General features: G+C 54.0%; 1 protein-coding gene and 1 pseudogene across 6 annotated transcripts; both read right to left on the bottom strand.

Annotated features, from left to right (window-relative positions):
• The window catches only part of LOC100412037 (ras-related protein Rab-4A pseudogene), a 1,059-nt pseudogene extending 827 nt beyond the window's left edge, over positions 1-232 (bottom strand).
• Positions 233-21,822: 21,590 nt separating this feature from the next.
• On the bottom strand, positions 21,823-68,753 carry LOC100412393 (A disintegrin and metalloproteinase with thrombospondin motifs 7). 6 transcript variants are annotated; one of them, XM_054257310.2, is made up of 26 exons: positions 68,441-68,753; positions 62,784-62,876; positions 57,191-57,546; positions 55,029-55,194; positions 53,717-53,913; positions 47,840-47,923; positions 47,378-47,502; positions 46,422-46,571; positions 45,183-45,326; positions 39,497-39,641; positions 38,839-38,931; positions 38,287-38,432; positions 36,999-37,168; positions 36,581-36,714; positions 35,582-35,702; positions 34,272-34,516; positions 33,881-34,022; positions 30,492-30,618; positions 29,820-30,033; positions 28,070-29,479; positions 27,097-27,249; positions 26,471-26,644; positions 26,245-26,391; positions 24,908-25,070; positions 23,999-24,258; positions 21,823-22,195 (listed from the first exon to the last, which is right to left on the bottom strand). In XM_054257310.2, exons 1-26 carry the CDS (start codon positions 68,538-68,540, stop codon positions 21,956-21,958), a joined length of 5,499 nt encoding a protein of 1,832 aa, XP_054113285.2. In that variant the 5' UTR covers positions 68,541-68,753; the 3' UTR covers positions 21,823-21,955. The 6 variants fall into 6 exon arrangements, with proteins under 6 accessions (XP_054113285.2, XP_054113286.2, XP_054113288.2 ...); XM_054257311.2 differs by having other exon boundaries at positions 24,062-24,258; XM_054257313.2 differs by lacking the exon at positions 23,999-24,258.
• Positions 68,754-69,822: the final 1,069 nt, after the last annotated feature.

The following is a 69,822-nucleotide window of genomic DNA, read 5'->3' as shown; positions in this document are numbered from 1 at the left end:
AAGAACTTAAAGAAAAAATCGTAGGTTTCGGACATGGCTATCTGCGACATCTTGGGAGAGGCGCCGCCTCTCACAGGGTTACCGGCTGCTCTCACCCACGGTCCGCTGGCGCGTCGCGGTGAAGAAGGACCTGGGGAGGAGGACCGGAGGAGGGAGGGGACCGACTGGTCCACCGGGCCAAGCCGGACTCCGGCTCCGCGCAGGCGCAGGGCTCTCCGCCCTCGAGACTGAGTTTTGCTCTTGTTACACAGACTGGAGTGCAATGGCACGATCTGGGTGACACGACCTGTGCTCATGGCAACCTCCGCCTCCTGGGTTCAAGCAGTTCTATTTCCTCAGCCTCCGGAGTATCTGGGAGTACAGGAGCAGGCCACCATGCCCAGATAATTTTTGTTTTTGTTTTTTTTGAGACGGAGTTTCACTCTTGTTACCCAGGCTGGAGTGCAATGTCGCGATCTCGGCTCACTGCAACCTCCGCCTCCTGGGTTCAGGCAATTCTCCTGCCTCAGCCTCCTGAGTAGCTGGGACTACAGGCACACGCCACCATGCCCAGCTAATTTTTTGTTTTGTTTTGTTTTTGTTTTTGTTTTTTGAGACGGAGTTTAGCTCTTCTTACCCAAGCTGGAGTGCAATGGCGCGATCTCGACTCACCGCAACTACTGCCTCCTGGGTTCAAGCAATTCTCTTGCCTCAGCCTCCCGAGTAGCTGCGACTACAGGAGTGCGCCACCAGGCCCAGGTAATTTTTGTTTTGTTTTGTTTTGAGACGGAGTTTCGCTCTTGTTACCCAGACTGCAGTGCAATGGCGCGATCTCGGCTCACTGCAACCTCCGCCTCCTGGGTTCAAGCAATTCTCTAGCCTCAGCCTCCGGAGTAGCTGGGAGTACAGGCGCGCGCCACCATGCCCAGCTAATTTTTGTTTTTGTTTTTGTTTTTTTTCAGACGGAGTTTCGCTTTTGTTACCCAGACTGGAGAGCAATGGTGTGATCTCGGCTCACCGCAACCTCCGCCTCCTGGGTACAAGCAGTTCTATTGCCTCAGCCTCCCGAGTAGCTTGGAGTACAGGAGTGCGCCACCATGCCCAGATTTTTGTATTTTGTAATTTTTATATTTTTTTAGACGGAGTTCCGCTCTTGTTACCCAGACTGGAGCGCAATGGAGGGATCTCGGCTCACCACAACCTCTGCCTCCTGGGTTCAAGCAATTTTCTTCCCTCAGCCTCCCGACTAGCTGGAATAACAGGCACACGCCGCCATGCCCAGCTAATTTTTGTATTTTTGTTCTTTTTCTTTTTTGAGACGGAGTTTTGCTCTTGTTACCCAGGCGTGAGTGCAATGGCATGATCTCGGCTCACTGCAACCTCTTTCTCCTAGGTTCAAGCAATTCTCTTGCCTCAGCCTCCCGAGTAGCTGGGACTACAGGCGTGCTGCCATGCCCAGCTAATTTTTGTATTTTTTGTTTTGTTTTGTTTTTGAGACGGAGTTTCACGCTTTTTACCCAGGCTGGAGTGCAATGGCACGATCTCGGCTCACCACAACCTCCGCCTCCTGGGTTCAAGCAATTCTTTTGCCTCAGCCTCCCGAGTAGCTGGGACTACAGGAGCACGCCACCATGACCTGCTAATTTTGTATTTTTTTTTTTTTTTTCAGATGGAGTTTCGCTCTTGTTACCCAGGCTGGAGTGCAATGGCGCGATCTCGGCTCACCGCAACCTCCGCCTCCTGGGTTCAGGCAATTCTCTTGCCTCAGCCTCCCTAGTAGCTGGGACTACAGGCGCACGCTACCATGCCCACCTAATTTTTGTTTGTTGTTGTTGTTGTTGTTGTTTTGAGACGAAGTTTCGCTTTCTTACCCAAGCTGGAGTGCAATGGCGAGATCTCTACTCGCCGCAACCACCGCCTCGTGGGTTCAAGCAATTCTCTTGCCTCAGTCTCCTGAGTAGCTGGGACTATAGGCGTGTGCCGCCATGTCCAGCTAATTTTTTTTTTTCTTTAAACAAAGTTTCGCTCTCGTTACCCAGGCTGGAGTGCAATGGCACGATCTCGGCTCACCGCAACCTCCACCTTCTGGGTTCATGCAATTCTCCTGCCTCAGCCTCCTGAGTAGCTGGGATTACAGGCACACGCCACTGTGCCCAGCTAATTTTTTTTGTATTGTTAGTAGAGACGGGGTTTCACCATGTTAACCAGGATGGTCTCCGTCTCTTGACCTGCCTCGGCCTCCCAAAGTGCTGGGATTACAGGCGTGAGCCAGCGCGCCTGGCCAAAATTTTTTGATTTTTATAGTTGATTTTATTTTTTTCATATGGCTTCCGTTTTGTGTACTACTTTCTCTACTTAAAATATGTGCCTGTAGTCACAGCTACTCAGGAGGCTGAGGTGGGAGAACTGTCTGAGCCTGGGAGGTAGAAGCTGCAGTGAGCCTGACTGTGCCACTGTACTCCAGCCTGGGCAACAGAGACCTATCTCAAAGAAAGAAAAGAAAAGATATCCTAGTTGTCTTGGCCCTAACTGCCTTTAAAATAAATCAATGTACTCACCAGTAGACTTAATAAATGTTAACATTTTTCTGTCTGCTTTTTTTTTTTCTTTTTTTGAGACAGAGTCTCGTTCTATTGCCAGGCTGGAGCCCAGTGGCGCGATCTCGGCTCACTGCAACCTCTGCCTCCTGGGTTCAAGTGATTCTCCTGCCTCAGCCCCCCTGAGTTGCTGGGATTACAAATAACAAGTGTGAGCCACCATGTGCAGCTAATTTTTGTATTTTTAGTATAGACAGGGTTTCACCATGTTAGCCAGCTGGTCTCAATTTCCTGATCTCATGCTCCACCTGCCTCAACCTCACAAAATGCTGAGATTACAGTTGTGGGCCAATGCAGCTGATGTATATATCCCATATATATATGTTTTATTTTTGGATGAAGTCTTGCTCTGTCCCAGGCTGGAGTGCAGTGGCACAATCTCTGTTCACTGCAACCTCTGCCTCTCGGATTCAAGCGATTCTCCCACCTCAGTCTCCCAAGTAACTGGAATTACAGGTGCCTGCCACCACACCCAGCTAACTTTTTGTATTTTTAGTAGGATGGGACTTCACCGTATTGGCCAGGCTGGTCTCAAACTCCTGACCTCAGGTGATCCACCTGCCTCACCCTCTGAAAATACGGGGGTTAGATTCATGAGCCACTGCACCCAACCTCTGCTTTATATATTATTTCAAAAATAAAACATATGCAGAGAGTTCCCTTTGAAGGTCTTCTCAGCACCAGACCCCACCCCAGGCTCCACAGGGAACTGCCATTGCGAAGTTGGAGTATATACTTCTGGTCTTGATCAGAGGTCTTAATTTTGAGACTAGAGAACTCCACTAGCTGGTTTAAGCTGAAGGGATATCAGTGCCAGAACTGAAGAAATGGACTCTTGACTATTTCCTGGAGAGTCTGCCTAAAACCACCCCTCAGGCTGGGCTGCCAAGATTATTGCTGTGGCTCCAAAGCCTTGATGATCCTACCACAATCAGGAAGCTGTCATTAATGGGTCTAGAATGCCATTTCTGACATTTAAAATTGCCCCTATGTGGACCTTTGTGTTTTTCCATTTACGACTAGTTCTAAATCAGAGTATTGGACAAATGCCATCTGACAAGTAAACCTAAATTAGATCTGAAAACTTGGGTGCAAGGGAGTTTGGAGGAAAGACTTTTCAGTCTCTTGTGTACACCAGGAGGCTAGGTGGTATGGTACTAGTGAGTTCACAGTATTTGTAAATTTCCTGAATATTTGAATTTTAATGTTCCTACTATTAATTTTTACATAAGCAATAGCATATTGTTTTGGGTATTCAAAAATGTGCATAAGTTACATCACAGTGCAATTATGCCTTTTCATCCAATATTATTCTTAATCTCCCCCCAGTCGACATCTGTAGCTCCCCTTCATTCTTTTTCAGTGCTATACACTTTATACATTAGTTATTTGTTGCTGTGTAACAGACTGCGTTAAAATTTACTGGCTTAAAACATTTGTTATCTCAGTTTCTGTGAGTCAGGAATCCAGGTGTAGCTTAGCTGGGCTCTCTGGCTCAGACTCTTTTGCAAGGCTGTAATCAAGGTGTCTCTTGAGAGAGTGTTCTCACCTAAAGACTTGATGTACTTCCAGTTCACTTGCATGGTTGCTGGGAGGATTCAGTTCCTTGTTGCTTGTGAGCTGCAGGCTATCATCAGTTCCTTGCCATGTGCATCTCACCATAAGGGAGCTCACAATATGGCAGCTCGCTTCATCAGAGCAAGCAAACGAGAACATGATTATTGCCATCTGTAATGGGTAGAACAGTGTCCCCCTGCAATCTCAACATGTGACTTCGTGTGGAAATAGGGTCCTTCTAGATGTAATTAGTTAAGGATTTTGAAGTGAAACCAGCCTGGATTTAGCATGGACCCTAAATCCAATGACCAGTGTTTTTATAAGTAAAAGAGAGGACACAGGTCCGATAGAAGGCAATGTGAAGGTGGAGGCAGAGACTGGGATAATGCTTGTGCTAGCCAGCGAGCATCTAGGATTGTCAGAAGTCACCAAGACCTAAGAATGAGGCACAGGATGCTTCCTCTCTCTGAGCCTGCAGGAGGAACCAACCCCGGTGACACCTTGACTCCAGCCTTATAGTCTAGGAGACATGAGACAGTAAGTCCACATTGATTTAAGCTGCCTAGTTTGGTTTGCACCTTTTGTCATACACTACTTCTTTTACATGTAGATCTTTATAAAATTCTGTGTATGAGTTTATACTTATTTCCGTGATTGTCTTTTCTAACTCATGCATTTTCTTTTTCCATTTGTTTTTTATTTTATTTCTTCTTTGCTTTTTTTGTTGTTGTTGAGACAGTTTCACTCTTGTTGCCCAGGCTGGAATGCAATGGGGTGATCTTGACTCACCACAACCTCCCCCTGCTGGGTTCAAGTGATTCTCCTGCCTCAGCCTCCCGAGTAGCTGGGATCACAGGCATGCACCACCACACCCGGCTAATTTTGTATTTTTAGTAGAGATGGGGTTTTTCCATGTTGGTCAGGCTGGTCTCAATCTCCCATCCTCAGATGATCTGCCCACCTCGGCCTGCCAAAAGTGCTGGGATTATAGGCGTGAGCCACTGCGGTCGGCTTCCTGTTAGTGATTTTAAGTTCCATATTCTTTAATTCCTTTGGCAATTTCTATACAGGTGTGTAATTCCAGGTTGGCCATTTCCTTCGGTATTTAAATGTCACTCCTTTGATTTTAGTCATTGCAGATAAGCCTGATGGTGGTCTAACTCTATTCCCTTTGTGGTTTGTCTTCTCTCAGCTTTTAAGTATTTCTCTTTGTGCTCAATGTTCTACAGTTTCACTTGTGTAGATTTGTTTTACGACTACTGCTTAGGATTCAATGTGCCTTTATGTCTGTGAACTTGTGTCTGTCAAATCCTGGAGGACTCTGCCCTCCTCTAGATGGTGCTTCTCCCCATTCTCCCTTCTGGATCTCCTAATCTGACATATTTTGAAGTACTTCCTTCTACTCTCATATTTTTTCTTTTACATTTTCCATTTTTCTCTCTGTGCTCCATGCTACTTGAGTGCCTTCACTGTCTTCCAATTTACAAACTCCCTCTTTAGTCACATCTGGTTTTGTGACACCTAGACACTGAAGTTTTCTATTTCAATGACTATATTCTTCATCTCTACAATGTCTATTAGTATGGTTGTCAAATCTATTATTAAGCTGTCTTGGTTTACCTTAGTTTTCCTTTTTGTTTTTTTAAGAGACCAAGTCTCGCTATGTTGCCCAGGCTGGAGTGCAGTGGCTATTCACAGGTGCGATCCCACAAGAGTGCAGTGGCTAGTCACAGGCACTGATCTGTATAGGAGTTTTCACCTGCTCCATTTCTGACCTGGTCAAGTTCACTACTCCTTAGGCAACCTGGTGGTCTCCCACTCCCAGGAGGTCACCATACTGATGCTGAATTTAGTGTGGACACCTGATTGGCATAGTGCACTACAGCCCAAAACTCCTGGGCTCAAGCGATCCTCCCACCTCAGTTTCCGGAGTAGCTGGGACTACAGGCGCATGCCACCATCCCTGGCTACCTCAGTCTCTTTTTTTCTTCTCATCTCTTACAAGTCTCTTTCAGATTATTTGATAATTATTACCAGCTCTTGGTAATGCAAATGCCATATATTGCATGCACTGCTATCTCTGCCTCAAGATGGTTGAATTCTTTGTGTGGTTCATTCCCTTTTTTCTTTGCACTTGGTGGAGGGGACAGACCTGTCTTCCCAGCTCAGTCCACAATTACCATCTCAGGTCAAATGTCTTAATATAGGACAGAGAGACCCCCAAAGAACTTGCCCTGTCAGCCCTCCAGTGTTCTGACCTCTGAATGGGTACCTGGTACCCAAGAGCCATCTCTGAGAGCCCTCTGTCAGCTCTACAGTGTGCCTTTCATCTCTCAGTACCCATTGTGAGGTACCAGGCGGTAAACTAAAGTTAATTCTGAGTACTTTTCAACATATTCATCTGGCCCTATGTGACCCTGAAAAAGTCATTTAACTACCAAACTTTTCTGTAAAGTAGGGAATATTCTTTATTATTTAGAGGCAGTGTCTTGCTTTGCTGCCCAGGCTACAGTATAGTGGCATGATCATGGTTAACTGCCGCACTGAACTCCTGGGCTCAGGCCTTCCACCTGAGCCCCTGAGTAGCTGAGACCACAGCTGCATGCCACCATGCCTGGCTAGTATTTACATTTTTTTGTAGAGATGAGGTAACCATGCCTGGCTAGTATTTACATTTTTTTGTAGAGATGTAGGCTGGTCTTGAACTCTTGGGCTCAAGAGATCCTCCCACCTCAGAGTCTCACAGTATGCTGAGATTACAGTCATAAGCCACTGTGCCTGGTCTTTTTTTTTTAAAATAAATATTATAAGTATTATAAAACAAAAACTCCCAACAAAGGTAACACATGATTTCTTAAAAAGAAATGGTTTAATTTCATTTTTATCTGGGAAAAAACAAATTGAATTTAAAATGAAATGACAAACACGCTGACATATCAAGTGTCATTTTTTTGTGTGGTATTATGCTTATTCAAAGTGTGAAGATACAGAACCTCTTTATAAATTTCTGGCATCAAAGATTCCCACTGCAGATAAAAACAGGTTGGTTAAAAAATGTGAATACATTAAGCATTCCATTTTTATTCTTTGTTATTACAAGAAATATTTTGTAGAAACAGTGTATAATAGGGTCAACTTTTGGAAAATGAGTTATAAAGTTTTAGAAAAAATTTTTCTTTGCAAACCAAGAAGAGTAATTTGACCCTGGGGAGTTGACTGTAAAGTTCAGTAGGTGGCTTGAGCTGTTTCAGAGCCCTGGGTTCTCCAAGGTAGAAGCAGCCTTCTTTAGCACTTAGATTAAGCCCCAGCATTTTCCAATTAGCCTCAATCAGAAAGTTGAACATACAGAAATATTTCTATAGTGCAGTAAAGATGTCATTTTATATTAATTTGCATTATGAAAATAAGTCTGTATTCCCAGTAATGCATAATAAATATGAATCATGTAAATTTGGTCATGGTATTTGAAGTTGGTTTTTGAGTATTTATAAATTAATAAAAAATAAAACATTTTAATAACTGATATTAATGATCAACTTCAAGTTTTATTTTTTCATTTGCTACTCAATTTTATTTATTTTTTTTAATTTCATTTTTTTTTTTTGCATTTTAGGTTTTGGGGTACATGTACAGAACATGCAAGATAGTTGCATAGGTACACACATGGCAGTGTGTTTTGCTGCCTTCCTCCCCTTCACCCACATTTGACATTTCTCCCCAGGCTATTCCTCCCCAGCTCCCCCCGGCCACTGTCCCTCCCCTATTCCCCCCAATTTACCCCAGTGTGTAGTGCTCCCTTCCCTGTGTCCATGCATTCTCATTTTTCGTCACCCGCCTATGAATGAGAATATGCGGTATTTCATTTTCTGTTCTTGTGTCAGTTTGCTGAAAATGACATTCTCCAGATTCATCCATGTCCCTATAAAGGACATAAACTCATCATTTTTTATTGCTGCATAATATTCCATGGTGTATATGTGCCACATTTTCCCAGTCCAGTCTATCATCAATGGGCATTTGGGTTGGTTCCAGGTCTTTGCTATTGTAAACAGTGCTGCAATGAACATTCGTATGCATGTGTCCTTATAGTAGAATGACTTATGGTCCTTTGGATATATACCCAGTAATGAGATTGCTGGGTCAAATGAAATTTCTATTTCTAAGGCCTTAAGGAATCGCCACACTGTCTTCCACAATGGTTGAACTAATTTACACTCCCACCAACAGTGTAAAAGTGTTCCTATTTCTCCACATCCTCTCCAGCATCTGTTGTCTCCAGATTTTTTAATGATCGTCATTCTAACTGGCGTGAGATGGTATCTCAATGTGGTTTTGATTTGCATCTCTCTAATGATCAGTGACGATGAGCATTTTTTCGTATGTTTGTTGGCCTCATGTATGTCTTCTTTTTTAAAGTGTCTGTTCATATCCTTTACCCATTTTTGAATGGGCTTGTTTTTTTCCTGTAAATCTGTTTGAGTTCTTTGTAAATTCTGGATATCAGCCCTTTGTCAGATGCGTGAACTGCAAAACTTTTTCCCATTCTATTGGTTGCCAATTCACTCTAGTGACTGTTTCTTTTGCCGTGCAGAAGCTGTGGAGTTTCATTAGGTCCCATTTGTCTATTTTGGCTTTTGTTGCCAATGCTTTTGGTGTTTTGTTCATGAAGTCCTTGCCTACTCCTATGTCCTGAATGGTTTTGCCTTGATTTTCTTCTAGGGTTTTTATGGTACAAGGTCTTAAGTTAGTCTTTAATCCATCTGGAGTTAATTTTAGTGTAAGGTGTCAGGAAGGGGTCTAGTTTCTGCTTTCTGTACATGGCTAGCCAGTTTTCCCAACACCATTTATTAAACAGGGAATCCTTTCCCCTCTGCTTGTTTTTCTCAGGTTTATCAAAGATTGTATGGTAGTAGGTATGTTGTGTTGCCTCCCGGGCTCTGTTCTGTTCCATTGGTCTATATCTCTGTTTTGGTACCAGTACCATGCTGTTTTGATTACTGTAGCCTTGTAGTATAGTTTGAAGTCCGGTAGTGTGATGCCTCCTGCTGTGTTCTTCTTGCTTAGAATTGACTTGGCTATGTGGGCTCTCTTTTGGTTCCATATGAAGTTCATGGTGGTTTTTTCCAGTTCTGTGAAGAAAGTCAATGGTAGCTTGATGGGGATAGCATTGATTCTGTAAATTACTTTGGGCAGTATAGCCATTTTCACGATATTGATTCTTCCTAACCATGAACATGGAATGTTTCTCCATCTGTTTGTGTCCTCTCTTATTTCGTTGAGCAGTGGTTTGTAGTTTTCCTTGAAGAGGTCCCTTACGTTCCTTGTAAGTTGTATTCCTAGGTATTTTATTATCTTCGTAGCAATTGTGAATGGCAGTTCGTTCTTGATTTGGCTTTCTTTAGGTCTGTTATTGGTGTAGATGAATGCTTGTGATTTTTGCACATTGATTTTATATCCTGAGACTTTGCTGAAGTTGCTTATCAGTTTCAGGAGTTTTTGGGCTGAGGCAATGGGGTCTTCTAGGTATGCTATCATGTCGTCTGCATATAGAGACAATTTGGCTTCCACCTTGCCTCTTTGAATACCCTTTATTTCTTTTTCTTGCCTGACTGCTCTGGCTAGAACTTCCAGTACTATATTGAATAGGAGTGGTGAAAGAGGGCATCCTTGTCTAGTGCCAGATTTCAAAGGGAATGCTTCCAGTTTTTGCCCATTCAGTATGACATTGGCTGTTGGTTTGTCGTACATAGCTTTTATTACTTTGAGATACATTTCATCAATACCAAGTTTATTGAGGATTTTCAGCATAAAAAGCTGTTGAATTTTGTCAAAGACCTTCTCTGCATCAATTGAAATAACCATGTGGTTTTTGTTTTTGGTTCTGTTTATGTGGTGAATTACGTTTATAGACTTGCGTATGTTGAACCAGCCTTGCATCCCCGGGATGAATCCTACTTGATCAAGATGGGTAAGTTTTTTGATTTGCTGTTGCAATCGGCTTGCCAGTATTTTATTGAAGATTTTTGCATCTATGTTCATCATGGATATTGGCCTGAAGTTTTCTTTTCTTGTTGAGTCTCTGCCAGGTTTTGGTATCAGGATGTTGTTCTCATAAAATGATTTGGGAAGGATTCCCTCTTTTTGGGTTATTTGGAATCGTTTCAGAAGGAATAGTATTAGCTCCTCTTTGTGTGTCTGGTAGAATTCAGCTGTGAACCCATCTGGACCTGGGCTTTTTTTTGTGTGGTAGGCTCTTAATTGCTGCCTCGACTTCAGACCTTTTTATTGGTCTATTCATAGTTTCGGCTTCCTCCTGGTTTAGGCTTGGGGGGACACAGGTGTCCAGAAATTTTCCATTTCTTCCAGGTTTATTAGTTTATGTGCATAGAGTTGTTTGTAATATTCTCTGATGATGATTTGAATTTCTGTGGAATCTGTGGTGATTTCCCCTTCATCGCTTTTTATTGCATCTATTTGGTTGTTCTCTCTTTGCTTTTTTATCAGTCTAGCTAGTGGTCTATTTTGTTGATCTTTTGAAAAAAACCAGCTCTTGGATTTGTTGATTTTTCTGAAGGTTTTTTCGTGTCTCTATCTCCTTCAGTTCAGCTCTGATCTCAGTTATTTCTTGTCTTCTGCTAAGTTTTGAGTTTTTTTGATCTTGCTCCTCTAGCTCTTTCAATTTTGATGATAGGGTGTCAATTTTGGATCTCTCCACTCTTCTCATATGGGCACTTATTGCTGTATATTTTTTTCTGGAGACTGCTTTAAATGTGTCCCAGAGATTCAGGTATGTTGTGACTTCGTTCTCATTGGTTTCGAATAACTTCTTTATTTCTGCCTTCATTTCATTGTTTATCCAGTCAACATTCAAGAGCCAGTTGTTCCGTTTCCATGAAGCTGTGCGGTTCTGAGTTAGTTTCTGAATTCTGAGTTTTAACTTGATTGCACTATGGTCTGAGAGACTGTTTGTTATTATGTCAGTTGTTTTGCATTTGCTGAGAAGTGCTTTACTTCCAATTATGTGGTCAATTTTAGAGTAGGTGTGATGTGGTGCTGAGAAGAATGTGTATTCTGTGGATTTGGGGTGGAGAGTTCTGTAAATGTCTATCAAGTTTGCTTGTTCCCAGTCTGAGTTCAAGCCCTGGATATCCTTGTTGATTTTCTGTCTGGTTGATCTGTCTAATATTGGCAGTGGAGTGTTAAAGTCTCCCACTAATATTGTGTGGGAGTCTAAGTCTCTTTGTAAGTCATTAAGAACTTGCCTTATATATCTGGGTGCTCCTGTATTCAGTCCATATATATTTAGGATCGTTAGCTCTTCTTGTTGTATGAATCCTTATACCATTATGTAATGACCTTCCTTGTCTCTTTTGATCTTTGTTGCTTTAAAGTTTATTTTATCAGAGATGAGAATTGCAACTCCTGCTTTTTTTTACTCTCCATTTGCTTGGTAAATCTTCCTCCATCCCTTTGCTTTGAGCCTTTGTGTATCCTTGCATGTGAGATGGGTTTCCTAAATACAGCACACCAATGGGTTTTGGCTTTTTATCCAATTTGCCAGTCTGTGTCTTTTGATTGGTGCATTTAGCCCATTTACGTTTAGGATTAATGTTGTTATGTGTGAATTTGATACTGCCATTTTGATGCTAGCTGGCTGTTTTGCCCGTTAGTTGATGTAGATTATTCATTTGTTGATGCTCTTCAGCATTTAGTGTGATTTTGGAATGGCTGGTACTGGTTGTTCCTTTCTATATGTAGTGCCTCTTTCAGGAGCTCTTGTAAAGCAGGCCTGGTGGTGACAAAATCTCTGAGTACTTGCTTGCTCGCAAAGGATTTTATTTTTCCTTCACTTATGAAGCTCAGTTTGGCTGGATATGAAATTCTGGGTTGAAAGTTCTTTTCTTTAAGGATGTTGAATATTGGCCCCCACTCTCTTCTGGCTTGTAGAGTTTCTGCCGAGAGATCTGCTGTGAGTCTGATGGGCTTCCCTTTGTGGGTGACCTGACCTTTCTCTCTGGCTGCCCGTAGTATTTTCTCCTTTATTTCAACCCTGGTGAATCTGACGATTATGTGCCTTGGGGTTGCTCTTCTTGCAGAATATCTTTGTGGTGTTCTCTGTATTTCCTGCATTTGAGTGTTGGCCTGTCTTGCTAGGTTGGGGAAATTCTCCTGGATAATATCCTGAAAAGTATTTTCCAGCTTGGATTCATTCTCTTCATCCCCTTCTGGTACACCTATCAAACATAGGTTAGGTCTCTTCACATAGTCCCACATTTCTTGGAGACTTTGTTCATTCCTTTTTGTGCTTTTTTCTCTGATCTTGGTTTCTCATTTTATTTCATTGAGTTGATCTTTGACTTCTGATATTCTTTCTTCTGCTTGGTCCATTTGGCTGTTGAAACTTGTGCATGCTTTGCGAAGTTCTCGTATTGTGTTTTTCAGCTCCTTCAATTCATTCATATTCCTCTCTAAGTTATCCATTTTTGTTATCATTTCCTCAAATCTTTTTTCAAGGTTCTTAGTTTCTTTGCATTGATTTAAAACATGTTCTTTTAGCTCACAAAAGTTTCTCATTATCCACCTTCTGAAGTCTAATTTCGTCATTTTGTCACAGTCATTCTCCGCCCAGCTTTGTTCCCTTGCTGGTAAGGAGTTTTGTTCCTTTGTAGGAGTCGCGGTGTTCTGGTTTTGGGTGTTTTCCTCCTTTTTGCGCTGGTTTCTTCCCATCTATGTGGATTTATCCACCTGTCATCTGTGTAGTTGCTGACTTTTCGATTGGGTCTCTGAGTGGACGCCCAGATTGTTGATGATGAAGTATTTCTGTTACTTGGTTTTCCTTCTACCAGTCTAGCCCCTCCACTGTATGACTGCTGAGGTCCACTCCAGGCCCTGCTTGTCTGGGGTGCACCTATAGCGGCTGCGGAACAGTGAGGGATGCTACCAGTTTCTTTTTCTGCTATCTTTGTCCCAGAATGATGCCTGCCAAATGTCAGTCTTCTGGATATAGAGGGGTCAGGGAGACCCCTTGAGGAGACAGTCTGTACTTTATAGGAGCTCAAGTGCTGATCTGTGAGCTCTGTGGTTCATTCAGGGCTGTTAGGCTGCTACATTTAATTCTGCTGCAGCAGAACTCATAAAAAAAAAAAAAACCCTTTTTTTCTCAGATGCTCTGTCTCGGGGGGTTGGGGTTTTTCTTTATGTGTCTGTTGCGCTGTCCTGCCCAGCTAGGAGGCAGTCTAGTCACTATTTGCCTGCTGAGGCTCCGCCCTGCTGGTGTGAGGTTCGCCCTGTTGCTGCAGGCTCTGCCCTGCTGCTGCGGTCTCTGCCCTGCTGCCACGGGCTACGCCCTGTGGCAGAGTCTCTCTGTTGTGGCGGGTTGCCTCAGCAACAGCAGGCTGCGTCAGCAATGGGAGTGTACTCCAGTAGGGGTGGGTTGCCTCTGTAATGGCAAACACCCCTCCCCCACCGAGCTGCACCATCCTGGGTTCAGCTGTGCCCGCAGTGAAACTCTCCATCCGGAGCATTTGGAATCGCCGTTTTGTTTGTCCCACTGCCCTGGCCCAAATGCTGTTTCCCTGGAATCTCCTGGCCTGGCTCACTGTCCATGTCCCGTTCAATCAGATGGATATGCCAATCTGCCCTCCCAAGTCTCAGATTGCCGGTTCAACAGGGCACCCAGATGAGTGCGCTTTGTGTGGAGCGCTATGGAGCGCCGCTACTCTGTAGCACCGGCCGCCGGCTGCACCAGCCAAAATTGCTTCGCTGGCGTCCCACGTCTCTTTTATACCTGGGAATTTCCCTGTTCTGTGGGCAACAAAGATCCGTCTGGAAATGCAGCCCTGACTCACCCTCCGTGCGTTCACCGAGAGCTTCAATCCTGGGTTGTTCTCACCGCGCCATCTTGAGTCCTGTCCCATATATATATATATCTTACTTTTTTTTTTTTTTTGGTAGGGATGGGGTCTCACTTATTAACCAGGCTGCTCTCAAACTCCTGGCCTCAAGTGGTCCTCTCACCTTGGCCTCCCAAAGTGCTGGGATTACAGGTGTGAGCCACTGTACCCAGCTTATATACTGCACTTCAATAAAAAGTTGACTAAAATGAAAAAAGTTACGAAACCAACTATCTGTCATTGACTATTACTTACTAGCCATGCTTGTGCTGGGGAAAAGAGGCTAGGAGCAAAACTAGGAGCACAACTAGCAAAAATACATGGAATTGTCTCCATGTATGCAAAGTGTGACAAATTCATTAAAGACAGGCAAAATGGGATGATTAGTTTAAAATAAGCAACTGGCTTGAGTTTCATCACAGAGTATCACATTGCTCAGATCCATAAAATAGGTATCGGCCATAGACTCCAAAATATACCACTGCTATGAAAACTGCCTGTTTGCCAGAGTAAAGCTTTAAGTTCAAACCACAGATGTGTCAAAACAAGCTGTAATTGTGAGGGTTGGCATTATCACACAAGACATTATGTAAGCCTCAAACCAGGCTAAGTTAGTGGTCAAGCCAGGAACAGGCCATTTTATTTCTAATTTCTGCCCAAGTAGATGGAATCATTATAATCAAGTCTAAAATTTATCTCTTTCAAGCTAGGACTGGTCCAGATAAAAGCTTTTAGAACTAATTTCCAGTGTCATTAGCTCAACAGATAGAAGGCTAGGGCCACATCTGGGCTTCCTATATCAGCAACACTTTAAAAAAAAAGATACACTCCTCAGACTGGCAATTTCTCTAGGAGCTCAGAAGAAATGCTTTATGAAAAAGCTTTGGCTCACAGCTCAAGTACTTAATTTATGAAGCGAACTGGAAGCAGGCAGCACAAAATTACACAAAGCACATGACAGGGTCCTGAACCCTCACTTATGCCCTCTTCCTGAGTTCTACATTTTTTTAATGACTTTTAAAAAATTTATTTTACTTTAGGTGCATACTATATCTGGCATTTCTCCCCATGTTATCCCTCCCACCCTCCGCTGTTTGTCCCCTCCCCCATCAACTGCCCCCAGTGTGTGATGCTCTTCTCCCTGAGTCCACATGTTCTCATTGTTCAACACCCAGCTATGAGTGAGAACATGTGGTGTTTGATTTTCTGTTCTTGTGTCGGTTTGATGAAAATGATGGTTTCCAGATTCATCCAAGTCCCTACAAAAGACACGAATTCATCGTTTTTTATGGCTGCGTGGTATTCCATGGTGTATATGTACCACATTTTCTTTGTCCAGTCTGTCATTGATGGGCATTTGGGTTGGTTCCAGGTCTTTGCTATTGTACACAGGGCTGCAATGAACATACGTGTGCATGTGTCTTTATAGTAGAACGATTTATAGTTCTTTGGGTGAGTTCTACATTCTTATCCCTGTTCTGCCTGTTCTCCACATCTCACATTGCCTCTTGAGTTCCAGTCCCCTTTCTATAAACCATTTCTACATATTAGGAAGGAGCCATAAACCCCACTGGTTCAAGAGAAGTCCTGCCCAAACATATGAGAATCTGTTTTAAGCACTAGGAACTTATGTTGTCATGGATGGAAATGGACTGTGACATTTTGGTCCCTATCTGTACTTTGAAACAGCTGGCAGTAACTTGGAAATCTGCCATTTGAGAAATTAACTGTGATTTCTCAAACTGCCATTTAAGAAATTAACCCTTCCCTGGTGTGTCTACACTACCAACCACTGACCAGATATGCATGATCTAAGCCCTGCGTAGGATACTTTGCACAAAGCAATACCACAAGGCAACTAGAACCTCCATTTTTCAGAGAAACAGGTTCAGAGAGTTTAACTAAGGTAACACAACCAGTGAACGGCAGAGCCACGATCTGAACACCACACAGACTCTAAGGCCTGTGCTCCATTAATGAAAGAAGCAGTCCCAAGTATACGTAGCTCTGAGGTCCTCAACCTCACACATCTTCTGTAAATCAGAGCTCTAAGCACTCACTAGGTTTAGAGACGTAGTTAAATGGCACGGCTGTCACTCCTGTCTCGCTTTATGCCCTGCACTTTCCATGCATTCTCTCTCAGTTTTCTTCAATTTGCCATTCAGCTTGGGAACAAATCCGCAGCAGCTTCAGGCAGAGGATCTGGTGCAGTCGTATAAAAATATACCAGTTGTTATTAACATAGAAGAGGTTGTATACTTCATCCATTCCTCTTAGTTTGTGTTACTAAACTGTAATCTGGACTTAGGGGGACAGACCCCAACAGCATCATGCTGCTCAGCTGCCCCTGTGGCTTCATCTACATCCATCCCTTCTTCTTCCTCTTCCTCCACATCCAAGAGATTACCTCTCTGGGCAAAGAGCAAATCTGGAATAAAATGATGCATGCTTTATCTTATTCTTTTCCTCCTGAATGCTTGTCTGCCTCTTCACATGGTGGATAATCAGAGCAGCAGCATCTTCCAGTATTTGCTTGTGTTCATACGCAAACAAGAGGTAGTACCCAATAGAAACACCTGCATTATCTTCCGTAGCCTGCTCTTGCCTCTGATGGGACAGAGACACAAAAGTATTCTGTGAGATGTCTACAGCAACAACATGCCTATGGGACCACACCAGCCATGCACCCCATTACCCACCAGAGTGTCTATATTTTTCTAATCAAAAACTCAGGACCTGGGGCTGACTCACACCTATAATCCCAGAACTTTGGGAGGCCGAGAAGGGCAATCACTTGAGGTCAAAAGTTTGAGATAAGCCTTGCCAACATGGTGAAACCCTGTCTCTGCCAAAAATGCCAAAATTAGCTGAACATGGTGGTGGATGCCTGTAATCCCAGCTACTCGGAATGCTAAGGCAGGAGAATCACTTGAACCTGTGAGGCAAGGTTGCAGTGAGCCAAGATTGTGCCACTGCACTCTAGCCTGGGCAACAGAGTAAGACTCTGCCTCAAAACCTCATCTTAAAAAAAAAAAAAAAGGAAGCAGGTACATCCCTTGTTCAGAAACGGCCACTGTAGTAAGCCTGTGAACCTTCCACTGGTGGCTTTAAGCTGCCAACCACGCCCCATTTCTAGAATAGCCTTTGCTCTTCCACACACAACATTTCCATCTCCCAGCCTGCATGGAGGGGGCCTGGCTGCCCAAACACCCACTCTCACTTCTCACGGCCAGACTGGGTTTGCAGATAGCTGGGCTGCTCTGTCCCCAGCTTGCCCTGTGCCTGGCATGGCTCCATGAGATTCTGTGGAATGCCCCCTCGACTCGTGGAAATCATTCACCAAGTACGATGGGGTGGGATTCCACGTAAGTGGTGGACTGTCATATTGCAAAGCAGGCCCACCCCTGGGCTGGCCTTAGTTGAGGGAAAGAAGGACTCTTTTGGGGGTGTTTTGCAGGGCAGTAGTGCAGCTGCAGTGTGAATGCTCTTGGACAGCTGAAAACCTTGGCCTGCTTGGGAATGGCCAGTGCTCCTGGTGTCTGCTCTACCTGACTGGATTGTGCAGGAGGCCGGCTGCCGGGGCCAGGCTGGGAAACTCCTGTGCTTGCAGCGCAGGCTTGGGGAGCTCTCCCAGATGTGGGCCCTCCTCTCTCAGAGGAATTTTCACATTACCCGAAAAAAACTGGAAATCATCCTTGGTTGAAATAAACACACTGAGACTAAGAATTGAAGCAATGCGGTTTGAAGAAGCACTTTTTTCCTGTTATTTTCCGCTGTCAACTTTCTAGCTCCGGCACAGTGAAGTTGGCATTTCAGAACACTAGAATGAGCCTGGGCTCCATGTCTTCTGTGGATTTAGTTAATTTTTCACTGTGTGGACAGGGCTGGCCTCTATATTTAGCATCATTCGGGCATCAGAAAGGGGTTTTGTTGTTGTCATTGTCTTTGAGAGCAGCAGTTTGAGGTCTGACTCCTTCAGGAATGTGTCCTGTGAGCTGGGCGTTGCAGTCTGCTCGAATCTCGCCCCCCTGCCAGCCCATCATGAAATGGCAGCTGTCAGCCCTGGTGGGGGGCAGCTGCTGAGGAGGTGCAGCAGGCATGGGGCTGGGCCTTTGAGCCGGCTCCAGCTGCCCTCAAGTTTTACTTTCCAAGCCGTTGGCCCCTGGAACATGCCAGTGCACATTGCCGTGTCCTGGGGCTAAGCCGCTGCCTTTAGGGAGAGGTGGTGTCCAGTTTGCCCTGAGAGATGTGCCTGACCGGAGCCTTCGTGGCTGCAGCCCGCAGTGAACGTTAGCGTTTCCAGACAGTTTCCAGCAGCTGCCAGGCAGTGTGTGTGAGAGCAGGAGACATCCTGAGGAAAGGGACTGGGGATATTTTCTCGGAGATTCTCCTCCCTGGAATCAAGTGTCACGTGTCCAGAAGGTGAGAGAGGGTGGCCCGCCTGGTTCCAGTTTGGGAACAGAATGGAGCCAACTCCTCTTTCCAGAACTGTGGGCCCCACTCTTTCAAGCTAACACTTCCCCTCCCTCATGTCACTGAGGAAAGAGCTGCTGTCACTTCCAATGCCCTGAAGGTCCCTGGCCTCCACTGGCTGCCATGGCAGGGGTCCCTTCTAGCAGGGGCTTCCCCACGTGGCTGTTCCTTCTCTGAACCTTCACCCCAACACCCAGCCCGTGGCACCTGCAAGGGGGACCTTGCCAGCTGCGAAACCCAAAGGGCGGCCTCCATCACCTGCCAGGACCCAGGAGAGCTTCCTCCCTGCACCTGCTGAAAATTGCCAATTTTTCAATGGATGGGGTTCTTTTATGGGTTGAACCTCTCTGCTAATACTTTTGTATATTTTCCCTACAGTTTATATATTTTTAGGCTGTTTTCTCAAGGTGTCTCCAGATTCACACATCTATTTTATATAGCAAATTCTTATGTTGTGTATGTGACTCCCTGGTGTGTATCTGCACCAGTCTGAGCCTCTGAGTTGCTCTTCCCTCCAGCCCTGACTCTCACTGATTCACTGATGTGATGTGCGGGACACTTCTTACCCAGGTAGCCTCAGGCGCTCCCTGTCACCATGCTGACAGCTGTACAGTAGCAGCCAAGACTGCTGCTTGCTGGAGGTGGTTCTGGCTTCAACTGCAGTGTGTTGATGTAGCAAGCGTGCTAGACAGATCCTCAGTTGGCTTTTCTGACCACGTGCTTGTGTTGCACAGATTTCCCCCCGACCCCGTGCCATCCTATAGTGTTATCTTCCTGTGTGTTCCTGGGCTTCTGGGCAGCTGGGCCTGCCTGGGGAAATGCTTGCAGGTGGGAGCTGATACAGAGACCCAGTGTGCACCACTGAGCGTCCACCGCTACTGGGCAACTGGAGGACGCCAGGGGGCGCCCAGTGACTCTGTTCTTTTATATCACAGCAGTGCCTGTGCTGACCTTCAAGTTATATTTTGGAATTATAATACTAAAGGAAGAAAGAAACTAATTTGTATAATATTCCACCTTGAGATTCAGTTATAATCACTTATAATGGGGCTCATCTCAAGGGCTTGGAGGGTGGGGGAGGGCTTATTCGTGTTGGGGGACAAGGAGGGGCTCTCAGACCTTCCAGCCTGGTGTTTCTGGTTGATACGCTCTGGGGCGGGCGTATCAGCATGGCTTTGCCAGCAGGGGCAGCCTTGGGAGGCCCCAAGGACCTTGGCCAAGCTGCAGGTGTGGGCTGGGGGCACCGAGATGGGAAAACCGGGAGCTGGAGACTCCCTGTGTCCGGATAACCACCCCCCCCATCCAGCCACAAAGAACAGGCATCCCTCCTTCCGCCAGCTGTGCCATGCCCTGCCTGAGTCACAGTCTTGTTTATCTCCTGCCCGGACTGACAGCTCAGACCCAGCTGGGGACACCCCCAGCCATCAGCAGAAAACACCCAAGAATGATTAAGACCGAATGTCTTCCCATGGTGGGGGTTGGGGTTCCAGCAAGGATTCCCAGACAGAGCAGGCCAAGGTCTGGCAGGCTTTTCTCTTCTGGAGACACAGATTCAGTGAGGCTGTGGGTTCCTGAAGTCACACAGCGTGGCAGTGGTGGCAGAGCGGGGCCAGGGACTGGCTCAGTGTGTGGGTCAGGAGGAAGTCGACAGCCCTGCTCCCCACCCCTTAGAAGGGGTTGCCACCAGGGGCAGTTTTGACTAAGACCTGGGAAGCCATGACTCAGAGCGTGGGTCCCCAGGGTCTCTTTGGGCCAGCCAGGCTGCTGCAGACACAGACAGGAAGCATGCCTGATGCTCCTCCACCCTCAGGCTGCGCAGCGGGGCCAGGACTCACGCTAGCTTGCTGAGTGACTTGCTTTCCTGCGTGACCTATGGCAGGCTGCCCTCTCTGTGCAAAGCCACCACTAGGACCTGGTCAGGGCTCACTTCCTCTTCCACCTGCTCAGGGTGGCTTAGAGCTTGGAGGCGAGCAGTCAGGGCCTAGGATGCCCTGTGTCACCAGGGCATGTGGCCTTGGGCCAGTTACTTCCTCTCAGAGCCTTGAGCTCCTCCTCTGAGGATGGGGCTGTTGGTGTCAGATGAGGTGAGCACATGGAGTTGGGAGCAGCAGGGCATACCCCGCAGGCAGCCACCCTGGCCAAGCTCCCTTCATCCCTTCCAAGTCCTGGGACAGACGCTCATCACCAAGGGGTTCAGCCTCTGATACAGTTTCTTGGTCTTAGTCCCTAAGGAGTGATTTTCAGTGATGTCCCTTCTGTCCCCAGCGTACATCCAGCCAAGTAGCCGCAGCTGCCGCATGCAGGCTCCAGGGTCCCACTCGCCTTTTGTCCAGGGATGCCATATGCGGAAGAGTAGAATGTGAGCGGTGGCCCCGGTAAGCTGCAGGGCGACCTCTGAACCTTAGCACCCCCCACCTGGAGAAGGGGCATTACACCTTCCAGGGGGCCGCTAAGGAGGAAATTGTCAACGGCTGAGTCCAAGGCTCACAAGCAGAGGGCAGGTGGGATCTGGGGCTGGGCCTGGGCCTGGGCCTGGGAGGACAGTGTGTGCCCCCTCCCCAGCCTCTCCACCCCTCACCAGGCCAGGACGCTCTTCAAAGCACCTTCATGCCCATCTGTTCCCTGCTGTGGGCACCACATTCTCCATAGGACTAGATTTTATAGGAGGGGAAGGGGCTGTGGGTAGGCAGGTACCAGGTTACCACAGATCAGCGTGGTAGGAACCTGGCTCTGGGGCTGGTGGTGGGGAAGGGACCACCCTGAGGCAGTGGGAATTAGCCCAGCCCCATCTCTGGGAACAGAGATAAAGGGACAGGTGGGGACATAGAAGGGCACAGCTGGCCAGCCTGCTCTTCCCCTCTCTGCCTGGTTTTTGCAGAAGAGTCAACAGATACATCAGAGAGGGCCAGGGAGCTGCCCACAGGGGCCCAGCCCCCATCACTCCAGGGTACAGTCCCTGCAGGTGACACCTGCAAGGTGGGCAGGCCTCTGAGGACCTCAGAGTGAGGCCCCAGGGAAAGCTGGGTGCCTGAGCTAGAGGCAGGCAGCAAGTAAAGGCCAGGCTGTACCCCTGCCCAGAAAACCTTCCTGCCCCAGAACCCAGCCCTCTGCAGACAGGTCTCCCAGGGTAGCACCCCCCTGGCTCCCGAGGCCTGCTCTCACAGACTCACTTGCTGCTCTGCCCCCAGCAGATCTGCCCCAGGGGAGCAGGTGAAAAGCCGCTGTCTGCTGAGGTGCTTCGCAGTGGAGATTGGGGCAGAGGAGTCAGGAGAAGAGTTTCTGACTTTAAGATTCTCCAAATCCAAGAAGAAGTCACACTGTGCTTTGGAATGGTAGATGCTCATTTATGTAAAATAATAATAAATGTTACACAAACTGTTATAATAAAAAAATACTTTTTCTGAGGGGGAGGAGGTCCCCAGCCTGCCGCTGGATGGGGAGAGGGGGTTAGCACCATTAGGGCGCAGGAGGCGGGAGCTCCACCACAGCCCATGGTGGGCACTGAGGTCTGTTGGTCGGTCTGTGCATCCTGATGCGGTCAGCGGCGGGCAGCCCGCTGATGGCCTCGGGAGGGGGTGCCATGGCTGGGTGGAGGGCATGAGTGGCAGCACTGGGTGCGGACAGTGGGCAACCGGCAGCGGCCCAGCAGGCGCAGTGTCTCGCAGAATCCGAATGACAGGCGGTCCCGCTCACAGCCTGGAGTAGGGGGCGGGGGACATCAGTGGTTTGGGGTACACAGAACCTGGCTCCCCACACCAGTCACCTTAAGGAGTCTCCAGCAGCTCCCTGCTATGCAGAGGGCCCCAGTTTCTGGAGGAGCTCCCGAACCAGAGTTGCACATCTCCAGCTGTGGCTGTCTCTCTCCCATCTTCCCATGGCCAACCCCCAAGATTGGAGAACAGGTGCTGGTGGGCTGAGGTTTCTGGAGAAAAGGGCCTGAGACCCCACCCTGACCCCCTCACATGCCCACGGAAGAGCCTGCCTGGGGCAATGCCCCACCACCCCATCTCCATCCTTGCTCAGCCTTGGAATCCCCTGATAGAGCCTGGCACAAAACTGCAGTCCCAGGGGCTGCTGCCAGCCTGCAGTGGCCTCTGCCCCCATTCCTGGCACCTCCTCCTGCATCAGTGCACCTGTCCTACCAGGCCTCTGTGACCGCCTCCAGCCACGGGGGTTGCACTCAGCCTCGGCTTTGGGGTCACAGGGTCCCATCTCCCAGGCCAGCCTTCCACTTCTCAGGGAGGCCACGAAGCCTCGAAAGACTGGACCTTGCAGGCTGTCAGCGGAAACCAGGGGCTGAGGCTTGTCAGGGCTGAGGCTTGGCTGGGCCCTCCTGCCTGTGGTTATCAGACCTATTTTGGGAAGTGGCTTTTTTCCAGCCTCCTGGCCTTGCTCCTGATGCTGTTGTCACTGCTGAAAACCCCCAGCTGCCGCCCTGGCCCTGCTCACTCCAGCAGACCTCCCGGGGGAGGAGGAGCAGGAGAGGAGCAGCCAGCCCTGGGCCTGGGCCATCCTCCAGGCCCCGCAGAGGGCACGAGGCAGCAGGCAGACTCCTCCAGCTCAGCTCCAGGCAGAGCTCCAAAGCGCACATCTGCAGGCTGCATCCTGCTCGCCTGGGGTGACCTCACACAAGCTGCCTCACCTCTCAGGCCTCGGTTCCCTCCTTTGTCAGCCCCGCCTCTGCAGCAAACGGATGCAGCCATGCTGGGTCACTGCAGTGACCACACACTCTGGAGATTCCAGGCTTTCCAAATATCCACCACACTATCCCACAGACCAGCAAAACATCCTGGGAACTCCAGGTCTCAAGGTGCAAGACACCTTCCTTCTTCCCCTCCACTGTTCACTGGCCACCGAAAACTCACTTAAGACAGCTTCTAGTTCAGCCACCTAAGCAGCCCCACTCCCTCTACCCACTCACACCCACCCCTGGAGACCCTGCAAGCCCAGGGCCTCGTGGGCCATTGTCCCTGGTTCTGGGCCCCCAGGCACCTCAATTCCCATTCTCTGCCCCATCTGGTCCTCACCAACTGGGATGGTAACCACCTTTTCCCTGTAGCCAGCCTAGCCCTGACAGCAAGAGATGTGATGCCAGCACCCAGCTCAGGCGGCACACAGGAGTGCTCCCAGATGCTGGCTCGGTGCGTGCTGAGGACAGGCAGGGCAAAGTGGGGGCACTACCTCTGGGCCTTGAGGTAATGGAATTTGAGGCAGGAAGGCCACCCCTGTCAGAGGCAGGGTAGTGAGGCATGGCAGGGGCCACTCTGAGCCTGAATGAGGGCTGTTCAGGAGCAGATAGAGAAGACTACGCAAGACAAGGGGAGAGGCAGACCCGGGAGACTGCAGGGGGCCCCGAATGCCAGCCTGAGTGCCCTGGCTGCCAACTCTGTCCAAGGGGCAGGGGGCAGATAGCCAATAGTACAGGGGGCCACAGCTCTTCCCACCACAGCTTCTGGGTGCCCTAGACTTCCAGGGGCAGACCCAGGCCCTCTTCCTGACCTTGCAATTGGGGATGACAGTGGCTTTGGGGAAGGGGAAAAAGCCGCCTTCCCTGAGTACCACCTGGACGCCCACGCAGTGCGGGATGCTTCGTGCCCAGACCTCATTTAGGCAAGGATGGTGATTGACAGCCCCGTGATTCAACATATGAAGTCCCTGACAGGGGAATGGAGCCCAAGGCCACACAGCTGGCGAGGGAGCCCAGGTGAGACTCCAGGGCCACGGTTTCCTGCACTCAGCACTGCTGGGAGCAGCTGGGGCTGCAGGAAGGAAGAGAGAGAAAGAGAGAGAAAGAGAGAGAGAGAGAGAGAGTGTGTGTGTGTGTGTGTGTGTGTGTGTGTGTGTCAGCAGCAGGGGTCAGGGTGTCCAGACCACTTTGGCTCAGGCCCTTCTGCCAGGACACAGCTGGCCAGGAAACCCCCCGCCGCTGGGACTAGCAGGACCCTGGGAGGGAGGCCCTCCCTGCAGTTCCACTGCTCACTCTAGGTAGCCCTCTGGCAGGGAAAACAGGCCAGGGCTGGGGACCCGGCCTCACCCAGGCCCAGCTTTCACACAGCCTCAGGGACATCCCCGGCCTCACTATGGGAAGACTGAGACCCAGAGGGAAAGAGCTTATGCAGGTTCACACAGCAGCTCAGGGGCCAGGGCCTCTCCCTCTCCTCCCCCGAGGCCAGACATCTATCAGCAGGGTATCATGTGGCTGGGGCCTCCGGGCCAACTCCCAGCACAGCTCAGGCTTGAGTATGGCATCCTGTGGCCTCAGGATTCTCAGTGACCACATGGCTCCTGAGCCCAGACTACAGATGGAGCCAGCCGGTGCCGTGGCTTCGATGGTTTGACAATCCCACTCCCCATTACCCTCCCCACCCCACCTCACTTTAGCAGAGAGCCAGGAGTTCAGGGACTCACGGGGCGGCTGGATGGGCTCGCAGTCCTCGATGCCACACGGCTGGGAGCTCTCGGGCCAGGCCTCATGGCCACACTGGTCACTGTCTTCCTCGGGCAGCCCCGTCTGGGTGTTGACACACTTGACCAGGCGCCGCTGGACGCCCCCACCACAGGGTGCTGAGCACTGTGGGGAGTGGGGAGGAAGAAGCGTCTCCCTGGGCCACCTTAGCATCAGGGGCAGTGACACCTCCACTGGGAAGCCATCCCTGTGCCCTGTGCCTGACTGGCCTGCCCTTGCTCCCAGCCCCACCCTCACTGCCTCCTGGGAAGGCCTGGTCCCATGCCTAGAGCCCACTCGGTACTTGAATCCCACTCGCATTTGTGGGATCGTCTCCTGCAGTGGGGAGGGCCATGAGAACAGTGGGGACAGCCTTCGAGGCTGCAGGGCAGCAAGCCCCTCGCACAGGACATGCCCGAGAGACCTGGGCAGAGCCCCAGGATGGAGCCCTAATTCAGCAGCGGGCAGAGACATGGGCGAGACACCGCTGTGCCCAAGGGATGGGGCCGAGGACCTGCCCAGCCCACAGGCAGGAGGGGAGGAGACAGGTTTCACAGCCAGGGCCCAGCCCGCCAGGCTTCGTTGTTATCAGATGCGGGTCTGAAAGCCCTAAACATGCTCCAAGTCTGTGCCAGTGTCGTGCTGTGCCCACTGAGTCTGTGCCCAGCCCTGTGCTTCATCCCGTTACTTTATTTAATCCTCCCGCCCCTCCTCTCCCAAACTATCCCCGTATTACAGATGAGAAAACAGTGACCCAGAGAGGCAAAGCAACCTGCCCAGAGTCACTCAGCAGCCAGTGGGACAAAGACTTGAACGCTGGCCCAGCTGACTCCAGGGCCCAGCTCAGGGCCCAGAGCTGAGATTTCTGACCCCCTTGGTTCCAAACAGACCCGGCAGAAGGTATCCTGCCCACCCAAGGCTCCTCTTCCGCCCCCTTCTGCCGCTGGCCTTTGCCAGGCTCCCTGATCGCCCCAAGCCTGTCATTCCTGCCTCAGACTTCACACCTACTGTCCCTTTTATCCCTGTTCTTGGCATCACTGACTCCTCCCTCGGGTCTCAACCCTAGGCCCCTCCTGGGAAGGCCTTCCCTGATATCACAGCACACGTGCCCTTTCCTTGTCTGTTTCTCCCTGGCAGGCTGTGAGCACCAGCAGGGCGTGACCTCATCCAGTCACTGCTGCATGAGCAGTGGCCAGAGAGCCTGGCTCTCAGCCATACTCAATAGCTGCTTCACCCAACCCACGATCGACCAGGTGCCACCAAGCCCTTGCTCCCTGCTCCTCCATGCAGCTCAGCTCACCTGGCCCCAGGGCCCCACCACCCACTGCGTGCAGGGGTGGGTATTGCAGGGCCTCGTGGTGTTGGGTCTCAGAGCTTCCTCGCAGAGGCCTGGCTCCGGGCAGGTCACCAGCCGCTGCTGTTCACCCCCGCCACAGGCCTCAGAGCACTGGGGAGCAAGGAAGGAGTCAGGGCACAGCCAGGGTCTGAGGGCGCCCCCTCCCCGCAAATGGACCCCCAGGCCTCACCTCCCTCCAGGAAGAGGTGTACCAGCTGAGGCAGGGCTGGGCCCCGCAGGGCCGGTGTGCGGGCGGCTTGGCTGGCCCCGGCTGACAATGGAAGGGTCGCAGCGGCCGGAGGTCCCGTGTGTCCACACACTGCACATCCCGCACGGAGGAGCCTCCACCACAGCTGCGGGAGCACTGGGGACGGAGAGACGTGTGTGGACGTCTCTCATGCAGGCCCACACGTGTGACCCCGTGAGGTGTGTGCCAAAGAAGGTATCAGGCCTTCAGCCACTCCAGCCAGGGGCAAATCCCTGAAGAGCCCCAGTGAGAGGCCAAGGCTGGCAGGCCCCAGGCAAAAGATGCCCGGCCAGGGGCTGCCATGGGCGGGGACAGACGGAGAAAGGGAGGAACAAAGGCAAGCTTGTGAAAGACAAGTCCAGATGGGGTCAGAAATACAGAGGGGAGGAGACAGGCCAAGTGAGACAAAAATGAAGACTCCCAGGAGATTCAGATCCAGTTTGATCGGGTGCCAAGACATGCAGCCCAGAGCCCTCCCCTGCCCTGCTGCTCTCGGAACACAGGCTGTGGGGACCCAGGGCTCCACCCTGTGCCCTGGGGCTCCCTGCCCTGGCTCCGTCCTCACGCACCTTACTCCAGTTGCCCGAGTGCCAGGTGGCACAGGGCCTCAGGTGGCAGCGGCGGGCAGGCTGGGGCCGGCCAGCAGGGGCGCAGTCCTCATCCCGGCCGGAGCTACAGCGCACTGGCCTCCAGATGGCGCCCAGGCCACAGGTGGTGGAGCACTGTGAGGCACGGACCCATGAAAGCCAGGCAGACCCAGGCCCCCACGGCCAGGAACTACCCACCTAGGCTAGCGAAACCTCAGCAAGACAGGCCCCTCTTCTGGGCCTCAGTTTTCTTATTTGCAAAATAGACTCCTCCACCCACCTCCCAGGAAGACCATGAGAATAAAAAATCAACCCCCCTACCCCAGCAACCAACTACCCCTGCCCACAAAGGACAAAGGGCCTTTGTTCCAGTGTCACTGGTGCAGAGGCACGGGAAGGGGACCCTGCGGGCACCCCTGACCAGCTATCCTGACCAGCCTGCCCCTTCCTACCCTCAAATTAGGGATCTGAACAGAAGCTTGTTTCTCCTGCAGTGACCATCTGGGGACCCAGGGAGTGGGCACTGGCCAGCTTCTTTCATGCAGCTCAGACCTCTGCAGGTCACTGCCAAAGAAGGGTGGAGCTAGAAGGCAGAGCCAGGTGGCAGTGGGCTGAGCCCAGCCTGGAGGAGCCAGGCTGAGCCTCAGGGGAAGCTTGCTGCCTTCTGGGCAGGACTGGGCCTGAAGGCCATGCGGGGATCCTCCCCACTGCACAGCTGTCTGAACTCCATCCTGGGGTGTGCTCCCAGAGTGTGCCTGCCTCTGGCTTCCCTGAGGTCCCCTGTGCTGCTCAGGAATGGGCCCTGGGGTCCCCTCATCCCCCTAATCCTGGGAACCCCTGCCCTGAGGGAGGTGGGACGGACAGCGCCTGTGTCCCACTCTGCTCATTTTCAGATGAGGCAACAATCACCAAGGTCCCACGCGAACTCCCCGCCAACCGGGCCTGCACCACTTGCCTTGCTCCAGTCTCCAGCTTGCCAGCTGGCATTCCTGGCAGCCAGCGGGTCCACAGGGGGCCCCGCCTCAGCCAGGGTGGGGGCCGGGGGCTGGGTCTCAGGGCCTCTGCGGCTGTTTGCAGGGCTATCCCAAGCTGGCATGGACAGCAGCCCAGAGCTCAGGGGCACCTCAGGTCTGAGGGACTCAGGCTGGCCCTTGGGTCCCGGGCTCGGGGCAGGCTCAGGCTCAGGTGTGTGCCTAAGGCCAGTCAGTGTCATGGGGAGGAAGGTGGTCCAAACTGCCACAGGCTGCAGGTCCCAGGAGCCTGGTCCTGGGGTTGGGGAGTTGGGAGTCCCCGGCTTCAGGGGGCTGTCTCTGCCTTCCATCTCTGGCAGAGGGGCTATGGGAGGAGGAAGGGGAGGAGCCACCTCCACAGTGGGCCTTAGCTCACTGTCCCCAGGCCCCAGGCCACCCTCCAGAGCTGGCTTCCAAGTCACAGTCTCTCCTGTCCACAGTTCCACCACATCAGGACCAGGAGAGGAGTGGGTGCTGCTGACAGAGGACAAAGGGGGCAGCGTGGGGCTGGGTCTCGGGGGCAGGTGGGGGGCTATGCGGCCCCCAGGTTCCTCATCATCCTCGGAAACCTCATTGGTCCTGTCCCACCATGGAGGGGGCAGCTGGCGCTGGCTATCCTCACCAACCAAGTGATTTTGGCTCCCAGGGGCGGCAGGCGTCTGCACATCATCAGGGGAAACCCTGGGCCAGGGCAGGCTGGGGAGCCCAAGGTCTGGGGCCCCTATTGGGGCATCTTCCTCAGGCAGGAAATTGACCAAAGAGTTCCCAGGGGTCAGCTCTGAGGGTGGGGGTGGGGAGCGGCCGGCCTGGCTGGGCCAAGGGCTAAGGGACCAAGGTCCCAGCGCCCCCTCCTCCGTGGCTGCATAAGGCTCTGTGGCAGGCACGGGGCTACCCGTTGAGGGTGCAGCAGGATGGCCACGTGGTGTGGGTGTCCCATCCCCTGTCCCCACCAGGTCTAGATCGGGCTCCTCAAAGGGCCCGTAAGACAGGTCCTCGTGGAAGTTGATGAAATTGTAGTCATAGTAGAAGTCATCCACAAACACGGGCCCCAGCGGGTCCGGCTCCAGGGCCTCCTCGTTGATGGCGTTGCCCATGCTGGCTGGCCTGGGTGCCGAGGTGGGTAAAGGGCGCGGGGCCAGGCGGCGCGGGATGAAGTCAGCCTCATTGAAGAGCTCGTGGCTGGAAGAGCCGCTGCCTGAGCCTTCAGGGACCAGTGTGTCCAGGGGCCGTGGACAGGGTGGCAGAGAACAGATGACTTGGCGTGCTGGCTGCTGGGCCTCATCACAGGGGACACCAGTGTCATTGGTGCAGAGGACACTTCGGTGCTGAGTGCCCTCCCCGCATGTCACTGAGCACTGTGGGGGAAGCCAGGGTGAGGGGCTCAGGCTGGGAGGCAGGCCGCCAGGGGATGCTGGGGCAAGGCAGGGTAACCTGTCCACTGCCTGGTGTCAGAGTGGCAGGGACCCCAGCCAGCCCTCTCTGGCCCTACCCCACTCAAGGTCATGGCTATGGCCATGGCTTCCCAGGGGCTTTCTGATCCCTGAGGCTTTGGAGTCAGAGGCTGGACCTTGGAATGCTCCAGACTCCCTCCCACCCATGGTACCAGGCAGTAAGGGCTGGAGGAAGGCTGTCTGCCTCGCTGTAGCCTGAGACCAAGGGTAGCGCTGGAGGCGGCCCCTCCCATCCCACACTCACCTGAGACCAGTTCCCCACAGCCCAGGTGGCCGGACAGGGCACATGGCGGTTGCAGGGGGTTTCAGCCGGGGGCTGGGGAAGGTGTTCACAGGCCAGCGGCTCCAGGGCGCTCTGTTCATCCAGCCCCACGCTGCGGATGCAGAGCACGGCCCGGCGGGAAAGGCCCCTAGGCCCACAGGAGCTTGAGCACAGCTGCCACTCACCTGCCCACCACCTGGCAAAGGCACACGGGTGGCATCAGTGTGGCATCAGCAGTCTCACCAGCAGGGAGGGCCAGGCCGGGCTCCCAGGCCCTCAGGGTTTGGGCAGAGCTGGGACCGAGGCCAGTGGCTGCTTCTCCAGAGCTCCAAGCCCAGGTAGGTGTCCTGCCCCCTAAGTCTGGTGACATGGCCCAGCCCCTCAACTCCTACCACCCTCTCCTCAGGGGAACTGAGAGTGACCTGAGGCCTATTTCCATATCCAGGGGCCTAAGGAGGAGGAACACAGGTGTCCAGGCTGGCCCAGGCTGGAGTAAGGGGTGACCGGGAGCTGGGGCTTCAGCCTTGGAAAGATCCGTGAAAACCTGGCTGCCTGTGCTCCTCCCTGGGGCCTCTGGGGCCCAGAAGTAGGGGCCTATGGCAGACCCAGGCCACCTGGGGGTGGGGAGTTGGCAGGGGAGTGGGGGCGGCTCACCTGGCAGGGCAGGGCTGCTCGCTGCACTTCCTCTGGCGGTCATCGGGCTGGCCCAGGGGGTCACAGTGCCCCTCATCCACAGGCCCTGCCTGCTGCTCCAAGCAGTACACACTCTGCCTCTGCACACCTAGAGGCCGTGGGGCTCAGCCTGGGCCTGGCACCCAGGTGCCCACAGCCCAAGACCCAAAGACACCATTTCTGCCAGAACCCTCCCAGAACAGCACCTCACTGCCCATGTCAGGATGAAGGCAGACCTCCACCACTGCCTCTTCCTTGCTGTCCACCCTCCCTCTCCTACATAGCCTCCCTCTGACTGTCCCTGGAGAGGTGACACAGTGTGGAGGTTTAGTGGATTAGGTCCCCAGACCCTCTGCTTCCTGAGATGCCTGGGCAGCTCATTTGGCCTCTTTGAATCTCAGCGTCCTCCTCTGTGAAGTTGGAGTGACAATCCTGTCTGCCTCAAAGCCCCAGAGGGAGGACTGCTCATGGCTTTGCATGTGCGGGCTCAGCCCATGCCCGGCACATCCTAAGAGCTCAATCCATGCCAGTTGCTGATAGCATGCAAACCCAGCCATGACGTCAAGGCTGCCCCACTGTCCATGCCCTTGACAATGGCTCAGAGAACATCTGGAGAAGAAATGCATCAAGGGGCAGGCCCCGCTCCCCGCACCCACACTAGCCTTGGCACTGCTCCTGTCCTTCATACCTTCTGCCACTGCCCACCCGGGGGCTTTTCCACAGCCACGCTCCTCACTTAAACTCACTTCCATATGCCTACTGAGACCCAGCCTCAGGACCCCCTCTGCTGGTGGCTCTGCTTTCTCTGCTCCCCCAGGGTCGCAAGAGTAAGCTGTCCCTCCCCTGAGCTGCCAGTCCCACACCGGTCCCCCTTTCCTCACCAACAGATTCTGATACTGCTCAAGGTCACAACTACAGTAAGGGACCTGCTGAAAACACCCTGAGGCCACCCCCTCGAAACTAGGGGCTCTGGGACACAGTCCTGGCTGGGGAGAAATGGACAGGAGCTCCTCGCTGGGAAATGGACATGAGCTCCTCCTCCTCAGCCCTTTCCCCTCCTTCTTCCTGCCCGGAACATGGCAAGAGGCCTGGAAGGGAGGATGCCATCTGTGACAAGCAGGAGGGGAGGGCTGCAGTGGCAAGGACGCTGCAGCTGAGGGACAGTCAGCTTCAGGTCCCGCCAGCTTGGACTGTGCACCTGGGTCTTCCTGCCTTAGACAAGAACCCCTGTCTGTCCTGGCCACCGCGGGCCACTTGCCTCTGCGTACACTCCTACACGGTCCACCTTTGAGGCAGCCGATTTGCTGAAAGACAATCCCCAAATGTCTCGTGCTGCAAATGTATTTGTTGGTTTCTCACGTTTGTCTATTTAGAGACACCTGAATTATGCCAGGTGCAGTGGCTCACGCCTGTAATCAATCCCAGCGCTTTGGGAGGCTGAGTCAGGTGAATCACCTGAGGTCAGGAGTTCAAGATGAGCCTGGCCAACATGATGAAACCCCACCTCTACCAAAAATAAAAAATTAGCCAGGCATGGTGGTGCATGCCTGTAAATCCCAACTACTTGGGAGGCTGAGGCAGGAGAACGAATGGAACCTGGGAGGCAGAGGCTGCTGTGAGCCAAGATCACACCACTGCACTCCAGCCTGGGTGACAGAGCAAGACTCAGTCTCAAAATAAATAAATAAAATAAAATAAAATAAAGATAGCTGTATTAGATAAAATGGGTTTCCTGGCTTTGGAAGGCATCTACCCAGTTCTCCAGTTCTCATGTTGTCATCATAACAGCATTATTTTTTAAAAGATGGGGTTTCACCATGTTGGTCAGGCTGGTCTTGAACTCCCGACCTCAGGTGATCCGCCTGCCTTGGCTTCCAAAGTGCTTGGATTACAGGCATGAGCCACCACGCCAGGCCCATAACAGCATTTTACGGCCTCTGCTCTTCCTCTACAGGCCCGCCCCCTCTCTCACTTCTTTCCCTCCTTCCCACTCCCTCTCCTTCCCTCACCTCTTTCCTCCAAATAGTAATAATAATTTTAAAATAGCATTTTAAGGAATGCTCAAATGTCTCTATCTCAGATTCCCGATTCTGAGACCCTAAGGACACTGGGTGTCAACGATGGAAAGACTGAGGGGAAAGGGGAGGACTAAAAGAGCGGGAGACCGAGGGGCTGCGGGGAGAGCTAGGGGCATTGGGGGAGACTGAGGAGCGAGGGGAGACCAAGAGGGGGGAGATGGAGGAGTAGGGGGAGACTGAGGGGTAGGGGAGACCCAGGGGCGGGGGAGACCCAGGGATGGCAAGGGGAGACCCAGAGGCCGGGGGGACTGAGAGGCACGGGAGAGGGGGAGACTGAGGGGCGGGAGGACACGGAGGGGTGGGGGGAGACCAAGGGGCAGGGGGACTGAGAGGCACGAGGAGGGGGAGACCGAGGAGGGAGGAGATGAGGGGGAGACTGAGGGATGGGGGGAGACTGAGGGGCCAGCAGGGAGATCGAGGGGCGGGAGGAGACTGAGGGGGGACTGAGAAGCATGTTGGGGAGACCAAGGGGTGAGGGGGAAGACTGAGGGTGGGGGGGAACTGAGGGGCATGGCAGGGGAAGACCAAGGGGCAGGGCGGGAGACCTGAGGTGGGGGGATTCTTAGAGGCAGGGAGACCGAGGTGCATGGGGGGCACTATGGAAATATGGGGAGGAAAAGTCAGAGTTTGCGTGGTGAAAGGCCACTGGGCTGGCCTCAGAGTGGGGTGGGAAACCTGGCTGTGCCCTGGCCTCCCTCCCCTCACTGTCCCCTTCCCTGCCACATTCCACTGTTCCCCCTCCTTCTGTCTGAGAAGCTCCTCCTGGGAGCCCCAGGCTCTGGACCACTGGAGGGGCCAGAGGAGGGGAGCAGCCCACCCTGACAGGCCCAACGGCTAAGGCTCTGTGGGGGTCGGGGGTGGGGTCGTCTCCAGGACGGAGCAGAAATGCAGGCATGAGACCTGCCAGAGCTGAGCCAGGACAAAATCGAGAGGAAGCTGTGCCCGCTGGAGGGAGAACACCAAGAGCTGGGGCACACTGAGCACTCGCCACAAGCTGCCCCCACCTGCCTCATCTATTTACCTCCCAGCGGGCATGAGACAGGGGGCAATTGCCAGCCTCATTTCACGATGGGGAACCGAGGCTCAGAAAGGCAAACCTCCAGACCTGTGGTGGCCCAGCAGTGAGCTGGAGGCTGAAGCCAGCGTCTCTGTCCAAACCCGTGGTGGCCCAGCTCAAGCCAGCGTCCCTGTCCAGATTTGTGGTGGCCCAGCAGTGAGCTGGAGGCTGAAGCCAGCATCCCTGTCCAGAGCCAAAGCCCCTGCTGGCGGGGCTGTGCCTGCCCCTCTTCTCACCTGTGCCGCAGGTGACCGTGCACTCGCTCCAGGGTCCATAGTGCCAGGAGAACTCAGGTGGCGGGACTTCGCCATGGCCATCTGCCTCCCTGTGGACGGTGTACTCATAGTGCACCCCGGGGTTGCTCTCCTGGAACAGTAGCTGGGCGGGCAGGCGTGCCCTGTGAGCACAAGGCATCCTCTCCATCCACCCAGCCCTAAAGGAGCTGACCCCAGCCACCTCTGAACTGCAGCTACACCATGGGGCCATTTTAAAAGATGGGGAAACTGAGGCAGAGGTTGCAACAGGACTCTGTGACTGCCCCAGGGCTCACTCCTCCAGGATGAGACCCTGCCATGGACCTGGGGTCTCTGCCTCTGCTCCCCCTCTTGGGCCTCAGGAAGCAGGTACCTGGATCCAGATAGGCTCGTTGGTAGGACCTGGGGACGTGAGGTTCTCCCAGTTGCCCCTGCGTGTGTATGTGAAGGTGGTCCCTGCCACCTGGTAGTCCCCGTCCCACTGGATGGTCCAGCCGCCATTGAGGAAGTATTTCTTCGGGTCCTGGCTCCGCAGTGCCAGAAAGTTAGCAGCCTCGGCCACCTCCTGGATGCGGATCTCACGTGCGCCAGCTGGGATCAGCCCCACATCCACATACCCTGCCGGCCAGGGGTTGTGTGTAAGTTGTGCTCAGGGTGACAGGGTTGCCTATCCCCACCCACCACTCTCACCTCTCTCCCCACTTTCCCCCCACCTGCTGATGCCAAAGATTCCACTATTACCTTAAAAGTCTGAGCTCCCAGAATTGCTCAGATATGTCGTAGGTCACCAAAACCTCACAGAGGCACCCCAAATCCTGACCTCGTGTCCATGCCCCATCACCCCTCTCCTGGGGACCTAAACTGGTCTCATCACAAGGCTGGGCCCACCCAACACTCAGGGCCAGCTGGCATTCTCTTTCTAAAATGCCAGCATGCTCAGGCCTTTCTCCTGCATCGCCCTCCTCAGCCCACAAGGCTGCTTTTATTCACCCACTTCTGTAACACCCATCACGCGCCGGGCACTGTGCGCAGGACTTCTCACGTGTAAAATGAATAGCAACCCTAGGATGTAGGTACTATTGTTGTCTCCATTTCACAGATGAGGAAAGTGAGGCAGGCAGGGATAGTAACATGAATGAGCGTCCTGCTGGGATCTGAAGACAACAGGGTTTTCCTCCCACGGGAAACCTTCCCTGACTTCCCCAGGCCAGGAGCATCTTCCTTGGTGCTCCCACAGCCCTCTGGGCCTCCCTGCACTGCACTGGCCACACAGAAGGTTCTGTCCCCTGCGGGACTGAGCGATTTACCTGCATGTCCCCATCACCTAGCACAGTCAGCACTCGAACAACGTGTGCAAAGCAGACCCGGGGTGAGGGCGTGGATCTGGGGGTCTCAGAAGCTTTGGGAGGAGACTACCATCCTCTGAAAGGCCTAGGGGCCACACACAAGCTGAGCCGGCCCTGCCTGGGGTCTCTGGGACAAGAGGACTCCCCACGGGACAGGTCTCTGTGCTTGGGTTAGGGGTCCCTGACTCCTATAAGAATTCCACCCCAGCAAGGCTTCCCTGCTTAGTCATCTATGGCTGGGTGGGGACCACGAGGCCAAGGTGGGGCCTGGGGCAGATAGGGAAGCAGCCACCAGGTAAAGAGCACACCCCTCCCCCACAGTGGTCCCATCCCATACCCATGCCCTCGGCCTCCTCGAAGGTCCCGCTCACGGTATGGCAGGTGGAGCCATTGCCGTGGCACACACCACAGCGGTCCTCCATGGCACTGGAGTCAATCTCGAAGTCACAGCCCACATTCTGCAACACACAAGGGAGGGGAGTGCCGTGGTGCTGGCGGCCAGCCCTCTGTGGCCCCAGCCCTGGGGGCCAGCCAGGGTCAGGAGGAGACATCTGGGAGTCGGGGTCAGGAGGCCTCTCTCTGACCCAGGTGAACTTCTCTATCTCCCTGAGCATCAGTGTCCTCAGATGTGAGATGGGGAAACCCACCCCTCCCTTAAAGGCATGTCTTGAGCATCACATGCTACAAGAGAAGGGAGTTCTGCAAAGGCTGCGGGCAGGCAGGGACCTGACTCGCCACGGGCTTCTGACCAGTGCTTGCAGGGAATCTGAACATCAGAGGCACTGGGGGTTGGCCCCTCCCTGCCGGTCCCCCTCTGAGCCCAGGCACAGACACCCCAGCGGCTTAGGGGGCTAGAAGCAGGGGGCAGGTAGGTGGCTGGGGAGATGGGCAAAGATGAGAGGCCATCCTTGTATTGAAAATAAGAATAGTAATTGTTACCAAATACCGAGTGCTACTCTTTGGGGCTCAGAGCCCTTCATGTCACCTGTGCCACCTCATTTAACCCCTTCTATCAGGGAGGAAACCACTGCCTGGGGTCAGCCAGCTGGCAAGAGGTCAAGTCCCTGCCTGAGCCCCGGTTTCCCAGCTGGGGCAGTGCTGGCACAGCATACAAGGAGACGAGGAGCGGCAAGCCCTGACTGGGAGGGGTCTCCAGTGCCAGGAGGCCTGGTAGGGGCTTTGCCTTAGTGGTATAGAGGGTGGGGTCTGAAAACCCAATGGTAGAGCATAGGGAGGGTGGCCAGAGGACCAGGAGGGACCCAGGGGAGAACCTGGGGCCTGCCAGTGGGGCTGTGGGGGGTGCAGTCTGGGAGAGCCTCTTCCTGACCAGGCACACCTTGCAGATGCCGTTGATGCAGAGGTCCCGGCTGACCCTGCCCTGGTAGCAGGGGGTGCCATCGACCACGGTGTCCCGCAGCTTCTCAGCAAAATACTCATTCGAGGGCCGGCAGTGCAGTTCACAGGGGTTCACTGGGGGCCAAGTAGAAGAGCCATCAGCGATAGCCGAGACAGGAGTTATGGAGGCCACCAGGAAGACCCCTCCATGACACACATCCATGGCAGGCTGGAGGCTCCAGCTGGGCTGGTAGCTATCTGCAAGGCTGCAGACTGGGGAGCTAGGGGGAGCAGCAGCCCCAGGGCACAGCGGCGTGGCTCAGGCTTGGGGTGGAGACTGGGCCTCCTGTTGCATCGCAAGGTAGCCTTGGGCGCACACAGCCCCAGCCCTCAGTGTCCCCGTGGGAGGCAGCACTCACCGTCATTGACCACAGGCACCCATGTGTGCAGCTGGCCCTTGTAGAGCATAGCGTCAAAGTGGCTGCACTGGATGTGGCGGAAGGAGGGGCGGCCAGCGGGGCAGGCTTGCAGGTTGCAGAGGCGGAAACGCGTCCGTTCGCCCACACAGTACTTGCCCTTGTATTTGGGTCTGTGGGGAGAAGCAGGGAGGGCCTGGTGAGTGCTATTGCATGGCCACAGCCCAGAGCGAGTGGCCTCCTCCTGTTCCCCGCACCCCAAGATCCCTGCCACCCAGCTCTGCGCACACTGCTCTACTCTCCAGAGTGGGCTGCCCCCGCTCTGGCCCAGACACACCCTCCCTGTTTGTAAGGACCTGAGGGGAAGTGGCAGCAGTAAGCCTGAGCTCTCTCCCCAACCTGCTGTGTGACTGTGGGCAAGTCTCTGGCCACTCCCTGGGCCTCATCTGTAAAATGGGGTTGGGGCTGACTCTGAAGAGGGCTGTTGAGAAGCTGCGACAAGCTGCAGGCATGACTGGCACTGACTGGAGGGACTGCTCAGAGTCCCCAACCCATGACACCAGCATCCTAACGAGCCCTTGAGTCCTCAGTCTCCCTCCTGGTGGCAGTTCCCCGAGCCCGGGTGTAAAAAAAAGCCCCCAGGGCCCCAGCCAGCTGAGAGGTCTGCCCAGTCACAGCTCCTGAAACCCTCCCCATCTAGCCCAGGGTAGCTGGACCCAACCCAGCTCAGAGCTGGAGATCAGGAGGCAGGGAGGGGCACAGGCCAGTCTTAGCCAAGCACAGGGCCCTGGGTGGGGCTGGCTGTGAACCCCATGCCTTCCCTGGGTGGCCTGGGAATCAGCTGGGCAGTGCCACAGTCTATGGTACTGCTTGGCTCTGCATCTTACCAGATCCTCACATCCCCACCGTTTAAATGGGGAAACGGAGGCCCAGAGAAGGGGTGAAGAGGGGATTCAAACCCTGAGCCATCTAAGGTCCAGGGCCCACGCTCTTCCCCACTGCCCTCTCCTTCCTCCCTCCAGCCGGCGGCTGCTTTACTCTGTGGCCTGTGATAAGTCTCTCTAGTCTCTGGGCCTCAGTGTCCCCCTCTCTGCAAAGGGGTCAGCAGTGGGGACCTGTCAGCCCCAGTACACTCCTTGAAAGTGACTCAAGGTGGTCTGAACACTCGGACTGACCGTTATGAGGACACTTCTAAGAGCCAGGGGCTCGGATAGAGCCAAGCTCCTGACATTGGCTGACTGCTTGGGTCCCTCTGTCCCATCGCCCAGGGCACCCTGGGCCCCACACTCACGCAGGTTGCGTGCACTGCCGCTCAGCGCTCTGCACGCCCACACCACAGCTCCGCGAGCAGATGGACCAGGCGCTCCAGCCAGACCAGCCACCATCCACAGCCTCGGGCTGGAAGCCCACGGGCACGCACTCCCCATTGAGACACCACTACCAAGACAGATGGAGGTAAAGCCACCCCACCCCCAGCCCTATCAGTCACCCTCACCCTAGTGAGAACAAGGTGGGTGGGAAGGCCGCGAAAGGCACAGAGGGGAAGGATGGAAGGTAAGAGAGGCCCCTCACAATCATCACCATAACATGTGGCCCAGGCCGCAGGGCGGAGCTGAGCAGGGAGTAAAACAGCCCACGTGCCGACTCAGCTGAAGACACCCAGGGAATCATGGAATCAAGCCCTATCCCCAATGCTTCCACTTTGTAGATGGAGGTTTGGGCTGCAGAGAGTGGGGGTCTGCTAGGAGCACAGCAAGACTGTGAGCTGGGGCTGACCCCCGGGCCTGGACACAGCAGGAGGTCTGGCCTCTCCCTCCCGCCGCTGGGACTAGGCACCTCCTACCTTGTTCTCCCCACACCGGGTGCCATCCACGGCTGCATCCAGCTTGGAGTGACAGGTGGTCCCGACAGAGCACCAAAGTGTGTGGCAGACATTCTGCAAGGAGGGGACACAGGCCACACCCTTACCCCACCCACCCCTATGCCACCACCTGCCCTGCCCCCACCCTGTCCCCAAGGGCCCCCTGGACACCCTTCCACATGGAGGGGTCCACAGACCCCTAGAGGTCCCTTCTGTGTCTGCTCCCACCTTCCTCTCCAGACCCTGTGGTGGTTTAGGGGGCCCGGGGCTGCACTCCCCAGCTGTCCAGCCCTCTCCTGGCCCAGCCCCACCTCTGAAAACACTCCCATTAGAAGATCACTCCAGGCAGTCTTCTCCAGGATAAACAGACCCTCCCCACATGGGTTCCTTTTCCCTCTTAAAAGCCAGCCCCAAGGAGGCTAAGGGACTTGTCACAGTGGATCCATGGTTGACCCAGAATTCAGAGCCAGGTCTGTGGCTTCCCATCCCTGGCCTCTCCCACAGGCCTCAGACGTGTCACAGTGTGCAGCCCAGGCCAAGCGAGGTTCCTCCCAGGCTGGCATCCATGGGCTGGTGAGGACTGCCCCCCGAGGCCTCCTGCCGGGTCCCCACACCCTCATACCCACCCTAGCCCACTTACATCCATGTCATCACAGAAGGCAGAGTAGGCCCCGTATTGGAGACGGCACTGGTGACTCACATCATAGAGGACGCCGGGTGGCACCGAGGGGAAGTCGATGATATCCTTGGCAGGAGGGTCATCCAGACACAGGCCCCACCCTCGGCTAGAGATGGGACAGGAGAGGGGTGAGCCGGGGCAGCCTGTGAGACCCACCGGAGAGGCCTCAGCTGGGCTGGGAGGGGAGGAGGGAGTGGCACAGAGCCCCACCACTGCAGGAGAACTCCAGACCCCCGCTTGCCTCAGCCACCCTGCAGCCAGCAGCAGAGGTCCTCCCGGCCGCGCTCATCTCACCTCCTGGGCACTCCAGCTCAACAACCGCAGCCCCAGTGCCTGGCCTCTGCACACGATGCCGCCTCCACGTGGCAGCCTTCCTACGGCTGCAGCCTTCCCTCCAGATGCAGCCCCAGGGCGCTTCCCTCCGAAGACCTCCTGAATCACCAAGCCCTCATGTGGCCCTGCTCTCCAACCCTGCAGCCTGCATCCCTGAGCCCAGATCCCGGAGCCAGGCCCGACAAGGATCTGGAGAACATCACATCGCAGTTGACACAATAGAGCCTCCGATGGCCCCACCCAGGCAGAGACCTCGGGTCATCTATGGAAGGAGGAGGTCTGGAAAGCAGCCCTCCCCTGGGAGAGAGCCCAGGCAGCCATGCCTGTCCCCTGTCCCCCACCCCCTGCAGGGCTGGCCTTAGCCTCTGTCACACCCTATCTACTCCCGCCTTCCTCCAGCCGCATTCCCTGGCAGCGGTGGTGAGGAACAAGGCAGACGAGAGCAGGCACGATCTGTACCCACCACACACTCCTGCTGCCTCTGTGTGGTGAAGACAAGGCTGCCCACCCAGACACAACACAAGGCAGGAGGCAAGCAGGTGGGGGGCCCTGGGGAGGGTGGCCCAGGCCCAGCTGGCACCCACTTCTGCCCCTGCCTCACTCTGCATGGCCCTCGGGTGTGGCTATTGCGTCTGGGCCCAGTGTCCATCCTGCTGCCCCTGCTGGACCTTAGCAGCAGGAGTGCCCTGGCATGCTGACCAGCCTGCCCCTCAGCTCCTTGCTGTCCTGGAGAAACTGGAGAAAAGTTTGGGGGCCTTCTGGGGGCAGCAGTTCTGGGGAGAATTGAACCACGTGGACAATCAGGACTGAGATGACCCCAGCAGCCACGACTTGGGCAGAAACAACAGAAACATAACCCACGGGACCTGGGGCCTCTAGCCAGGCAGGGGCGATAGGGAGGCAAAAATCCTCCAGTCTCCCATCTGGGAGGTCTCAGGGCAGGTGGTGCCAGGCCAAGAACCAGGCTGAGCCACAGTGCTGGGTGGGCCAGGCAGGGACTGCACCGGGAAGAAAGCAGAGGTGACGGATCCCGGAGTCCAGAAGGGAGAGGAGGAGGAAACACTACAGATGTGGAGAGGCTGGAAGAACATGAAAGAGTCAGGAACAGCCAGTACCACTGAAGGCAGGTGTGGGGCGAGGCTGGGAGGGTGGCTCAGACCGAAGGATCCCAAAGCCCAGATTTCAGAGGAGGGGCCTGGCAGCTGGGAGATCCAGGCTGGGTGAGCAGTCTGTGTGGTCTCCTAAGTCCCCTGGCCAGTGACAGGCCCTTGGCTGTGCCCAGAGCTGCGGAGAAGAAAGCCAAGGTGACCAAACTTCTACTGAGGACCCTGGAATCCTCCTGGAGTCACCCAGACTGTCCTGCTGGCTGGAAACAGATCCCTCTAACATGGGAGTGGGCAGGGAAACAGATCCCTCTAACATGGGAGTGGGCAGAGGAGCAGCTGCTGCATGCAGTCGTAGTGCCCAAGATGACCACGTGCCAGGCTGGTCCCGGGCAGAAATGGCCCTCGGGTGTGGCTCGGGTGTGCACACCCTCTCATTCACTCCTCACAACCCCAAGATGACCACGTGCCAGGCTGGTCCCAGGTAGCAGGTGCATACCCTCTCATTCGCTCCTCACAACATCCCAGGGAGACTCTACCATCATCTCCCCTCACACACTCAGGACTCATCCGTCACTTGCCCTGAGCCACGCAAGAGGAACGTGATGGCCAGGATCTCAAGCCAAGTCTAGGCTGCCTGCACCAGGCTGTGTCTGCTCACTGGGCTGCCCCCAGGGCAGGGCTCCTCCCATTCAACAGCGAGCCCAGCCTCAAATATTTCACCCCAAATAAAAGTTTAAAACCATGGCAGCCGAGGCCTGGCGGGAAGAAAGGAGTGCCCCAAGTGCTCCGGCGGCTTGGGGTTCCCTGAGCCTCCCTGGGCCTGCACCCAGGGCAGAGTGTCGGAAGAGGGTGATGGGGTCAGCTGGCCCTGGGTTCCTTCCTTCCCTCTAGCATTCCATGGTTCAAGGACATTAATGGGGGCTCACCCATCCTAGCTAGGGGGTCCTCTGACCCAGTGGCTGAGGGATCCAATGTGCCTCACCCCAGCACCGACAGTCCCTGGGCTACAGCCCAGCCCTTCTGTTTCCTGGCTGGACCCCAGTGCTGACTCGCTGCTCATGTGGCTCCTGTGGGCCTGCTGCTGGGCAGCTGAAGCCACAACCTGTCAGCTCCCCCTGGGTATACGGGAGAAGTCGGGAGCAGGAGGCGACCTTCACCGAATCCACTGCAGGAATCCAGGTGCTGTCTTGGGAGTCAGAAACCCAAGTTTTTACTCTTTGCCTGGCTGTAGATGCTTGTGGCCTTGGGCCTTCACGTCCTCATCTACAAGAGGCCGATCCCAAGCTACAGGGGTATAAATAGCAGTGTCTTCTTGGGAAAAATCACACAGGCGACCGGCAGCCAGCCCTTCCTTCCTCTGACAGGCTCACTGCCAGGTTCTCTGCGCTGCCGACACACCCGGATCCCCAAGCCTGTCAGCCCTTCCCCTCCACGCCCCTCCTCGAGCTAATTATAGTGGGGCTGGGCAGCTCCACAGGAGGTCAGAGCAGACAGTATGTGACTTGGGTCAGAAGCCTCATTGTAACCTGGAGACAGCAAAGCACTGCCCACCACCAACAGGAGAGACCTGGGGGCCCGATCCCCTATCCCCTCCCTGAGATCTGGTCATGGAGTCGCTGGATGGGGGATCCATGGGATTTAGTAGAGGACCCCACGTGTGACCCAGCCTGCCTCTCTCCCAGTAGAAATGCTGGCTTTAAGGGAATCGGGGAGCAGGAACTCCCCTCCTCCCCACCTGGTCCAAGTTGACACTGGTGAAATGCTGTGACAGCTCCGTGGAGCCCCTAGAGTACCTGTCAGCCCAGAAAGTCTCTAGAGTTTTTCAGGCCAACCCTCTTGGACAGGCTCCAGAGGCTACCCTCCAGCCCATCCCCCACCACCTCCTCAGGGCTCTTCTGCCCCACCCTACACTGGCATGGCCCTGGCCTCTGTCCAGCCTGCCCTCCACCTACAGCGCCCTTCTTCCTTGTGGTGGAAGTCGGCCTTTAGGGGCAGCTCCAGGACTCCTTCTCTGAGTTGCTGTTCCTGACCCCAGGAGGGTTGGTGCCCCTCCCCCCATCCCTACAGACCCAAGAAGACTGCGTGCCTCAGTGCCAATCATCTCCCACTCCCATCTGCCTGTCCCCCACGCTGTGTGAGGGACTGGAGGACAGGCACGATGTCTGTCTCTTTTACCACTGTCCCCACACACAGGGCCCTATGGACATAGGGGTTTGTAGACACAGCCAGAACGAGTTTAGATTCAGCCCTGTAAGTCTACTTGGCTGGACGTAAGCATCTATACACAGGAGGCCAAGGGGCTTCAGGTCCAGCCAGGATGAGGGGGTGGTATGTGAGTGCCTCTGAGACACCCCAAGTGTTGGAAACACAGCCGGACCATTTGGCACTTTTGGTGAATCTCACTCATTCTGTCCCCCAACCTGCTTGGGTGGAGTCCATCCTCTCTCCTGTCCCACCCCCAGCAAGGAGACCACAGGCTGGTGCCCCCGCCCACCTCCGCATCTCCACACACCCTCTTCTGAGCTTTGGGAGCACCCTGCTGCGTGACTTCCAGGATGCAAAGGTGAAAGTGTGAAAGGACCTTGGGAAGATGGGGTTCTCCTTCTCCCCAAACACTCCTCCATTGGTGGGGCATGTATTGTCCTGCTTCTGTCTGGCTCTCCCCAGTGCCAAGGCTCCGGGAGACCCCGGCTGGCTCTGACTCTCAGGCTGTCCTCCCATCCTCACCCCAAGCCCCGAGCCAAGTCCCTCAGGCATTCCAGCAGCTGAATGAGGACAGAGGCTTGTCTGTCTGTCTGTCCTAGAGCCGTTGGGTGGCACCCTGGGTCAGGGCAGCTGGGAACAAACCCTGGGGCTATGCTGGGGACAGTTACTATTCTGATTTGCTGAAACCATTCTCTCATTCTCTGCCCTTCTCTGAGGAAGGAGACACACCCTTCTCCCCACCTTCAGGCCCTCCCTGGTGAAGTCCATGCCGTGTATCACTTGGTAACAGTGGAAATAACAATAGTGAGCATGTATGAAACGCTTACTGTGTGGCAGGCATTGTGCTAAGCACCCCACGTGTTTTCTCATTTACTCGTCAGATAGAATGCACAAGGCGCTCCCATTATGATTTCCATTTTCTGAGGCTTAAGGGATAATGTAACCTGTTTGCCAACACAGGCAGAAGCCTGGGCCACAACCTAGGTTCTTAACCACCTAACATAGCCTGCCATCTTGAATTCTTCATATCGTTGACCTTGTGCCTTGTAAGCGAGGTCTATTTATTTTATTCTTTCTTTTTTTTTTTTTTTTGAGACAGTCTCACTCTGTCACCCAGGCTGGAGTGCAGTGTCGTGATCTCGGCTCACTGCAACCTCCACCTCTCAGGTTCAAGCGGTTTCCTGCCTCAGCCTCCCAAGTAGCTGAGATCAGAGGCACCTGCCACCATACCTGGCTAATTTTTGTATTTGTAGTAGAGATAGGGTTTCACCATGATGGCCAGGCTGGTCTCAATCTCCTGACCTCAAGTGATCTGCTCGGCTCGGCCTCCCAAAGTGCTGGAATTACAAGCGTGAGCCACCATGCCCAGCCAGTAAGCAGGTCTAATGGGACAAAGGAGCCTGTGTGTGAGCAGAGGAGACAGCAATGTCTGCGTCCACCATTCCTTGCTCCCCCACTTGCATCTAACATTTACTTTGCTCCATGAGCTCAGAATCTATAATGTGTAGGAACTGGCGAGGATCAAAAGCAATTAGAAGATAAACACGTTATGTCTGTGACCGAGTAAGGGGCAGGGGGCACTGACGGGCCCAGAGGCGGCATTTTTCGTTTGAACCAGACTTACTTCAAACGCAGAAAGAAGACAGTGACCGAGAAGTCTCATCGTCCCTTCTTACTCATGTTAACACCCTTGTATTAGCCAACCTTTATGCAGAAAATGAAGACACGGGAGGAAAGAGGAAAGGCTGCAGGCCTTTCTCAGGCTTCCTCCACCAGAAACACCGTTCTTTTCCCTTCTGCACATATGTGAACTCTTGCTCCTCCTCCAAGTTCAAGCTCAGGGGTCCCTTCCAGGAGGACATTTGGGACACCAGCACCTCACCTTTGCCAGGTGCCCCTCTGCTTCCTTGTACCCCAGCCCTGCAACATGACTACACCTCTCCCATTAGACCCTGACCTCATGGATCAAGGCACAGGGGCCCAGGGCTGGGGGAAGGACTTACTCCAGGAATCTGGTGATGTACTGGCGGCTGCATCGGGACCAGGTGAGGGGAGCAGCGTCGTACAGGAGCTGTGGAGACATGATGAAAGGCCGTTTCCCAACCGGCTCACAGTCATTGCCGCTTCCGTCATGCTGAATGCCAAAACTGTGTGAGAGCACAGACCCCAGGGGCAGGTGAGCCGGCGGGAGGCTGCCAGCCTGCCCTCCCCTGGAGACCTACAAGGCACACTGTCCTAGTTCCCAGGCCTGGTTCTGCCATTAACAGTCGCGGCTTTAAGAAAGTCACATTCCCTCTCTGAGCCTCAGTTTCCCTTCATGTAAAATGGGGGAATGAAAGCCAGTATCCCAAGTGCTCCTGCTCCAGCCTGAGCCTGAAATGAGGGCCAGGGACCCAGCCTGGGTGCTGGCCAGCAATGGCAAACCAGGTGGCACAGATGGGGGCCTGCGATGGCCCCTGCAAGCTCACTGGCCTGAAGAACAGTTTGACAGATGTTTCCCCTCACAGGTCCTTGTACCAAGGTTGTGCACTTGAGTTAAGGGATCTGAGCTGCTGCATTACGGCAAGGCCGCCTGAGACCATTCTTGGGAAGCACATGAGAAAAATGATTTCCTGAGCATCTACTATGTGCCAGGAGCCATGCTAGGTCCTTTCAGAAACAGAATCTCACTCAGTTCTCATTATTACCCCCAGGAGGCTCAGAGTCTATGGAACTAGCCAGGGTAACAGAGCCAGGAAACTACGGTACTGTGGCAGGGTGGCTGGGGGCATGTGAAGACAGGAGCCTCAGGCGGCAGCAGACAGAGGGACCTTGGACATCGCTGAATCCAACCCCCTCATCTATGGGAAGCTCACACAGGCCCAGAGAGGGTAGGCACTGGCCTAGCCCACATAGTAAACAGGAGCAGGGATGGGGATTGTGAGTAAAAAATACAGCCCTAAGGGCAATGGGGAGGGACAGCCAAAGACCTACGATGACCTGCCCGCCCATCACAACCCCGGTTTAAATAAGACTCCCACCAGGCCAGTCCAGAGATGCCTAGGTGGGCCTTTCTCCTGCTTAACAGGGAAGCAGCCTGGTTGTGGGGAGGGGACAGTGCAGGGCAGCATGTGGCCAGCTGGGCTCCTTCTCCAGAGTGTTTCCTATCCCCCGGACTCTGTGACCCACAGGCTGGCTGCCCGGTGCCCCCAGGTTGGGAAGGTGAGGCTCAGCTCTCAGTGTAGCAGGAGTGGGCACGGTACCTGTGCCCGAGCTCGTGGGCCACCGTGAAGGCCAGCGGCAGACCCGTGTCCTCGTTGATGCTGCAGCTGCGGTGCGGCTGGCACATGCCCGACACGTGGGACAGGCCCAGGGTCTCACACGGCTGGTTCATGGCTGCACACAGGTCCTTCCTGCACAGGCAGAGAAGCGGCCTTCAGGCTAACCTGGTCCAGTGCCAGGCCCACCTGAGCTCAAGCCAGGGAAGGGTCACCACCCCCACTGATCCCGAGTGAAAAGGATGTCCCTCCCACTGTTCTGTGACATCGGGCCAGCACAGTGACCGTTCGGGAAGCAGGTGCTGTCATTCACACACCACCCACTGGACATCTATTTGGGACTCAAAAGCACAGGACCACACGGAACAATTCTGGTTACTGTCCCAGCAGGGGCGCGGACAGAAGCTACCAGAGTCCAGCAAAGGGAAAAATAACAGCCTCCGGACAGATGGGCTGGAAGTTACGGGAGGAGGGAGGAAGGTGGTTGTGACTATGAACACATGGCACAAGACATCCTTCTCAAGGGACAGATCTGTACTATGCGGTGGGTAGATGAACCCACAAGGGATGACACCGCATAGAACTGAATACACAAACACACACGTACACACAAAGGGAAGTGTGTGTGGAACTGACAAAGTCTGAGTAAGTCTGTGTATGCATCAGTGTCAGTTTCCTGGCTGGGATCCTGTATTCTAGTCATGAAAACTGTTACCGCAGGGGGAATGCGTGGAGGCCATACAGGCCCACTGTCCATATCATTTCTGACAACAGCACAAGAATCCACAATTATTTCAGAATAAAAAGACCTCCCAAAGTGCTGACAGAATCCAGCGTTGGGCCAAAAGTATGCAGACTCTCGTCCCACGAGGGCTTCTCCCTCGGCGCCAGGAAGCACCTCCCTGAGCTGCAGGCCCCCACCCTCCTGTGGCTGACCGCACCTGGTGAGCAGGACGGCGGTGTCATGGTGCAGGGGGTGGGCATCCCCCTTCATGTTGATGCTTTTCTGCCACTTGCAAAAGCTCTTCAGGGTGTTGTCTGCATGGTGCGTGATCTTTAGGTCCTCCTGGGGGCAGAGAGAGTGACTGCTCACGCCTCCCCTGAGTTCCAAGAGGGTCAAGCCCAATTCTCCTCCATACAAGGCAGGAGACACAGGTCCAGCAGGGTGGTGGGAGGCCTGCGGGCACTGGTCCCGCTTCTGGCCTGACCACCTCTCCTGTAGGAACCTCCTGCAGGGGACCTGAGAAAGGATCAGTCAGGGACCAGGGGCGTGGCAGGGGACACAGTCCAGGCCAAGGAAGCCTTCACTGTGCTCTTCCATACAGCGCAGCACAGGTCATGGGGCAAGAGGACTCTGGCAGCCATGGCATTGCCAGGCAGCGTGGGACCACAGGGCCACTCACCTCCTCATCTTCCAGCAGGACCAGGCGCACAATGGTGATGTGGATGGGGTTCCCGATGCTGGGGTCATGAAATAGACCGGCCACCTGCCCAAGAGAGGGGGGTCAATCAGGCTGCCATCAGGATGAAGAATGCCCACCCCGATCCACACAGCACGACGCACACCCATGCTCACACACAGGGATGCTGGCACAGGTGCACGCAGGGTGCGCAGCTGACACGTGATGCACAAGCACCAATGCACGAGTGTCCCCACACCTCACACACACTGCCCCAACCTGGCAGCGGCAGAACCTGGAGAGGACAAGAGGTCTCCGAGGCCCCTTCCCAGGCCTGCAGCCTGCCCTGAGCACACAGTTTGGGATCTGCTTCCAAGTACCAACTCCATGCCCACCCCACACAGGCGACAGCAGCTCAGGCCTCCAAATGCTGGTTTTGTGGCCTGTCTCAGGGCCCCAGTCCTCCCACTGCCCCTGGGCTACTACAGCAGCACCCTCCTGCCCTGGGGATGCCAGGAGCATCATCCCAGGAGTGCACCCTCCAATGATGCACAGACCTGGGTAGAGTGAGTGTAGGCACAGGCCTGTGGAACCTCCCCACTGCTCCGCTATCCCATCCCCCAGGGCTGACAGCCAGGGAACCAAGAGGGGAGGTATGCACAACTGTCAGAGGCCCCATGGCTACAGGGGGCTCCCTACTGAGCCCCAGGAGAGGGGTCTGTCCCCAAAGATGGAAGATAAGCCAAGGTGAGGGGAAATGGGTGGGGAAAGCCATCTGCTCTTTTAAAACTCCCTCAGAACACGAAAGAGGCCAGCCTATGACTGGCGACAGCCGGCAGGTTCCCAGAGGGCCAGGATGGCAGAACAGGCCAGTTGTGAGTTGACTTCTAGCAATGCATCAAGAAAAAGAATATTCAAATAGGAAGGGACCAGGCCAGGCACGGTGGCTCATACCTTTAATCCCAGCACTTTGGGAGGCCGGGGCGGACAGATCGCCTGAGGTGGGGGCGGGGGGGTGCAAGACCAGCCTCACCGATGTGGAGAAACCCCATCTCTACTAAAAATACAAAATTAGCTGAGCATGGTGGTGGCTGCCTGTAATCCCAGCTACTCAGGAGGCTGAGGCAGGAGAATCGCTTGTACCTAGGAGGTAGAGGTTGCGGTGAGCCAAGATTGTGCCATTGCACTCCAGCCTGGGCAACAAGAGCGAAACTACGTCTCAAAAAAAAAAAAAAGGAAGGGACCAAACAAACACTGTTAAGAGGGCACCAAAGCTCCTGATTATGGGGATGAACAACACTCTCAGAACCCAAGGTCAGAAACGGGGAAGATACTATCGTGGGCCCCTGCTGTCCCCACGCTCAGCCTGGGAGCCCAGCAACCCTGAATCACCTTTCTCCACTCAACCAATTCTGCCTCCCAAGTTTGCCTGATTCTGTCCATTCTCTCCGTCTGCAACACCACTGCCCCGACCAAGTTGCCATCATCATCTTGTCTGTTCAGCTGCTGAGGTCTCCTACGAGTGTCCCCATACTCTGCAGCCCCTCCAGGCCACCTGCAGCCTAGCAAGCTCAGTCATCTGCCTTTGAAATGCAAACCCAGGGCTGGGTGTGGTAGCTCACACCTGTGATCCCAGCACTTTGGAAGGCCAAGGTGAGCAGATCACCTGAGATTGGGAGTTAGAGACCAGCCTGACGGACATGGAGAAACCCCGTCTCTACTAAAAATACAAAATTAGCCAGGCATGGTGGCACATGCCAGTAATCCCAGCTACTAGGGAGGCTGAGGCAGGAGAATAGCTTAAACCCAGGAGGCTGAGGTTTCAGTGAGCCAAGATTTTGCCATTGCACTCCAGTGAAACTCCAACTCAAAAAAAAAAAAAAAAAGTGAAAATGCAAACCCAATCATACCACACCCTTGCCTAAAGCAGTAAGTGGCTCTTACTGTCCAGGAAAAGGACAGGAGTCCCCAGCCTAGCCAACAGCCCTCTTGGATCTGGTCCCCGCCTTCCTCGCTGATCTCCCCTTGCCTCCGCTCCCCACTCATTCTGGCTCCAACCCCTCTGTCTTCCTCTTAGAATCCCATGATTCTTCCTAACACAGGGCCTTTGCAGATGCTGTGGCCTCCACCTGGAACATCTTCCCACCTGTCTTCCCCAGGTTACCTCCTATCCTCTCTCCTGCCCCTCCACACCTCATCATGTCCTCTGGGGAGCCTTTATTTGAGCTAACACTCCTAAAACACCATGAACTTGTTCTTCCTAGTGCCTCTCTCCATTGCTCCTTTGCAACAAGGTAATGGTTTCATTAACTAATGTCTGTTTCCCTCACCAGACCACAAGCTCCATGAGGACAGGGCCAGGTCTATGTGAACTCCCTCTCACAGCCCCAGTAACATGTTTGTACCTGGCACATAATGGGCACTCAAAACATATTTGTTCAATGAACGAATGTGCCTTGGGTACTTCCTCAGTATTTCTAATGTATTATCTCATTAAAAAGAAACAGTGGAGGCCAGGCATGGTGGCTCACGCCTATAAGGCCAGCACTGTGGGAGGCCAAGGCAGGTGGATCACCTGAGGTCAGGAGTTCAAACCCCATCTCTACTAAAGAGGTTTCCCATAATGAAAACCTGTCTCTACTAAAAATACAAAAATTTGCTGGGCGTGGTGGTATGCACCTGTGATCCTAGCTACTCGGGAGGCTGAGGCAGGAGAATCACCTGAACCTGGGAGGCAGAGGTTGCCGTGGGCCAAGAATGCACCACTACACTCCACCCTAGGTGACAGAGCAAGACTCCGTATCAAAAAAAAAAGAAAAAGACAAGCAACAGTGGAAAATGAGAAAGGCACCCTGGAGAAAGATCAAAAGTACAAATCTTTCCTAGACCACAGACAGGTAAGCTTGGTATCAGTCCCCAGCAAAGTGGCTCCAGAGGACCAGAAGCCCCTGAAGGTCTGCTTGGCCTGCCTGAAGACTGACCCACATTATATTCTGGGCCAGGGCTGGGCGGCTTAGTGCAACCACAAAGGCCTTCCCTCAGCATGTATAACCCCGCTGTCTCCCAGGAGCTACAGAAGCAATGCAGGCATTGGGAGATGTCGGAGAGAGGCAGGCTCTTCATTGGCTGATCAACTCCACCAAGTAGCTTTGGTTAATGGCCTAAGGTCATTGTGGGGTGTTTCAACTAGATGATACCCAGGGAAGCCTGACCCTGTTCTGCTGCAGATCTGGAGAGCATGCCAGGGGTGTGCAGTGTTTGTGAAGGTAAGATCTGGAGGTCACAGGTAACCACAGGCTCTCGCTGAGCTGAAAGTGTGAAAAAGCGCCTCGAAAAGGGCTTGTGGCCTTAGAAAGCAAGAACAGAATTGGGGGGGAAGTGGAGTAAAACAGGCAGGGTGTTGTGGCTCACGCCTGTAATCTCAGCACTTTAGGAGGCCAAGGCAGGTGGATGGATCACAAGGTCTGGAGTTCAAGAACAGCCTGGCCAATATAGCAAAACCCTGTCTCTACTAAAAATACAAAAAGAAATTAGCTGGGCACGGTGGCACACACCTGTAGTCCCAGCTACTCAGGAGGCTGAGGCAGGAGAGTCATTTGAACCTGGGAGGTGGAAGTTCCAGTGAGCCGAGATCACACCATTGCACTCTAGCCTGGGCAACAGAGCAAAACTGTCAATCAATCAATCAATCAATCAATAGGGGTGAAGTTTAGATGAGGTGGTGGGTATTGAACACTGGACAAAAGTTAGACAGATATCCACAAGGCTCCTTCTTCAGGGACTTGCCACATGGGCTCCCATGTCCCTGCCATCCCTGCAGCCTCCCAGAGGGTCCAGCACTGTCAGGCTCATAGGTGCTCCCACCCTGTCCTGGACAATGCTGGGCTCACCGGCTCAGGAGAGCTTGATATTGTCAGAGCAGGTGAGTGTGAGAACTCACAAAGTGAATGCATGGGTCCTGTAAGCCAGGGCAAGGCAGCCAGGAAGGGGCCAAGCGCTGTGGCAAAAAGACCTCAATCCTGTCACCCAGGTTAAGTCATGGGGACCTGTTGGGCTGGGTGGGTCTGTTTTGGGTTTTGTTGTTTTTTTTTTGAGATGGGGTCTCACTCTGTCACCCAGGCTGGAGTGCAGTGGCGTGATCTCAGCTCACTGCAATCTCTGCCTCGAGGGGGCTCAAGTGATCCTCCCACCTCAGCCTCCCAAGTGGCTGGGAGTACAGGTGTGCACCACCACACCCAACTGTTTTTTGTATTTTGGTAGAGACAGGGTTTCACCATGTTGCCCAGGCTGGTCTCGAACTCCCGATCTTAAATGATCTGCCCACCTTGCCCTCCCAAAGTTCTGGGATTACACCTGTGAACCACCACACCTGGTGGGGTGGTTCATACTCTGCCCAGAATCTGGAGCACAGGAACACTCAGAAAAGCAGGGTGAAATGAACCCAGATAACCATCGGTGGCTCCAGCCAGGCTCCTGGGTCCTTCAGGTTGAGCCCCCAAAGTGCTGAGAATGAGCAGGAGGGCACCTCAGGACCTGAGAACCTGGCCTTGCCCCTTGCTCCAACCCCTATAGCACAGGGGCCAGGCTCCGCTGTCCAGCAATAGCCCCTGCTGAAGCCTGGCTGTTAGTGGCTACCCTCCCTAGGCAGATGAGGCTTGAGCTAAGGCCTTCAAGACCTCGAATGCCAGGCAGAAGGCTGTGACTTTTATTCCATATGAAACAGGGAGCCAATGAGGGTGTCCATCAGAGAAGAACCAGCCCTGAGCTGCACTGACTGATGCAGACTCAAGCAGTGGGGACTTGGTGGCCAGCAGGTAGAGAGAACAACCCTGGACGCAGCCCCTTCCTCTCTGTGAGCCTCAGGCTTCACAGCTATAAACTAGGGAGCCAGACACTGGACGATCTCAGAGGGTATTTCCGTTAGGGTTGAAGGTGAGGGGCTGGCAGGGGAAGTAGAGGCAGAGGATCCTGGCACCGGGGCTCCTTTAGATGTCATCTTGCTCACAGCACATACCCTTACCTTGCCCCAACCAGCCAGCCCAGGAGAGAAACAGAGTAATATGGTGGCCTGACCACCAGGTGGCTGCTAAGGGGCAGAGAGCTTTCCTCCCAGGGGCTGCAGGAAGCAGCTTGGAGCCTGAGGCTTCCCACCGGCCCCCACAGGGCAGGAGAAGGGAGTGCCCTTTCTTCAGTAGCCGGCTCCAGGAATCACCAGCCACAGTGCCCCCGGTGTGACTTAGGACACCTGGGCTCCCCCTGCCTGGCTGTGTGACCCGGGCAAGCCACTTGCCCTCTCAGGTCCCCTGATATCTCATCTATCGTGTGGGCTCAAGAGCAGTTTGCCAACCCCACAAGGTAGTATCGTCATGCCCAGTTCACAGATGAGCAGCTGAGGCTCAGACAGGGATGGTGCCTTGCCCAAGGCTGCCAGCTAGTAGACCACAGAACTGCACAGATCCTTCTAACTGTAACATTGCTGATGTCTCAGGCAGGGCGTGGTCTCATCAGACATTTCTGTTTCCAGCATCTAGCACAGGTCCTGACGCAAAGCAGGGAGGCGGGAATGAACCAACTAGTCTACAAAACCCCAGCAGGCACAGGGCTGTGGCTGCCTCAGTCTCCCCCTCCCATGCCCCCTCCCAGTAACATGACACCCTATCACGTCCCCACAGCAGCCCTCTGCCCAGGCGCTCTCCTTGTGACTTGCTGCCAAGCCCCCCACCTCTTCCTGGCCTCAGGAGCTTGGAGACCCTTCATCCTGCCTGGGGCCTGGACTTGGGTCTGGGGTCCAGCCTGCCAGCCTTCCTGCCCTGCACCCACTCTGCGCCCCACCCCCCAACACCATCCCCGCCACCCCCTCACGGCCCACAGCAGACTTGCCATGTTCATGATGGTCAGCACATAGCTCTCAACCTGCGGCTGTCCATGATACTCCACCATTTTGGCATCAGCTACCACCAGGGTCTCAACCCACTTCTCCTTGCTGACCGAGCGCTGGTGTAGACGCCTCGGCCGTTGCCACCGCCACTGCTGCCGCTGCTCCCAACGCTCCCGTCGAGACTCCAGCTCCAGGGACACTGAAGGCCCAGATGGGGTGGGGTTAGCTGCCAGTGGACCGGCCCAGGGCACATGTCTCCAGGGCCCCTCCACAGCGAGCTCTTTCTGGGGCACTGGGAACCACACTGGGATCAGAGGCGAGGGTCCTGGATTCCCCTCCTGGCTCTGCCCCAGACCCGTGCTGTGTGGCTCTGCCTGGTCCCTTGCCTTCTCTGATCTTGAGATTCTCTGACTAAAAATAGGAATAAGTTGATCTGCCTCAGAGGGTGACAAATGAAATGGTGGATATAAACACAATAAAGTCATGTGTCCGTGGGAGAAGAACTCCTGGGCCTGACAAAGCTGGCACCTGGGCCCTATCGCCCCGTGTCACTTCTCCCACCCTGGGGGTTAGTATACCCCAGCACAGGCAGATCCCGCCCTCAAAACCCCGGCCTGGGGAGGCTGGCCACCACCCAGCCCAGCTACTGGGCCTGCTCCCCACACCAAGGCAGCTCCAGATCAGAAGAGGAAGCACATCTATGAAGCTGGGGAAACTGAGGCCAAGAAGCATGCCTCTGTGGATCTGTGCTCCAGCAAATAGAGTACCAGAGCTGTGGGCAGCTTGAGGTTGGCATGCCAGGGGAGCATTGCCCAAGCCCCAGCAACCCTTAGTGAGCAGCTCCTCACCTGGGCCAGCTGGCACTATTGCCGCTCTGCAGGAGACTCTGGGTCCCAGTAATAAAGGTCAGTTATTCTGGGTGGGAGCAGAGTGGCGGGGGAGGGAGGTTCCTGGCTAGTGGCCCTGTTGGAGCTGGGCAGGGCCCACCTGGCCTGGGTGCTGGAGGAGGAATGGCTGGCAGAGACGAGTGCCATCGGCTATGGGTGGGCAGGGGCAGAGGGAGGTCAAGCCCCAATGTCGGAGAGGCAGGTGACATGGAGCGAGGGAGGTCAGATGAGGGATTGACTGGGGCAGGCCCAAAAGGCAGAGGACACAGTCTTGTGACATAATTAAGGGCACAGGCTATGGTGATGGATCCGTCTGTCTTTCTGTGTCCTCTGGTCTAAGGGACGCTGGGCATGGGGATGTTGAGAGGAGCTTCTAGAAAGGGCCCTTCACGTCCCCTGGCCGAGAACTGGGAGCAGAGGAGCATACCTGACACCCCACAGGTGCTTACAGCAATGGAATCACCCCGCTGTGCTGGCCTCTCCAGGGCCTGACGCTTGTACACCACGTGGGGCTGGGCATGGCCGGGCCGAGCCGGGTCACCGTCCAGGGGCTCAATGAAGTAGTCCTCGTTGGAGAGCTGGAACACACCTTTCTGGGGAAGAGGAACCAGGGTTACACAGGGAGGGCTGCTCTTCCCGCACGTCCCAGAGGCCCGTCCTGCCCAGCTGAGCCGCCACTTCGCACACCACCTGTGACTGCTGGGGACACACTGCACTCTCCTCCTGCTGGGCCTTTGCTCACTCTGCAGCCTCCATCTGGAATGCCCTTCTCTGCCATTCCTCACACAGCCAAACCTTCAAAGCGGAGCTCAAAAGCCTCTGCCGCTGGGGATGCCCCATACACCCACCCCATTCGGAAAGGCAAACAGGTCTGCATCCAAATCTGACAAAACGGTGTCTTCCAGAGTCCCACAAGCTGCCCTGCATGGGGCAGCCTGTGCCCAGGCCTCCAGGCTATTCTGCATCTTCTCTGCATGCCAGCCACTTCCAGCACTGTGCCCCCTCCCAGCTGGCCAGGGCCTATGACCTGCTTTCTATCTCCCTAAGGCAATGAATCACTCCAAAAGCATCTACACCCACACCCTTGTGGAGGAGATGTCCACAGCCACCAAGACATCCAGTTCTCTGGGCCCAGGGCTGCCCAGAGAAGGAAGCTGGCAGGAGTGTCTTGGGCATGACTGCCAGCATTCAGAGTCCAGGGAGGGGAGGGGCTCTGGGAAGCATCTTTGATGCCCACTACCTCCTGAGGACGCTCAGGGCACCAGGGAAGAAGGTTACGTCCTTCGGACTGCCCCTCATAGGCAGCCATTCTGCCCCTTGGGCCACACAAGACCAGGGAGCCTGGAGGGCTGGAAAGTGCATCAGCTCTTAGTTCTGGAGACCTGGGTTTGAATGTGGACCCCCACACACACACACAGCACCCACTAAATGACTAGGCGACCCTAGGCAAGTTTCCCTCTGAGCCTGTTTTCTCATCTGTGAAATGGGAATGATCCCCCATATGCACAGCTGCTCAACAAGATTAACTGTACATGAAGAGAGAGGCATGGTCTCCATAAATGAGGATACCGCGTGGGGCAGATGGGCCTTCAACGGCCCAGACGTCCTGCAGCTTGTGTTGTGGGTTGTCCTGTCATTAGCCCTGTGCGGCCGCAGCCCATGGTTTCTGCCTGAGCAATCTCAGCCACGGGCCTCCTGGGAACAGTGGACGCTGAGAGCGTGCACATCCCCTACCCCTCCAAGCCCCCACCCTCAGAGCTGTGAGAGTGGGGCTGGTCTCCTGAACATGAACAGAAAGGGCCCTACTCTGCCTGGAGTGGAAGCTGCTCTAATCAGTGCTCACTCGGGGAGCAGGCAGTAGCCAGCACCACCGTCCAGCCAAAGCAAGCCAGGAAACTGAGGCCTGCTTTTCCCAGAGCTCTGATCAGGGCAGAGGGGCTGAAAGGGGCTCCTCCCCACGCCCTGCAAAATGGCTACAGGGTGAGGGCTGGCTTTCCTGAAGAGCAGCCTAAAGGGATCTGTCAAGGAACAGTCATAACAGATGCCCCCCAAAAAGAGAAATCAACTGCTTTTTCAGTTGCTTAGTCCAGTCAAACAGATCTTCTCAAAGTGGGGGTCTCCGGACCTGGATCTTCAATATTACCCACGAGGTTTTCAGAAATATAGGTGTTTGGGCACCATCTCAGACCTTCCCTTCCCTGCAAAAATTCTGTTTAAACAGGGCCTGCAGGTGATCTGAGCTCACATTATTATTACTATTATTATTATTTTGAGAGTGCCTGGGGTCTCAACTGTGTCTCCAGCGAAGCGCAATCGTCACACCTTACATCCTCCAACTCCTGGCCTCCCAAATAGCTGGGACTACAGGTGCACAGCCACGCGGCTTTCATATTAAACTTTCAGAACTGCTGTCCTAGAGATCAACGGGGCCTGCGCTGTCACTCCCATTTTACAGGCGTGAATACCGAGGCTGGCAGAGGAGAAGTGCACTGGGCCAAGCCACCAGACAAGTGCGTGGCAAGGCAAAAGCCCCTCTCCACATCCCACCACGCGAGACTGCCCCGAGTACTCACGTCCCAGCGCACTCACCAGGCCGTAGCAGGCGCTGATGGCCGCCAGGCCACCCTCGAGCTCCGGGTCCTGCACCTCGCCGAGCAGGTGGCAGGCGGAGCTGTGAGCCTGGATGTGCGCGCGTCCCAGGCCGCCGCGCCGCCGCGTCTCGCTCACAAAGCCGGGGGCCAGCAGGTGCGGATTGGCGGTCAGGTTGAAGAGCAGCTCACGCCCGCGGTACTGTAGCTGGTAGAAGGCGGGCGCGTCGCGGTGCCCAGACAGATCCCGCTTGCGCAGTGCGCGGGGCCACAGCTCGTAGGACAGGAAGGAGCCCCCCGCGTCCACGCGAACCGGGTGCACGATGTCCAGTGCCGCCCGGCCCTCCGTTGCACGCCCTGCAGGGAGAGAACCACGAATGCCTAGAGGCCCAAGCCAGACCCAGGTCCTTGCCGATGGCCAGGGACCAGAGCGGCCAGGAGGGGGCGGCTGGAGTCAGAGTATCTGGATTCAAATCCTCCCTGGGCTGTCTACTAACTCCGCTATTTCATCTTTCCGTGCCTCAGTTTCTCCATCTGGATAGTTGCAGTAACTTCTTTTGCTGTTGTTGTGTTGAGACAGAGTCTCTCCTCTGTCACCCAGGCTGGAGTGCAGTGACGCGATCTTGGCTCACTGCAGCCTCCATCTCCTGGGTTCAAGCCACTCTCCTGCCTCAGCCTCGGAAGTAGCTGGGACTACAGGCACTTGCCACCACGCCCAGGTAAGTTTTGTATTTTTAGTAGAGACGATTTCGCCATGTTGGCCAGGCTGGTCTCAAACTCCTGAACTCAGGTGATACACTCATGTCAGCCTCCCAGAGTGTTGAAATTACAGGTGTGAGCCACTGCATTAGGCGTAAATTGCTACGGCAACTTCTTTTTTTTTTTTCTTCTTTTTTTAAAGACGGGGTTTCACCATGTTGGTCAGGCTGGTCTTGAACTCCGGACCTCAGGTGATCCGCCCGCCTTGGCCTCCAAAGTGCTTGGACTACAGGCATGAGCCACCACGCCCGGCCGCGCTACAGCAACTTCTTAACAAGTCTCCCTGTTTCCTCTATTGCCTACCCCAGGTGCCCTTCCCCTATTATTTTCAACATAGCAGCCAGAAAGATTCATTCAAAATCAACCCAATCATGGTCCTACTCTGCTCAAAATTCTGCAATGGCACTCACCTCACCCAGAGCAAAACACAAAGTTCTGGCCTGTATGAGGCCCCAAGCGAGCTGACCTCTGCAGTCTCATTTCCAGCTCTACCACCTGAGCCCGCCTGAGCTCCCGCCACTCTGTCCACTGCCTCCTTGCGTTTCCTCCACCGCCTGAGCTCCCGCCACTCTGTCCACTGGCTCCTTGTGTTTCCCCCACAGGCCAGACTCGCTCCTGCTTCAGGGTTTGGCATAGCAGCCCCTACGCCTAGAACACTCTTCTTTCTGCTAAACTGCTCACTTTTGAGTTTTTGCTTGTCTCCTTCTCGATGAGGCTCAAGAAATCCTTCTACTTCGGCCTCCCAAAGTGCTGGGATTACAGGTATGAGCCACTGTAGCCAGCTCTGGATAATTTTTTTTTTTTTTGAGATGGATTTTCACTCGTTACCCAGGCTGGAGTGCAATGGCACGATCTCGGCTCACCACAACCTCCGCCTTCTGGGTTCAAGCAATTCTCCTGCCTTAGTCTCCCGAGTAGCTGGGTCTACAGGTGTATACCACCATGCCCAGCTAATTTTTGTATTTTTAGTAGAGACAGGGTTTCACCTTGTTGACCAGGATGGTCTCGATCTCTTGACCTCGTGATCCACCCACCTTGGCCTCCCAAAAGCGCTGGCATTATAGGTGTAAGCCACCGCGCCCGGCCAATTTTTTTTTTTTTTTTTTTTTTGGTAGAGATGGGAGTCTTGCTATATTGCCCAGGCTGGCCTCCAACTCCTGGCCTCAAGCAATCCTCCCTCCTCAGCCTCCTAAAGTGTTGGGATTACAGGCGTGAGCTACCTTGGCCCTTTCTATTCTTTGTTGAAGATTTAAGTGTCAGAAGTGTTCAGAAGTTAGTCCTTTTTGGCATTTGTTGAATGACTCTGTAGAATGCAGTTAATCAGAGAACTTACACTCTGGATGCTGTCGTGAGTATGAAACCTAGTGACCTACTCCACGTTTAGCAGTGCCTGAGCCACTGATTGAATATGACGGCAATTATGATTGTTATGATTATTATTAGCCCGATGGATTAAAAAATGTGCTCCCAGGTGCATGAGTGTTCTGCAAATGTCTCCAGGCCTCCTGGAATGGGGAGACGGAGAAAGACCAGACCAGTGGGTCTCCCTGGCCCCTAACTGCCATTTCAACAGAGTTGCTCTGGTTTCTCCCTTTTACGCACAAGAATACGTTTAAAGAAATGTTCCAGGAATGGAAAAATCTGGCAGACCTCTGCTCAGGTCCTTGCAGTTTAAAAACCTCTCTCTGTGGCTCTGTCCTTTGGATTTCCCAGTAAGGCCTGAATTCTTATCCTTTTTTGCCACAAACTCCTTCTCAGAACAATGTTTCAAAACGCATAAAATAAAATACATAGGAGTAGCAGGGCTCGGTGACTCATGCCTGTAATCCTAGCACTTTGGGAGGTCGAGGCAGGTGAATCACTTGAGGTCAGGAGTTTGAGACCACCCTGGCCAACACGGTGAAACCGCATCTCTATCAAAAATACAAAAATTAGCCAGGTGTGGTGGTGTATGCCTGTAATCCCAGCTACTCAGGAGGCTGAGGCAGGAGAATCACTTGAACCCAAGAAGTGGAGGTTGCAGTGAGCCAAGGGAGCCGAGATGGCATCACAGTACTCCAGCCTGGGCGACAGAGTAAGATTCTGCCACAATAAATAAATAAATTAAATTAAATACAGATCAGTACCAAGGAAATCGATTATATTGAAATACAGTTACCAAAACAATTTAAGGCCAGGCACAGTCATTCATACCTGTAATCCCAGAACTTTGGAAGAACGAGGTATGAGAATCACTTGAGCCTAGGAGTTCAAGACCAACTGGGCAACATAATGGGACCTTGTTGCTACAAAAAAAAAAAAAAAAATTAGCCAGGCATGGGGGTCCACACCTGTAGCTCCAGCTACTTGGAATGCTAAGGTGGGAGGATCTCTTGAGCCCAGGAGCTTGAGGCTACAGTGAGCCATGATGGCGCGATTGCACTCCAGCCTGGGAGACAGAGTGAGACATCTCAAACAAAGCAAAACAAAAAGTAATTTAAAAAGTAGGTGTGGAATTATACTTAAACAAGATTTTGTGGCAAATTTAACAGCTATGGTCATTTTTTTTTGAGACAAAGCCTTCCTCTGTCACCCAGGCCATAGTGCAGTAGCTTAATCCTGGCTCACCACAGCCTCCACCTCCCAGGTTCAAGCAATTCTTGTCCCTTAGCCTCCCAAGTCACTGGGACTACTGGTGCATGCCACCACACCCAGCGAGTTTTTGTATTTTTAGTAGAGATGGGGTTTTGTCATGTTGGCGAGGCTGGTCTTGAACTCCTAGCCTCAAGTGATCCACTCATAGTAGTGATGAATGGAAACCTTATTTCAACATATGTGCAATAACTATAATGAGACAGAAAAATACCTGTTCTATATACCCAGCTTCCAGGATCCTGGCTGTCCACAGTAGACTCCTCTGGCTCACGTGAATGCCTGAGTGCCCTGCAGACATCCCACCAGGGGTCTTTCTGCTGCTGCCCAGCCCAAAGCTCCATCCCAGTATGCTGCAGAAACCAAACCCACCCTCCAGTCTGTCCTCTGCCAAACTGCATGTAGAGTGCCCTGCACATGCCAGTGGTGTGCCCCTTGCTGAGAACATTGCCCTCTGCTCACAACTGCCCCAGCAGTGCCGGCCTCAAAGAGCCTTCTCTGAGAATCAGGAGGCTGGATGGACTGGGGCAACTTGCTATGTGGCTCCCCATCATTGAGCTTCAGGCAGCCACTAGTGCAAGGATTTTCCTCACAGATAAGTTTCTTTTTTTTTTTTGAGATGGAGTTTTGCTCATTACCCAGGCTGGAGTGCAATGGCACGGTCTCGGCTCACCGCAACCTCCGCCTCCTGGGTTCAGGCAATTCTCCTGCCTCAGCCTCCTGAGTAGCTGGGATTACAGGCACGCGCCACCATGCCCAGCTAATTTTTTGTATTTTTAGTAGAGATGGGGTTTCACCATGTTGACCAGGACGGTCTCGACCTCTTGACCTTGTGATCCACCCGCCTCGGCCTCCCAAAGTGCTGGGATTACAGGCTTGAGCCTCCGCGCCCGGCCTTGTTAAGTTTCTTAAAAACAAACTCCCAGGCCCCATCGCAGACTCACTAAATCAGCATTTCCTAGAAACTGGAACTAGGAAGCTATGTTTTTATCAAGAGCCTCTGGGAACTGTGATCCTCTGGAAAGTTAGGAAATCCCCCACTGGAAGTAAAACTGCTCCTCATCAGCAGTACCTGGAGAGCGCTGAAAAACCGCAGATGCCCCGGGCCCAGCCCAGAGATTCTGGTTCCACAGGTCCAGGGCTCTGGGGGCCCTAGAATATGTATTTTCTGTATTTTTCTAGACCTTCCCAGTGATTCTGATCTAGCCAACTCAGAGGCTGGCATTCAGAAACCACCAGGCTGGATGATTTAAGGAGACTTCTTGCTCTGACATCCTAATAAGGGCACGTGGGACTACAACTCCTCAGCTACGGCGTGCAGCTGTGTTGATCAGTTATTGATTTTTTGGTTTGTTTTGGCTGACACAAATGATGAAAAATGTTTCAGTCAATTGCCAATGTTTAAGAATATCATGATCTTGGCTGGGCGCAGTGGCTCATGCCTGTGAGACCAAGGCGGGTAGATCACCCGAGGTCAGGAGTTCCAGACCAGCCTGGCCAACATGGCAAAACCCCGTCTCTACTAAAACCACAAAAAATTAGCTGGGTGTGGTGGCAGGCGCCTGTATCCACAGCTATTGAGAGGCTGAGGCAGGGACAATTGCTTGAACCCGAGAGATGGAGGCTGCAGGGAGCCAAGATGGCACCATTGCACTCCAGCCTGGGCAACAGAGTGAGACTCTGTCTCAAAACAACAACAACAACAACAACAAAAAAAACAGAATATAACAATCTTGTACAAAAATCTCAACTTTCAGCTTTTCTGGAAAAGTCTTATCATGTGAATGTCAGGCTTAAATTCCTTCCTGGCAGAAGTGGCCAGGGTGGAGCAGTGCGTTCCCTTTAGGAAGGGGCTGTGCTCCCGGTCCTCAGTCGCCACCACTCCCTATTCGTTCCCAGCACTGTGTCTGCCTGTACACTTGCTTTCACAGCATGCTTGTGTTTCCTTTCACTCAGTAAAGAACTGAGTCTCACAAAAGTGAGAGAACAAGAGACAGGCCAAGAGGCGCCATGATTCAAGAAAAATCTGTCTCCCTACCCACTTCGTTTGCTCATTTCCGCTACCTGCCTAGTCCATGGCATCCAGTATGTGACCCTTGGCTACTAACTGTGAGAGGGCACAAGGTGCTCCAATGTCCAGGAAAGTGGATAACACACCAGCCTTGCCTTCAAATAGAGAAATGGCCGGGCACAGTGGCTCCCACCTGTAATCGCAGCACTTTGGAAGACCAAGGAGGGCAGATTGCTTGAGGTCAGGAGTTTGAGACCAGCCTGGGCAACATGGTGAAATTCCGTCTCTATAAAAAAATACATAAATTAGCCAGGCATGGTGGTGTATGCCTGTAGTCCTAGCAACTCCAGAGGTTGAGGTACGAGGATCACTCGAGCGTGGGAGCGGAGGTTACAATGAGCAGAGACTGTGCCGCTGTACTCCAGCCTGGGTAATAGAGGGAGATTCTGACCCAAAAAAAACACAAAAAAAAGAACAAAATAGCAAAGTGGGTGTGAGAGACACAAGGTGCCCACTCTGGCACAGTGCTAAGATCCAAGCAAGGGGAGGGGATGACACCTTATGGATGCATTGGAATGAAGAAAAGTTTCATCAGGGAGGGTGCATTTTAGATGTTAATTCAACCGTGGAGACAAGGAGGGCCTCTTGGTGGTAGGGTACCATGTGATAAACCCTCAAAGAAGTGGGGAAAAGCCGGAAGTAAGAATGAGCAACAAGTTTTATCTTGACCCAGGCATGCGTTTTGTAAAATGGGAGAAAAAGGAGGAATAGGTCAGGTGTGGTGGCTCATGCCTGTAATCCAAGCACTTTGGAGGCCGAGGCAGGCGTATCACCTGAGGTCAGGAGTTCATGACCAGCCTGACCAACACAGTGAAACCCCTTCTTAAAATAAAAAAAAAAAAAAAGAAAGAAAGAAAGAGGGACAAAATAATGCACTGTCAAGAGCGTGGGTTTTGAAAGTAACAAGACCCAGGTCAGGCCCAAGTGGGCCATTTAATAGTTGCATATGAGTTACTGCATATCTCTGAGTGTCAGTTTCCTCATCTGCTTGGAGAATCCAGGCCAGAAACTATAAGGAGGGCAAAACAAGAGACAAGGCCAAGGAGACAAAAACAAGAGACAGGGAAGAGAACAACAGCTTCAATGCTAAGGGTTTTTTGGGTTTTATTTTTGTTTTGAGAGTTTTGTTCTTGTCACCCAGGCGCTGGAGTGTAATGGCGCGATCTTGGCTCACTGCAACCTCCGCCTCCTGGGTTCAAGCAATTCACCTGCTTCAACCTCCCAAGTAGCTGGGATTACAGGTGCAAGCCACCATGCCCTTCTAATTTTTGTTTTTAGTAGAGAAGGGGTTTCACCATGTTGGCCAGTCTGGTCTCTAACTCCTGACCTCAGGTGATCCACCCACCTCAGCCTCCCCAAGTGCTGAGATTACAGGGGTGAGGCGCCACACCCAGCCTCCAAGGCTTGTTTTAAGTGAGTATTAACATTGGTTCCCAGAGCAAGGACAATCCCAGTCAAGGCAGGTAAAAATGAGCTGACAATCGGGAGCACTGATGCCAACCAGCTCTAAAGTTCTCTTTTAGGCAAGTTTTGAGGTCAGGAGTTCGAGACCAGCCTGGGCAACATGGTGAAATCCCAACTCTATAAAAAATACATAAAGTAGCCAGGCGTGGTGGTGTATGCCTGTAGTCTCAGCAACTCCAGAGGCTGTGGTGGGAGGAGAGATCGTGAGCCGAGATTGTGCCATCGCACTCCAGCCTGAGCAACAATAGGAAAGCAAAACTCCGTCTCAAAAAAAAAAAAAGAATTAAATGAGTTAGTATGTAAATGCTAACAACAATAGCTGGCACGTGGCAAACGATGTGAGCTAAATTATGACTGAAAATTAGCAGAACTTCTAAATTATACTTAGCTATTCCTTTAAAAAAACTTGTTGTTTTATCTCTTTGCCTAATAGCTTAAAAAAATGTTTTTTTTTCTTTCCTTCCTTCTTTCTTTTTTTTTAAGACAGGGGAGCTCCCTTTTACCCAGGCTGAAGTGCAGTGGTGCAAGCATGATTTACTGCAGCCTTGACCTTCTGGGTTCATGCAGTCCTCCCAAGTCAGCCTCCCAAGTAGCTAGGACTACAGGCGTGGACCACAAGTCCTAGATAATTTTTTTTTTTTTTTGTGATGGAGTTTTGCTCTTGTTCCCCAGGTTGGAGTGCCATGGCACGACCTCGGCTCACTGCAACCTCCACCTCTCAGGTTCAAGCGATTCTCCTGCCTCAGACCCCTGAGTAGCTGGGATTACAGGCATGTTCCACCACACCTGGCTAATTTTGTATTTTTAGTAGAGACAGAGTTTCTCCATGTTGGCCAGGCTGGTCTCGAACTCCCGACCTCAGATGATCCACCCGCCTCAGCCTCCCAAAGTGCTGGGATTACAGGCGTGAGCCACAGCACCCAGATAGGCCTGGAACATTTTTTAACTTTTTTATAGAGATGGGGTCCCATTACGCTGCCCAGGCTGGTCTTGAACTCCTAGGCTCAAACAATCTGCCTACCTCGGCCTCCCAAAGTGCTCGAATTACAGGCGTAAACCACTGTGCCCAGTCTAAAGCATGTTTTTCGATCAACAAGAAAAGAATAGACTTATAGGATGTTGCCACTTTTATTGCAATATTTTTTTTCTTGTTTTGTTCGGAATTTTTTTTTTTGACAGTCTCCATGTGTCACCCAGGCTGGAGTGCAGTGGTACAGTCTCAGCTCCCAGCAACCTCTGCCTCCCAAGTTCAAGCGATTCTCATGCCTCAGTCTTCGGAGTAGCTGGGATTACAGGCCTGTGCCACCACACCTGGCTAATTTTTGTATTTTAATAGATGGGGTTTCACAATGTTGGCCAGGCTGGTCATGAACTCCTGGCCTCAAGTGATCTGCCAGCCTCCCAAAGTGCTGGGATTGCAGGTTTGAGCCACAGCACCCCACCAGCATTAATTTTGTTTATAATGAACTTGTATTGTTTTGCCATTAAAATATTTTTAGAGTGCAGGGGTAAGTTTAAAAATAAGCAACGTTCACTGTAGGCTACAGGTGTCCCTAGGAGAGATGTTGGTGCTGAAACTAGCACCACCTAGTGCCAGCAAGGAGTAATTGCAGGTTCCGGTCCAAAGATAGGAGCTTGAGGCCGGGCGCGGTGGCTCACGCCTGTAAATCCCGGCACTTTGGGAGGCCGAGGCGGGTGGATCACGAGGTCAAGAGAGCGAGACCATCTTGGTCAACATGGTGAAACCCCGTCTCTATTAAAAATACAAAAATTAGCTGGGCATGGTGGCGCACGCCTGAAATCCCAACTACTCGGGAGGTTGAGGCAGGAGAATTGCCTGAACCCAGGAGGCGGAGGTTGCGGTGAGCCGAGATCGCGCCATTGCACTCAGGCCTGGGTAACAAGAGCGAAACTCCGTCTCAAAAAAAAAAAAAAAAAAAGATACGTGCTTGAGTCAAAGCTGAGCCTGCAGAGCTCAGGACAGTGGGATGGCAACAGGCGCCATTCAGCGAGACTGCCAGAGGTTCATGGCCAAATCTATTCTGCCCAGTCAGGAGGTCTGTTCTGATTGGACCGAGCTCCTGCCACACTGGGTGTTAAACACTTATAATATCTCCCCTGGGTGACAGAACTGTCACTTTTGAGCTTCTGTCAAAGAAATGCCAAGATGGTGTTTACCCTCACCTCTGTATCAGGACCTGAGTTACAATCCAGCCCTTCAAACGACCCACAGCTCATGCCAGGGAGGAAAAATACCCCGCAGAGTGGGGGGTGGTGGTATGTGAATGCCTGCCTCTGTGAGTCCTGGTGTGCACAGAAACACATGCACACAGGGTGTGCCATACAGCAGGAGGACAAGACGTGACTGGGCTCCAGCCTCAGAAACCCGAGCAGGTCCCTGGGTTAGTCATAAGTGGAGGAAAAGGGTATATTTTCCTAAAAGTGAGCCCAGGATATACCCTTTGGTCTCAAAGAAAGGAACATACAGTAGCAGGACACCCAGGCTTAGGTCCTGGGCTCCAAAGAAAATGACAAACAGGCCAGCAGCCTCAGAGTCAGGAATCCTGAGGGACTGCGGAACAGGGAGGACTCCATGCTCTATATCTATGGGAACACTAGAGACAGACACTCCACCCTTGGAGTGTGTGCCCAGATTACGTAGGGGAGAGTGCCTGGCCTGCCTCCACCCCCAAACAGCAGGTCCAGGTTGCAGGACTCACCCAGGGTTCCCTCATCTGGGGAGTCCTGGGTCAGCCTGGCAGACTAATAAAAGCAGTGACCACTACATTGTAGTCACCGTGTCCTGTACTGGGCAACTGACATTCAGTATCTCATTTACTCCTCGTAAGAATCCCAGGAGGTTGACCGCACCCAACTTCTTCCCACAGCTGCCAGGGGGCCTGGACTCGAGTCCTGGGGGAAGCAATTTCCTGCTCTCATTCCCACCGCCCGGTTCCTCCTCCTCAGCTCCCAGCTCCGGACTGTGGAAAACACAGGTCTCATTCAGGAAGCTCAGGAGTCCAACCCCACGGGTCGCTCTACTCCGAGCCTGTTTGCTGGTCCACAAAAGGACTTTCCATCACCTGCTTTGCAGGGTTGTTGTGGAGATGAGAAATAAGAACCCATGAGGCTGGCACACAGTAGGTGCTCATTAAATGTTCGCTCCCTCTGCAGTCTGCACGTGGCTACTAGACCAAACCTTCCCAAAACACTACTTTCATCAGCTGCTGCCCTCAACGGCTTCCCAAACCTCTGAGCTCAAGTGTAAATGTCCCCATCCTTCCCACCCAGGCTATTTTCTACTCACAATCCCTCCCGTGGGGAGGCAGGTCGACCTCACCCCAGCAAGCAAGCCTAATCCAGTCCCTCGACTGACGCTCCCCAGGGGAGGGTCCCACTCCCTCCACACCCTTCCAGCCCACCCAGAATCCATCCATCCTTCCGGTCTCTCCAATCTCATGCCCCTCCTCCCCTACAAAGCCTGCCGATCCTCTAGCTTGGAGGGCTCTCCCCACTATCCACCGGCTCCCCTGACTCGGAGCTCCCTGAGCACCGGGCCAGGGGTCTCCTACATCCTCGGTTACTGAATTCCCAGGCCGGCTGCATCCGACGCGCCAACAGCGCAGCCGCCCTGCAGGTCGCCACCAAGAGTCTGGAGCAGGCCAAAGGCTCGTCGAAGGCCGCCCCGGCGCGGCTGGGAGAGTTAACCCAGGACCGGGAAAAGAAGCTCCCGCTCCCCGCTCCACTCCCGGCGTCTTCACTCTTGGGGGAGGGAGAGGCAGGAAGTGCAAGGACCGCACAAGACTCGGCCCCCCGCGCCGTCAGGGTCAGCGCCTGCAACACAGATGCGGTGGGCGGGGGCCGGGGATGCGGCGGGGTCCCGCGGAGACCTGAGACCTGGCGCCCTCGCCGGCGAGTCCCCGCCAGCCCGCTTTCCAAGCGAGCCCCGCTAAGGAGTGCAAGAAACCAAATCGCCTTGGATAAACCGCGCTCCGTCCAGCCCTCTAGGAGGAGAGCTCTCCCGGGAGCGAGGCGCGTTGCTGCACGCGAGCTGGGAAAACCGGAGCCCGAAGAGCGGAAGGGGCTTATCCCAGGCGACTGGCAATAGCTGAGTCAGGGGCTGGGAAAGGTTCCCCAGAATCGCAGCTTCGCTCCCCGGCCGGCCCGACCCCACCCGGGTCCCCTAACACCCGGGGAGCGGAAGACGCGACCCCCTCCAAGCAGAGCGGGGCCGGCGCGGGGTCCACAAAGTGAGGCGGGGCCAACCCGGACTGGGGGAGCGGGGAGGGGTGGCAGGGCCGCTGGCGGGGAGGGGCGCCCACCCACCTGGTGCGGGTCCGGGGGCGCCGCGCGCCAAAGCGCAGAGGAGCAGGAGGAGGGGGCGCAGCAGCGGCGCGGGGCTGCGGGGACTCGGGCCGCGGGGCATGGCCGGGGCGGGGAGGCCGCCGGGTGACCCTGCGTGCACGCTTTCGTCCGTCCCGTCCGGTCGCTGCCTCGTCCAGGGTCCGGCTCAGGGCATGCCCGGCCCGCGTGCAGCTCCCGGCGACCCGGCCCGACTCCGGGCAGCTGCGCTGGGTCCGCGGGCAACAAAGGCTGCAGGGCCCACCCCCTTGGCCGGCTGCGGAGGCAAAGACAAGACAAGGGAGCGAGAAGGAGAGAAAGAAAGAAAGAAAGAAAGGGAAGGAAGGGGAGGGAGGGAGGCCGCCGGGCCCCGCCCCGCCCCGCCCCTCAGGCTCATTCCCCGCCCCCGTCCAAGCCCCGCCCTTCAGGCTCCTTCCCCCGCCCCCGGCCCCGCCCCGCCCCTCAGGCTTCTTCTCGGCCCAGCAGGCCACGCTCGGCTCAAGTGCTGGCTGGGCCCGGCGAAGGCAGCGCCCCGCCGCGGACGTCCGCCCTAAGCCGCGCCTCCTGCGGGCGAAGCCGGGCCAAGCCCTCCCGACCCCGGCCCGCCGAGGCCCCGCAAAGAATCTGGAATTTCTGTGTTGTCCCTAAACCGGGCTGCAGGGGGCGCCCTTCGGTGTGCTCCCCAGGCCAACCAGCGCTGCCCCTCAAAAGGGGCCAAGGGAGGCCTCCCGAGGGTCCAGGCCACACAGAGGTGCAGCGGGGGCCCTGCTGCAAAGCCGGCTCCGGAGGGAGGCCTGGGCCCTTGCTGGATGGACAGCAGGTCCTCGTCTCCTGACTCCTCTCCTAGTGTGTTGCTTGAAACAGAGCGCAGCGTTGAGCCCACAGGTGGGGGCCGCGGCTTCGCCCAGGCCAGCGCCCACAGACTTTCCGCAGGGACCCCCGGGGAGCCTGGAGGCCCGTCAAGCCCAGCCTCACGTCCCAGACCAGCCTCTGCCTCAAACACCCGACGTCGGTCCTCTGGGGCCCCCGCCCTGGCTCTGGCTTCCGGCTCCCCTGCCCCCTGGGCTCCCAGGAGCGTCCCCTAGGGCATCCGTGTAGCACAGGGTCACCCCATTCCTCCACCTCGTCTCCAGTGACCTTCCACTCCACCTCAGCCGTCAGGTCTCAGGGCCACAGCCTGGTCTGTGTCATCCCTCAGAACTGCTCCATCTCCCCGATCAGAAGGTCAGCTGCCCCCTTCTCAGACCCAACCCTCCCTGCAGTCCTTTCCACCTTCACGATGGCACTATCTATGGCTCTTCCTCCAGTCCTGTGACACCTTCCTTCTCGCCCCACCTGCCAGCCCCTCTTGCCCCACCTACTTCCCT

This window comes from Callithrix jacchus, chromosome 6 (assembly GCF_049354715.1).
Source record: "Callithrix jacchus isolate 240 chromosome 6, calJac240_pri, whole genome shotgun sequence".
Taxonomy (NCBI): Eukaryota; Metazoa; Chordata; class Mammalia; order Primates; family Cebidae; genus Callithrix; species Callithrix jacchus.
The sequence above is the reverse complement of the archived record's forward strand: the minus strand, read 5'-3'. Positions and strand labels throughout refer to the sequence as shown.

What these genes read in the sequence shown, in the direction of transcription:
- LOC100412393 (XM_054257310.2), bottom strand. Translation starts at nt 68,540, where the DNA reads ATGCCCCGCGGCCCGAGTCCCCGCAGCCCCGCGCCGCTGCTGCGCCCC. An exon ending in ACCGCCGTCCTGCTCACCAG is followed by an intron (nt 46,572 to 47,377) that starts GTGCGGTCAGCC and finishes CTGCCTGTGCAG; the next exon opens with GAAGGACCTGTGTGCAGCCA. An exon ending in CCTTCTGTGATGACATGGAT is followed by an intron (nt 38,932 to 39,496) that starts GTAAGTGGGCTA and finishes CCCTCCTTGCAG; the next exon opens with AATGTCTGCCACACACTTTG.